General features: G+C 38.2%; 2 protein-coding genes and 2 long non-coding RNA genes across 4 annotated transcripts; 2 read left to right on the forward strand and 2 right to left on the reverse strand.

Moving 5' to 3' along the window:
* Positions 1 to 1203: 1203 nt before the first annotated feature.
* On the reverse strand, positions 1204 to 5068 carry LOC306885510. Its single transcript, XR_013785554.1, has 3 exons — positions 4972 to 5068; positions 4061 to 4114; positions 1204 to 2619 (listed from the first exon to the last, which is right to left on the reverse strand). It is a non-coding gene; the product is annotated as an uncharacterized lncRNA (long non-coding RNA).
* Positions 5069 to 18726: 13658 nt separating this feature from the next.
* On the forward strand, positions 18727 to 20410 carry LOC306885505 (phospholipase A and acyltransferase 3-like). The gene is made up of 4 exons (XM_079442082.1): positions 18727 to 18854; positions 19351 to 19450; positions 19595 to 19782; positions 20098 to 20410. Exons 1-4 carry the CDS (start codon positions 18756 to 18758, stop codon positions 20239 to 20241), a joined length of 531 nt encoding a protein of 176 aa, XP_079298208.1. The 5' UTR covers positions 18727 to 18755; the 3' UTR covers positions 20242 to 20410.
* Positions 20411 to 44189: 23779 nt separating this feature from the next.
* Positions 44190 to 48050, reverse strand: LOC306885511. The gene is made up of 3 exons (XR_013785555.1): positions 47972 to 48050; positions 47052 to 47113; positions 44190 to 45605 (listed from the first exon to the last, which is right to left on the reverse strand). It is a non-coding gene; the product is annotated as an uncharacterized lncRNA (long non-coding RNA).
* Positions 48051 to 61848: 13798 nt separating this feature from the next.
* LOC306885506 (phospholipase A and acyltransferase 3-like) lies at positions 61849 to 63545 on the forward strand. Its single transcript, XM_079442083.1, has 4 exons — positions 61849 to 61976; positions 62473 to 62572; positions 62730 to 62917; positions 63233 to 63545. Exons 1-4 carry the CDS (start codon positions 61878 to 61880, stop codon positions 63374 to 63376), a joined length of 531 nt encoding a protein of 176 aa, XP_079298209.1. The 5' UTR covers positions 61849 to 61877; the 3' UTR covers positions 63377 to 63545.
* Positions 63546 to 72089: the final 8544 nt, after the last annotated feature.

Raw genomic sequence — 72089 nt, forward strand, 5'->3', positions numbered from 1 at the left:
TTTATATTAATTTCAGTGCCGGTATTTACAATCTTTCTGAGATTTTCTGTTAGAACTTAACTACCCAAAAGAGAATATAATTTGTGTTTCCTGCTAAATTTCACATTCAGTACATAAACAAAAATGTATTGGGTCTAAACCTCTCTTTTCTTTATTCAAAGTTGATCTAGACAATTGGCAATATTCAGATTAGTACGGAGTCACATAAACACCACAATCTGATTGCCTGATTCAGTTTAAGACAGTATTTTAATTCTCTAAATCCTGATTCCCTCTGCTGGAATAAGCCACTGAAAGGAGATTTGCATGAGATTCACACATCAGGGAGATAACATGTTTATCTGTAGGATCAGAGATGGAGACTGCCATCTAGTGAAAGAACAGCTGCTTTCTGTGGATCAGAGATATGAGTTTGTGGATTGAGTGAGATTTAAAGAATGGAACAAAAGTCTCAGTTCAAATGAATCAATAAGGACTGATTCTGAGAAGACATCAATGAAAGCTTGTGTGTGGATAGTAAGATGCATTTGTAATATCTGAGATCATGGATAATGGAGTACTTGCACTTTGTGACACACTTCCATTTTTAATTGAATGTTATTTTAATAAATCACACAATAAACAAGTATGCATGGCTGTAGCGTCACTGGTTCGATTCCCAGGGAATGCATGATAATGTGTACCTTGAATGCAAAGTCGCTCTGGATAAAGATGCATCTGTTTAAATGTAAATGTCACTCACCTGCTGTTACAGCATAGAGATGAATGGTAAAATCAGCTGAGGTTAATGAATCTAGAGCGCAAACACTGACTGATTCAGAGAGCATGCTCTGTAAGGAATTCCCTTTAATGAACTAATATTACACATCTCTTTGAGCAGTGATGAATAAAGATAGATCAGATAAAGTCACCAACATACACACTTAAAACCATTCTTCTCTGAACTCTAACTTGTGTTAATGGCTGATGTTTCCTTCTCAGAATTGACTCTTTTTCACAGTTGGGCTTGAATTTCTTTAGGTGTTTTCTTCTTACTACACCCATCAGGACCTGTATCAGGACAGCCAGTTATATGCATAATGTTAGTCCAGATTATCTGGCTGAAAATGATCTGTATATTCAGGTAAGAGAGTTAAAGTTAAGTTAACTCTATTCTTGAGATTCCCTCTCCTACAGCCAAGAACAGAAAGCAGGAGATCAAGTGAAAGCAAATAGATTTATTGAGTAGATATAGTTGTCTGCTTGTTGGCATTGAACAGGTGTTAAGATGGAGAATCAGCAGTCTGACAGTGTCTCGAGTCTGTAGATGGATAGGTGTTCATCTCTCAGATGGATTTATGGAGACGATTACAGAGAAATACAAATACAAATCAATGAGACACTATAGAGCCGTTACACAATGCAATGTCAAAAAAAAGCGCAGAAAAATTATATCTACATAGCAACACACATGCACTACAATTATTCTAAATTTAAAAATATAGTTTTACTCTTTCCAGATTAAAATGGTTTGTGATGGCTTTTATATCTTTATAAGCAAATGCAACAGCAAAGGTGTTAAAATAATCACTGAGCTTCTCATATATAAACCATTTATATTCTTCATCAACTACTTCACACCACTTAGAATGAAAGAGTGAACAAATATTTTCAGTAATTTCCCTAGTAAAATTATATTTTTTTAGTTGTGTCTTTATATTATTAGTTTGTTTTTCTCCGAAGCTCTTAAGATCATGTGATAAACTTGGATTACTGGGAAATTTGATTTTTAACTCGATTTCTATATCTGGTTTAATTTTCTTAATTTCTTCTCTAATATCATTTTTGATATTTTCTTGCTCTTTTTCTCCCAGGAAAAATTTAAATTCTGATTTAGGGTATTGCTTTTTAAATTTTATTATTAATTTCAATATTTTATCATGGTTATATTCATCATCATGACTCTGATTCTTTTGTGGTTTTACCAGTTTATTAATTGTTTTTGCTATACTTCCAGTTGCACCATAAATGTCCTGGAAAGTAATGTAAATATCTATATTAAATTTATTATACATTTCTTTAGAGAAATTAGCTAGTTGAGACATACAAGGACACAAATCTCCTTTTATGCCAAAACAAGGACTATATTTTGTAAATATATAAATAGTTTTTATCATTCTCTTATTCTTTTTCATATACTTAATTTTTAGTTTTAAATGATGTATGCATTGATATTCGCTGTGATGTATCTCAGGATATTTTCCAGTCTGACCAACTTTTTTTGGCTTAAAGGGCCCGATTAATTCAGGTTCTCCTTTAACAAATTCAATCACTGCAAACGCAAACTGACCGTTTAAATCAAACATTTCATTGATTTTAAAGTGCCTCATAAAATATGTCATTTTAGATGACTGTACTTGATTGACAGGAAAAAACCTTTTTTCAAGAAAATAACTATCATTTAAATAATGAGGACAATTTAAATTAATTTGATAAACTACTTTTTTTAAATATGACTTCTTGTAACTCAAATCATTGTCAAAATCAATATCAGAATTAGATTTATCGACATCTATATCTTTAGTGTCGTTGTTTTCTTTTAGCCAGTGCTCATCCGTCTTCTTTTTCGAATCCTTGTTCCTGATAAAACATTGAGAGTGGAATCAAATGAATAAACAAATTATAGTAGATTATATTAATAATTTCTCACAATTAATAACTGTATATAGCAGACAAAGAGAGTCTTGGATTTTTTAAGTTTTTCACCTTTTATAATTAACAGGTTAATCTAACGTTTTGCAGATAATGTTATTTCTTTAATTGCATGTAGTTTTCTGATCATTAAATACTGAAATATTCCTATATTTGTTAATGTAAACAGATTGTGTAAAACTCTCTTATTGACAAAGTCACAAATATACACAGTTTAATGACCATTATTATGTTTATATAGCAAAAACATTTATACATAATTCATTCACTTAGAAATAAAAACTGAGTATTTTGGAAGAAATAAATGATTTTGACCCCCCTTGTATTTCTTTTAATACTGTAAATATACAGTGTATTTTTGTAAATACATGTACGTGTGAGTGCTGTGACAAACTCCACACAAGATAATCACGGTGGTGTTACATTGGTCATATCTGTGTGTGTAGTTTGGTGTGTGTGGCTCATCAGTGTTTGTGTAAAGTTACTATGCAAAAACACCAGAAGAGTTCAAATAGTTTTAAATGAAGTGGTTGCTTTTGCAAGAGATCCATAATGTTTTGGCTCTAGGTTGTTGTTTTTTTACAGTCAGTCACTAGGACCCATTTCTCAATAGAGTTTTGAAAAAGTGACATAAGTATTAAGAAATGTGTTCTAGCCTTTGTAAAGGTATCGTGTGGTTTGTGTTTTGTTTGTGTTTTCATGTCTCCTGTCTAGTCATGTGATTCCTTTGATCCTCATCTATTAATAGGTGTATTAATAGGCGCGTTCGACTTTTGGATTATTTCCTTAATTTTTATTAAAAATAAATGCCTTTCTGATGCGATACGAGATTTGAAACGGGAAAAACAAAAAGTTCAGCAAAAGGCGGACTCGAACCCGGGTCGAACGCGTCCAAAAACACAATGACACGCGCTCTATCATCTTCACTGGAGCTGATGCTTTAGTTGACTCTGCTGTTCCCCGGAGTTTTAAACTAAACTCGTTTTGTTTGAGTAGTCTCCAGGGTCAAAAACGGCGGAGTAGTGTAAATGACAGGCGTAACCGTAGCAAAAGCTATGCGTTTTAAAACAAAAAAACACTAGTGTAAACAGACACTTTCTTCTCTTTTCCTTCCAACCTTCTCCCTATATCTTTTTGATAGATTTTGGACGCAGAAGAACCACATTCAAGTAATACTTAAATACACCATGTATATAAATATACTGTATATTAATTTACAGTTTACACTTAAGCAGTTTAATATGAAGAGACATGTAAAACTTTGTTTATGAGTGTTTGACCTACTGTACAAGACGACAGCTGGAGGGAGATTTTAAAATACATGCTGCTTTTTAATGCACAGTTTTTAATGAGATCATTTGTTTCTTACCTTTCGAACGTTTTTATCCGTCATATCTATTACTATAGTAGATAAGAGTCTCTTCTATAATGAAAAAGAGAGATTAGAGCCAACTGTTAGTCTAATCTTTATGTAAACCTCAAACATAGAAGAAAAGAGCATCAATCGAGAGGATTTTTCTGACCTCCCTGGCAGATATTTGTTATTGTTTTATACATAAATTAATTTTGATACATTTATCAGAAAGCACACAATAGTCATGATATTTTTGTTTATGTATCTTGATTTAAGGATATTTAGGTATTTCTACTGGAAAACGAGACAAAAATACAAAGTGTGAGAAAATCATAAGTATGCTGTTTAAACATCACTGTAACCCAAACTAACTCAATCAGAGCCTTAAAACTCATCATATTTGAGTTCAGTTTATCAGTTTCTGGAGCAGGAGCCACCAAAACACTGCTTTCTCTTTGATTTAGAAGCTCTGTATGCTGTCCCAGGACCTTTTTGACAAGATAATAACATAGCAATTACAAAAAACTCATTTTTTGCTCATTTATAGTCTGACTACAGGCCAAACCTTTAAAATCCTCATAAAATCAAAGTCAGTTCTTCTTCTAAATGCAAACCCATGACATGACTTTTCCACAGCTAACAAAAATATTATATTTGTCGTATTCTTTGAATTTGAGCTTTTTTTTTTTGTTTGTTTTGTTTTTTTCAAAATTCCACATTATTTTGAAAAATATACATTTTGTGTAAAAAACTTATTTTACGTATTCCTGTAACTTATTTAACTTCTTAGGTCTGTATTCCAAAGTGTTCATTAATTACTATTTACGTTCAGATCTGTGTTTTATAAGACAGTATATGCTCTAAGTGACAGTTAATAGGTTAAAAGTAAATGTAGTCCTAAAATAATTTAAATCAGAATAACTCACCGAGTCTGGATATATTACAATAGTCGTTATGATTTCTTCAAATAATTATTATTATTATTATTATATTTTTTTGTGTGCTTTAGAGAAGTGGAGCTCTTTTATAGTGTGATAGACCACATCCTTTGAAGGTGTGGAATTTTCCAGAAGAGTTCCATCAGTGCTGACAAATGAAACAATGCTGTTCAACTTGTTTCACTTGTGATGGATGCAAACATCTCCAAGATTGAGAAAGACTCTCTTTAGCTGACAGTCACACTGCTGCAAAGCACTGTTTCTACAATTCATTTCTACCTCCTTCCTTGATATTCTGAAAATACAATAAATTGCAATATAGTAATTAAAAGGGACGGCCTGATAATCAATGATGTGCTGTTTTTAAGTCAAATGACATTTGAATGTTCATCCAAGGCACTTTTTTACCCTACTGTCACCCTCACACCTGATGATGTGCTCCAGAAATTAACCTCATTTCTGACCATCTCTTCTCAAGGGGGATTTTTTTTTTTCAAAAAATCATCTTTGGTTAGTAAATTACATATTTTTATTCACAAATAAACATTGTCTAACAGTTTTACTGTATGACAATTCTGGCAATACTGTACCACAGTGGAATTGCAGTAATATACAGTATTTCCTCATTGGGATTTTTTATAGATAGTAACATCCATCAATAATATAATTGCAGTTATTAATTTATTTGAAGTGTTTATTGTAGCATAGTTGTATTGATGCATGAATAAGAAAATGACTGATTCTTTTCAGAAAATGAATACAGCAAAAAGAGTGAAGAGTGATGACCATGAGAATGAGTTGGCCTTCAGTGACTGTAACGGTGTGTGTGTGTGTGTGTGTGTGTGTGTGGCAAGATTTTGATGGCAATTAAGATTGAATGCATATAAAATAAATGTGCATTTCAATTTAAATGAAAATCATAATTTAATAGAAAAACTACTTTTTTTTGGCAAGTTTCCTTTGTGGTACACTGTTGCTATATGGCAATGTTTTCCTAAATACCCCCTAAATACCAGATGTTTAAAATCTGAAGCTATTTCATGCAATAAAAACTTTTAAACTTAATATTTCATGATTCAAACATAATGCATAACATAGAGGGATATTTGAGCAACTATGAATAATTTATTATAGCTCCTGCTTATTGATCTTAAAATGCTCTTCCAGTTGTGGAATGATCACGTCTGGTCATGCGAGAAACAATCCTGACTCCGCTCTTATGGAGATAACAGCTCTGTGTTATTCCATCCTGCCTCCACCAGACAATTAAGATCCAGCCCTGGACACCAAATATCCGTTTTGTCTGGTTACAGAACAACTTGTAGTCTAATACCCAAAACCTGTTAACAGGAGGTCTTGTCTGGTACCCAAAATACCCAAAACTCTATTAACAGTCTTCTATCAGCCAAGAAGTTGACTGAGGAAAAGCCAGAGAAGAGCAGAAGCAGGAGAAGAAGTGATGATGAAAGAGTTTATTAGTTGCGTATGTTTCAATGCTCAGACTTCATCTGACCAGCACAAATTCAACAAGTATACTCATACCAAACTGCTTCAAACAACATCCCATAAACCTTGAGTTTCCATAAACACTTCCACGTATCTCTTATTCATGAAGACAAACAGCCCCTAAAACACACATAATAAGACTAAACAACTATGAAAATAATATGCCAGGAGAATAATAAGCTAAATAAAATCTTAAAGAGTAACTGAATAATATAATTAAAATGAGACAAATGATAATAATAAACAAATGATAAATTATACAATGCTAATGACTAATTATTATAAACGATTATATGATTATAGGAATAAATGATTCAAAATGAATGAAGAATGTATGATTGCTCTCTTGAAGCAAAACACACAGTTTGCATTTGAGCATCCCTAGATCCTTCAATTTAATTCAACTAACGTATAATATTTACGCACAGTTTGACCTCCTTAAACGCCCTGATCTCTAATGTTGCTCAACTCATCTCTACAGAATCCCCCACAGGTGCTCAAGAGTGTTCCGATAGGAGTCCACTCCCTCACACCTTTAGCACACTTACAGTACATTCCTGACATATTTTACTTGACAGCATTGACACAACACCACTCCCTCACACCTTTAGCACTCAGCCTCGGGCCTGAGGTAAATAATGTTACGTGGCTATTCACAAGCTGTTTTATTTACGGTATAAATGCTTGGAAATCATATTTAACGTTTTCAAGTCCATTCATTATTTGTAGCACACCAACAAACAAATAATTCCAATAAGCTTTGTGCGTTGTTACTTTTATTATAACACAGAGTCTCAGCTTATAATTTCTGTCAATTTTATCACAAAATACAAACAATAAATGTGTTTTTATGTTGTGAGATAACTGTATTTGCCTCCGTTCAAGCGGCATGTGACTCAATCATCGTTTCCACTTTACTATTTACAGCTCGAAATAAAAATGAATGCTTATCAGAAAGAATGTTGGAAAAAATCAGAATAATTTAATAAAACAAATGTCTGTTTCAAAAAAGTCAATAAAACAGCTTGTGATTAGTCAGTCGTAACATACCATTTAGCCTACCTCAGAAAACAAACGATATAACTTTGCCAACGTTGTTTTATCATTAATAATAAATAAGTCAGTTAACCGAGTTGGAGCCTACTATCAATGTAGAACATTTTTATTCCTGTTTTTCATGTTAATACATGTGAAGAATGACAGATTGGATGGTTGATGGTTGAATATAACATGATTTTATTATCGTAATTTTGACTGAAACATTATGACGTTAATCTTATTTATTTATTTATTTAAACGCCGCTGTATTTGTGCTGCATGCAAACTCAATCTTGGCACAGCGGCCCAAAAAACAAGTCTGTCTGGTCTTGGTCCAGGATCGATGTGAGTTTGTGTTTGTATGTTCTCCTGGTGATTCTCCTGTCCATTGTGTTTAAGTTGGAATTAAAGACTATTACTCTTTACTCCATCGTTGTGCACCACATGCCTTTAAAGCTGTGTGAAGGGAAGCAATTTCAGTCTCAATTTTAAATCGGAAAAAAGGGATCGTAATATTGCTTAGGTGTGATAATTTAATTAAAATCAGTGCTTTATTAGAGTGCTCCTGATATATGTCAAAATAAATAAAATGAAGAAAAAAAAGCCCAATGTCATGCTTTTATGGGTGGCCTAGTGGACCATAGAATAACATGCACTTGCAGGAAAAAAAGTTTCATTATTGAATAGTAGAAAACAGCTCGAATCTTTCTCTGGATCATTGTTTCTACACTGGTGATTATTTTTAACTGGTACTTAAAAAGGTACAGTAAAATAATTTTTGTAAAGTAGTCAGTCTAAACTGCAAATAAAATAGTAAAATATTTACCCATTCAATTTTAGTTATACAAAACAGAAAAATGCTGTTGTTGTCACATTCACATGAATCAAGTGGCAGCCCTACTTTCAAAAGAGTTGAGCAGTTTTTTGGATGTTTTTGTCATTTACTGCACTGGGTGTGTGTTCAAGGTATGTGTGCATCAGTGTAGAAAACAGGTATTTGCAACTATTCTGCATTTACTGACATCGTGCCTCGCCCTTTTCACAGAAGCAATCGTGCTGGAATTCGTGTTTGAATTTCAACTCATCTCAGTCATTTTGTAATTGATGAGCGCTGTTAGAGCACTGAGGCAGACCAGGCCCAATCATAGTACAGAAACTGCACTTGTTAAAATTACGAATGACTTACTACTTGCTTCAGATCAAGGCTGCAGCTCATTGCTAGTATTACTTGATCTTAGTGCTGCGTTTGACACTATAGACCATAATATACTCATAGATCGATTACAAAACTATACTGGTATTCAAGGACAGGCTTTAAGATGGTTTAGATCCTACCTGTCCGATCGCTACCACTTTGTCCATTTAAATGGGGAGTCATCTCAATTATCACCAGTAAAGTATGGAGTACCACAAGGATCTGTCCTAGGTCCTCTGCTATTTTCAATTTACATGTTGCCCCTTGGAAATATTATTAGAAAACACGGGATAAGTTTTCATTGCTATACTGATGATACTCAACTATATATCTCAACAAGACCAGATGAAACTTCTCAACTATCTAAGCTAATAGATTGTTTAAAAATGTAAAAGATTGGATGACCAATAATTTCCTCCTACTAAATTCAGACAAGACAGAGATATTACTTATTGGACCAAAAAACAGTACACAGAATCTCGTGGATTATAATTAGCAACTAGACGGATGCACTGTTACGTCCTCTAAAGTCAAAAATCTGGGTGTTATTTTAGACAGCAACTTGTCCTTTGAAAATCATATTTCCCATGTTACAAAAACAGCATTCTTCCATCTTAGAAACATTGCCAAGCTTCGAAACATGCTACCTGTTTCTGATGCAGAAAAGCTAGTCCATGCATTCATGACCTCTAGACTGGACTATTGTAATGCACTGTTAGATGGTTGTCCTGCATCTTCAATAAACAAGCTACAGATAGTCCAAAATGCAGCGGCTAGAGTTCTTACCAGATCAAGAAAATATGATCATATTACTCCAATTTTACAGTCTCTGCACTGGCTACCTATTCAGTTCCGTATCATTTACAAAATATTATTACTTGCCTATAAGGCCCTAAATGGTTTAGCACCTGCGTACCTAACTTGTCTTCTACCACGCTACAATCCAACCCGCTCCCTAAGGCCGCAAAACTCTGGACTATTGATAGTACCTAGGATAGCAAAGTACACTAAAGGAGGTAGAGCTTTTTCACATTTGGCTCCCAAACTCTGGAATAGCCTTCCTGATAACATTCGGGGTTCAGACACACTCTCTCTGTTTAAATCTAGATTAAAGACACATCTCTTTAGCCAAGCATTCACATAATGCATCTTATAATCTTGTACTGCAGTTATATCTGATCAAATGTACATTATTATTATTCTTTAGCTTGGGTTGAACAATTTATTTTTGCTTAGATGGAACAGCAGCTACGCTAATCATGTCTCTGCTTGTCTCTACGTTTCAGGAATTACAGAACTTCAGTCTGGATCTAACCATTACATGATCTGAGATGACCGAACACCTGAGATGGAGGATCAGCGCCGGGAGATGACGTATGTGTCCCTGATCGTAGGCAGAGGCCAAACACCTGGATGAACGCCAGAGACAGATCCCCATTGAGGACCCCGCCACTTAGACAGCCATCGGAAAAGACCACTGGAACCAGCTGAGCCCATTCAATCTGACTTGCTGCAGTTTGGAACTGAACTGCTGGTTTGTTGGCCAGAGGAGAATTGGCCCCCCGACTGAGTCTGGTTTCTCCCAAGGTTTTTTCTCCATTCTGTCACCGATGGAGTTTTGGTTCCTTGCCGCTGTCGCCTCTGGCTTGCTTAGTTGGGGACGCTTCATTTCCAGCGATATCGCCGACCTTATTGCAAAGACACTATTTAAACTTATTGACACATTATTTTCCTTTTTTGATATTGTGCAGTGCTTTGACACAATTTGCATTGTAAAAAGCGCTATAGAAATAAGGTGACTTGACTTGACTTGACTCATGAGATTTTATAACACATTAAAAGGTTTTTTATAATTCATTATGCATTCATTACAATGCCTTAAAAATACCCTTATAATGTATTATAAATATAAGGCATGGGGTTTTAGCTGCCCGTGGGTTGATGTGAATAAAGACGATGTACTTGAAAATATCGACAGCTAGTAACTTTTATTGAACAAAGCCCTAGAACCGGGGAGGAGAGCAACTAGTTTCTGTGCCCGCCACACTCTACTCTCTTCTCTTCCCGCACTTCCCTTCACATACCTGACCCTCCTTCTCAGAGGATGCAACACCAAAATAAAAGTCCTTGGCAAAAACATCCAGAAAAAGAATACAATGAATATTAAACAAACAACTTCACATTAGTTACCCTGTGGGAAAATAAACGTCCATGCTTTCTTTTTTTTTTTTTTATTTCTTTTTTTTTTTTTAACCCGGCCTGTCAGTAACACAGATAACACATGACAGTACGTATGTGTAGCTATGCTATCATCATTCACAGCCTTTTTTTTTTTTTATATATTTTTTTTTTATTTTTATTTTTTTAATTAATTAATTAATTCAATTTTATATACCCTTTTATTTAACCATACTATGACCGACAAGACCAGGGGACAGAGAAAACAAGAGAGAGAAAGAAAAAAATATATATATATATAATAATAATAATAATAATAATAATAATAAAAAAATAATAATAATAATAATTATAATGATAATAATAAAAATAATAATAATAAAAAAAAAAATAAAAAAAATAAAAAAAAGGAATTAGAAAACAAAACAAACAAAAAAAAACAATTGTGGATAAAGTCAACAGAGAAGGGGGAGAGAGAGAGAGAAAAAAGGAGAATGGGGGATAGAGAGAGAGAGGAAAAAAAACAAAACAAAAAAACAGACAATTTGCTTCGATACCTGCTGACAAAAAGAGAAAACAACAGAAGACACAACAGAAGACACAACATCAGAGAAACTGCAGCAACAACCAACATCTGTATGAATCACAATAAATTCTAAATGTTAAATGTTATTGAGCAACACGCATAACTAATATTACAAAATAAGTTTTGAAGCAACAGCGGATCAGAACAATGTGTGTCTGTGAGCACCTGTTTTTACACCAATGTGAATGCTTGAGTGTACACCTGTGTGTGTGAGCGCGCTTGTGTTCATAAGGTTCCTCCATGTAAATGTTTAATAGTGTGTGTGTGGGGAACAACCGCCCCATCCCGAAAGGCATGAAGCAGGCATGGAAGAGACCCAGGCCCCAAACATCCGGAGGCCCCCCAGGGCACGGGACCCCCAGGGGAACCACAGCAGGGACAACTGCGGCCCCCACCCAGAAAAGGGCAGAGGAGAGCCCGAAGGTGGGACATCCGACAGCCACAGTATAGACACCCCAGGGTGCCGTGGCGGCAAGCCCGTAGGCTCCGCCGGCAGCCGACCACACCAGGGCAGACCGAGCCCTGGGCCCGGAGATCCAAGGGCCCCCCACCCCCCAACCGGGGCCCAGCAAGGCCAGTAGGGCCAGGCCCCGCCAAGCGACCGCCGAGAGTGGGCCAGCGCTCACCCGAGCATCCTGCCCCGGCGCGAGAAACCACCAACGCACCGGCGGCATCCTCCACCGGCAGGGCATGGTGGTGGGGTGGGGGTCGACTGAGATGATGAGTGAGGTGCAGTCTAAGGCCCAACCTGACACATAGACGTAGACGAACAAGCACACATATACACAAGCATACGTTCCCACCCTCATGCACGCAACGAATATTCACACCCTCGCCCCACATGTAGACACACAAAAATGGACATAGTACCCACACTCACACTCCCCATATGCACTCTATACTCCTAGATCCAGGCACCACCACCCCCAGAGGGGTAATCAGCGCCCGATCCCGGAGCTGAACCCCCTTCGCTCTGGCGTGGGGACAGGAAGACCACGTCCATGTTTTCAATACACAGAAAGTAACAATGTCCTTAAACCAGACAAAACAATGTGCAGATTATTGGTGCAATACAACCAAAATTTTCAATAAACACAATACGGGGTGTTTATGCGTACTGCAGCAAAGCTTCTAAAACTAAGAACTGATAAGTGTTTTTTTTTTTGTTTGTTTTTTTCTTATTTCACAACATAATCTTTAAACCTTGCAGGCAATTTGACAGGCCCACCATGCAGAGCCATAGTAGGATGGTCCACTTTTGAGGATACAGTCCATGTCATCAGGCTGTGTGACAGTAAACTGTCCAGTTTTTTGAGTCAAGTTCAGGGGGACTGTCCCAAAAGCAAATACCTCACCAGTAAAGACAACCGAAGGCAAGTTCCCCTGGATAGCAAGTGTAGAAGAATTAGAAGTACTAGTGGGTGTCTTTTCAGGAAAACCTTTTGGCTGAATAGCATAAAGTACAGAATAACCATCAGTAGGCTGAACATTTTGTGTTACAGTGTAGGGTCCTTTCCAATGTGGGGCCAGTTTACACCGGGAATGAGCAGGGTCATTCAACCAAACCAAATCTCCCACATTGTACAAGGTATATTTGGCCTTTTTGTCATATTGAGCTTTTTGCTGCTCATGAGCATGTTCCTGATTCTCTTGACGGAACTTGAAAGCATTACATTTACATTTACATTTAGTCATTTGGCAGACGCTTTTATCCAAAGCGACTTACAATTGGGGAATACAAGAAGCGATTAATCTTGAAGAGGCAATCAGACAGAGGACGTGCTCGTAACACCAAGTCTCAGTCATTGTTCAAATAAGTACAAGCTAGTAAGGGGGGGAGAGAAAGATAGAGGGAAAGAATGAATTTTTTTTTTTTTTTTTTTTGAGTTTAGGATGAAGTCAAGTACTGCCGAAAGAGATGAGTTTTCAGTTGTTGCTTGAAGATTGCCAGGGATCCAGCGTTCCGGATAGGGGTGGGAAGATTATTCCACCAGCCAGGAATGGTGAACGAGAATGTTCTGGAGAGTGATTTTGAGCCTCTCTGTGATGGTACCACAAGGCGTCGCTCACTAGCAGATCTCAGACTTCTGGAGGGGATGTAGGTTCGTAATAGTGAGTGGAAGTAGGAGGGTGCTGAGCCTGTGGTAGTTTTGTACACAAGCATCAGTGTCTTGAACTGGATGCGAGCTGCCACTGGTAGCCAGTGCAAGGAGATGAAGAGAGGTGTAACATGTGCTCTTTTGGGCTCGTTGAAGATCAGTCGTGCCGCTGCATTCTGAATAATTTGTAGAGGTTTGATTGTGTTTGATGGCAGACCAGCCAGAAGAGCATTGCAGTAGTCCAGCCTGGAAACAACAAGGGCCTGGACAAGAAGTTGCGCAGCATGCTCTGTCAGAAAGGGCCTGATCTTTCTGATGTTGTGTAGTGCAAACCTGCAGGATCGAGCGGTCTTTGCAATGTGCTGGTCAGCTAGTCATCAAAGATTACACCAAGATTTCTGACCGATGTTGATGGGGCAATTATTGATGAGCCTAACTGAATCGTGAAGTCATGCTGTAGAGTCGGAGTGGCAGGGAAGACCAGAAGTTCCGTCTTTGCCAGGTTGAGCTGTAGGTGATGTTCTTTCATCCATGCCGAGATGTCCGCCAGGCAGCCTGAGATCCGTGCAGCTACCGTTGGGTCATCTGGTTGAAAAGAGAGATAGAGCTGTGTGTCATCGGCGTAGCAGTGATAGGGGAAGCCATGTGCATGAATGATGGGACCCAGTGATGTAGTGTATCTGGGGTGCCTGCAGAGGCACTGGAAGGTTCAGTAGGACAAGGGAAGAGTAAACGAAGTGGCAATCTGGCTTCTCGTCCATGAACGAGGAAGAAAGGGGTGTATCCAGTGCTGCTATGTACACTAGTATTATAAGACAACTGGATTGCCCTTAACATGTTATCCAATGGCTCTGTTTGCTGGTACAGACATTTACTCAACTGATCTTTCAGGGTGCAATTGAATCTTCCCATTAAACCATCTCCCGCAGGATGATAAGGAGAAGTCCTGGTTTTGGTGACACCCAACTTGGAACACAAGTCCTTGATTAAATCTGCCTCAAACTGATGGCCTTGATCTGTATGAAGGCATCCAGGAACACCATGCTCTGTGATATACTGTTCAAAAATTCATTGTACAACCGTTACAGCTCTTTGGTCTTTCATAGGGTACAAATTCACATACTTGGTGAAATAGTCTTGGAGAACGAGGACATATTTATAATAATAATAATAAACTTTATTTTCTATAGCGCCTTTAAAAGTTGCATCTCAAAGCACTTTACCAAGGCATAAAGAAAAAAATACATTGAGATTGACAATCAGAAAAAAAAACAAAAAAAAACAAATAATAATAATTAAAATTAAAACAAAGTAAATTAATCACATATATGCTAACCGGAAAAAAGTAAGTTTAATGAGAAGATTTAAAAACACTAAAGGATTCAGCCTGTCTAATTTCAGTAGGGAGAGAATTCCAGAGTGGTGGCGCCACAGAAGAGAAGGCCCGGTCACCCATAGAGCGTAAACGACTTACAGGAATAGTTAAAAAGCCAGAATCAGATGAGCGAAGATTACGCCTTGGGGTGTAGACAGTTAAAAGTTCTGTCAGATATTCTGGAGCTAAACCATGCAGGGCCTTGTAGGTAAGCATAAGAATTTTAAAATCAACGCAAAATTCAGAAAATGAATACAGCAAAATTTTGATGGAAAGGCCAAAGCGAAAGAATGAAGAGTGATGACAATGAGAATGAGTTGGCCTTCAGTGACTGTTGCTATATGGCAATGTTTTCCTAAATACCCCCTAAATACCAGATGTTTCAAAACTGAAGCTATTTCATGCAATAAAAACTTTTAAACTTAATATTTCATGATTCAAACATAATGCATAACATAGAGGGATATTTGAGCAACTATGAATAATTTATTATAGCTCCTGCTTATTAATCTTAAAATGCTCTTCCAGTTGTGGAATGATCACGTCTGGTCATGCGAGAAACAATCCTGACTCCGCTCTTATGGAGATAACAGCTCTGTGTTATTCCATCCTGCCTCCACCAGACAATTAAAAAGAGTAAACATCAAACTGATTCAGAGCTGATTAATAAACTTAATACATTACTAGCTAAAAGTAAAATTACAGAAGAGGATCATTTAGAAATAAAACGGTTAAATTTGGAGCTTGATGAAACCTATTTAGATTTGGCTAAAGGTGCATATACAAGATCTCGTGCAAAATGGAGAAATAAATTCTAGCTATTTCTTTGCTCTGGAAAAAAGAAATGGTCAGAGCAAAACTCTCTCTGCACTTAATATTGACAGAGTCATTTCCAAAGACCAAAAAGTAATATCAGATTTTGTTGCAAAATTCTATAGCAATCTTTATACCTCTAATTTCAACTATAATAACTCTGAAAAAATGTATTGATTTAGTTAAACACAATATTAAAGTTATCGATCTAGAGTATAGTCAAATTTGTGATTCTCCTTTATCAATTGATGAAATCAAGCAAGCTCTGCATAAAATGAAAGAAGGTAAATCCCCTGGGATCGATGGGCTTTCAATTGATTTTTATCTCCATTTTTGGGAGTTTATTAAATTGCCTTTATTTCATATGTGTGAAGAATGCATCAGTCAGGGAGACATGACAGCTACTATGAACCAGGGAGTCATCTCTCTGATACCTAAGCCTGACAAGGATCCTTTGGTAATCGATAATTGGCGACCTATTTCTTTGTTAACATTAGAATATGAAATATTAGCCTCTGTATATGCTAAGAGATTAAGTTATGGTTTAGGCCAGTGGTTCTCAATTCCAGTCCTGGAGGCTCCCTGCTCTGCACATTTTGCATGTCTCCCGTACTTAGCACACCTGATTGAGATCATCAGCTCGTTAGTTCAGTTCGTGGCTCTCTCTCTCTCTTAACGAGCTTAACGAGATATTTGATCTCAATCAGGTGTGTTAAGTAAGGGAAATATGCAAAATATGCAGAGCAGGGAGCCTCCAGGACTGGAATTGAGAACCACTGGTTTAGGCAATATTATTTCAGAATCTCAGTCTGGTTTCATGAAAGGCCGTCACATTAGTACTAGACTTGCTGGATTATTCAGATCTAATTCATTCAGATGGTCTCATAATCTTTCTTGACTTTCATAAAGCTTTCGACTCCAAAGCTCTGGAATTGGTTGACCAATTTTCATGTGCCTCAGGTATAAATCTAATGCTTTGAAATGTGAATTTATGTCAATTCATGATATGGATGATATATTCTTAGGAGGTATCCCAGTTAAAAAAAAAAGTGTAAAATATTTAGGAATTCATATCACTAATGAGCTCTTTCATTATATGGTAGAGTTCTCTTATCTAAGGTTGAAGGGCTATCTCACTTTGTATATTCTGCTCTTTCTTTGTCAACGGTAAAGCCATAAAGGAAATTAATAAAATATTTGTGGATGTTATCTGGAAAAATAGACCTTACAAGTTAAAAAAAGAAGTGCTTGCTAGTTCCAGAAGCGAAGGTGGCCTTGAGGTTTTGGACTTTGCTGATACTGTAAACACCTTTAAAGTAAATTGGATGAGAAGATGCCTTATGAATCCAATGTCACTGTGCTTTTCTTTCCAAATAAGATATTTGACCAACTTGGTGGTCTTTCTTACTAAAGTGCAATTTCTTGCCTGGCAAGCTACCTATTTCCTTATCTATCTTCCATCAGCAATGTCTTCTTTCATGGAAATGTTTTTTTTCCCCCATGGTTTCTCCTCCACAAAGTTCTCCTTTTGAATAATGTGTCTAACACTAACTGTTAAATAAGTCTCTTTTTTACCTAGATGGTTTAATAATTACTTGAACTGTATTCTATCTGTGTTTGATGATTTTGGTAATATTTTAACTTATGAACAATTTATGAATCAGCATAATTTAAAGGAATATAATACTTTGATGAGAGCCATCTCAGTAGGTTTAACTCAGTTAATTAAATGTCACCTCAAATTCAGTAAAGGCAATAGTGTTTATCCGGCTTTATGTTTGGGTGGTATTGATATTTTAGATCGGAAATGCAATAACAAACATATTCGCTAAATATTTCCGACAAAGAGAAAGATTACTCCAAGAGGGAAATTCTACTGGGGTTCCTTTACAACAAATATAAATTGGAGAAAGGCCTGGCTTTTGCCAAGTACATTTTGTATATCTAACAAAGTTAAGGAGACTCATTATAAAATCCTTCATAAAATGTATCCCGTTAATTTGTCTATTTCTAAATATGCTGATGTTGATGAGACTTGCTCATTTTGTGGTTTTGTTGAGGAAACGGCTGCCCATTTGTTTTTTGATTGTGGTGTTACCAACAAATTATGAGGTGATTTAAGCACCTGTGTTTCTAACCTTAAATGTGACTCATGCCTTCGTCCTCAAAGATGTTATTTTTATTATGAAAATCCAAAGCTACAACCTGTTGAATATGTTGTTAATTTTCTTATTTTGAATGCTAAATTATTCATATTTTGTCTTTCCCCTTTTTCTTTCTAAATTTGATTGTCTTGTTTCCTCTCTAAGACTTACAAATAACAAAAAGAGTGCCACATTTTTGATGCACTACGACAGCTTTTCTAGATTGATGTAATTTTTTCTGTATTGTTCTGTATAGATAATTCCATAATTTGGTGTACGCAAATCCAGAATAATTGTTTTTCTGTCTTTACTTTTTTTGATTGTTCTTTGTAGGAATATATTAATGTCTCGTTTCCCTGTTTTTGTATATTTCTACATTTTTTGCTATAAAAAAAAAAAAAAAAATGTTGTGTTTAGATTTATGCTTCAAGACACCGGTCAAGCCGAGGTGTACCCCATAGCGACCCCTAGAGGACGCAGTTGAAGTTCCCTCGAAAGGGAACAGCACATCATTGAGTACCTTAAGGCTGGACCTTTTAATTACTATATTGCAATTTATTGTATTTTCAGAATCTGAAGGAATGAGTCAGAAATGAATTGTACAAACACTGTGTACACAGATATACATTGTAACTGTCAGCTGAAGACAGTCTTTCTCATTCTTGGTGATGTTTTGCATTCGACACTTGTGAAACTAGTTGAACAGCATTGTCTGCACTGATGGAACCGATCTGGAAAATTCCCCACCTTTAAAGGGCGTGCTCTATTGCGCTATAAAAGAGCAAACTCAACTTCTCTAAAGCAAAAAAAAAAAAAACCAAAAAAAAAATACTGTAAAATGCAAAAAGCAAAAAAATTTAATTTAATAGTCAGTTCTAATTTTAAGGAATCAGAACCTTATGGGCCATTATCTCTTATCCAAGGAATTGTAGCGATGGTGAGTTATTCTGATTTTAATTATTTTAGGATTATATTGATTTTTAACCTATTAACTGTGACTGAGAGCCTATACTGTCTTATAAAGCAAAATGTCCCAAAACGAATACGACAAATATAATATTTTTGTTAGCTGTGGAAATGGCATGCCATGGGTTTGCTTTTAGAAGAAGAACTGATTGACTGACTTTGATTTCATGAGGATTTTAAAGGATTGGTCTGTAGTCAGAATATAAATGAGCAAACCTTTATCAGCTTTTCTATGTTTTTTTTTGTAATTGCTATGTTATTATCTTGTCAAAACGGTCCTGGGACAGCATACAGAGCTTCTAAATCAAAGAGAAAGCAGTGTTTTGGTGGCTCCTGCTCCAGAAACTGATAAACTGAACTCAAATATGATGAGTTTTAAGGCTCTGATTGAGTTAGTTTGGGTTACAGTGATGTTTAAACAGCATACTTATGATTTTCTCACACTTTGTATTTTTGTCTCGTTTAAGTTGTTAAAGATTGTAGATCTCATTGTAATCATCAGAGATCTATATCAACACTGGAGGACTAATGGAGGAGATGGGAATGTTATTCAACCGGTCCCACCCTGTGAGCTTTTATTTTTATTTTTTATATATACATGCTTTTTATATGCATGCTGCCAATTGAGCTGAACTTGTATTGAATCTGAAACGTTCAATTTATGTCTCATGAGTTATGATTGTTTTTCCTTTTCCATTTCTTTCTTTATAGCTGAGAACGCTGATGCGGGGGTCAGCCGTTCGAACTCAGTACAGCACGACAAAGCTATGGTGAAGAAAGAAGAACAGCAGGATGTGGTTGGCAGCGATGAAAACCTGATCCAGGGTGACCTAAATAAGCAATATCAACCACAACAAAATTCACAAAAACTACAGAAAGCAGGAAGCCTCGTGGAGAAGGTAGTTCCATACGATGCACCACAATCCCAGCAAGTACAGTTATTCAGCATGACCTTTTATATCAGGATTATACTGTACTCATACATGTCTCACATTTGACTATATTAAACACTATATTATGTCAAAAATGTTTCAGTTATTTAGATATAAGGTTGTGTCGGCCTTTCATATTAATAATACATCACGTAATATATTATAATAATTCACAAATACAACAATTATAACTAAACGGCTTCAACATTAGGATTAAGGTCACAAAGGCAACAACTTTTCACACCATGAATTAATGCAAATGCTTTCTGTTTATTCTTATAGGTGCACAAAGCTGTGGCTATTATTGTGGGTATCCTGTGCTTCATCGGTTCTTTGGTTTTATGTTATAAAAATCCAAGCAAAGAAAACAGTCGGCATGCTTTGCTTTCCTTTTCAGCTATTTTCCGGGTAATCACAACGGCCTAATCACCCATAATTTAAACTACTAATACTGTGCATAGTTCTATATGTAAAGCTTAACAACCTCATATTGTAAACTCATATGAACTGGATAAATATGGTTCTGATGTTCTTCTCCACTTCTCATCTGATATTTGACTGGAATCATTAATAAACAACTCCTCACCATCACCTCACCCCGGACTCCCCGTCTCTTCATTCCTGATCCAACAGTTGTTTTACAGTCAGTTTGCATGCGCAGTGATTACACTTAAAGGACCCGAGTAGCAATGAAGATCCTTTGGTTAAAAAGGATCAACCACTTAATGAAGTAAAACAATCAAAAGCTATAATAAAAGATATATGCTTGAAAGTAACTTAATGAAGTGGGAACATTTTAAAAGTTACTTCAGTTAAATTTCTAAGTAAACCAATGACATGATTTCAAGAGCTGATTCAAGAGAAAGACAGGCACAAAATAAAATACAGCTGTAATATATGGCAGCATATGGGTGGCAATGCAATATGTAAAGGGGTAATGTATTTCTGTAGTTAAATTCAGGGTTGGGAGTAACGCGTTACAAAAGCAATGCATAACAGTAACAGATTACTAATCAGTTTTCATTCATATTTTACTCAGTACATGTTCTGTAACACTTGCATTAAAACACACTTTTAGCCCAAAATTAAATTGGGTGAAGATGGCAGAAGACCTACCCTGTGTCCCAATGTTCATACTAGCCATCCTTAATAGTACGTGAGATTACAGTAAGTGTGTCCCAAAGCATAGTATGTTGAAAAGTGTATGCAGAAGTCCCCGGATGGTCTACTATTTCAGGTTGATTTTTGAAGCGTGGATCCGACTCTAATGGCTAAAATTGCCCACAATCCATTGCGCTTTGGTGAAGGATTCGGTCCAGAACTACAAACACGTATAAAACGTGTTAGAAAAACCACAAATGCGGCGGATGCCCATGATCAACAGTTAGGTAGAGAGGTCTACAAAAAGGAGTTTCAGTTACTAATAATCAACATTTAACCTGGTAAAAAAACAAATGTTATTGTTATCCGTGTTATATTTAATCTGCAACAGCCATGTGAACTTTATAAACATTAATTTGGTCACTAAGTTTTAAATGCATCATTATACAGTAAATATGAGCAGAGTTGTCTGCATGAAAGAGAACAGACTGGCAGATCAACGAGCTACTTCTGTCTCTCCAGTACGGTATGAAATGAAATGTGGAGGAGGATAACAGTGAGAAGATGATTGACAGGCCAGTTTACAGAGACAGGGTGCGTGTAACAGATGCGACACAGCGGTTGTGTGACGTCATAGAGTCCCGAACAGAGGTGTAAAAATTACTCAAGTACAGATACTCAGTGACACTTTTACTCAATTAAAAGTATCTGGCCAAAAACATACTAGTTAAAGTAAAAAAGTACAACTTTAAATTGTACTCAAGTATTGAAAAAGGAGAAGTATAGCAGATATATAGAAGTTTTGTTAAAGGGAGAAAATGAAACAACATACATACAAATCCAGGGAAAGGGATTAAAAGGAAGCTTCCAGCCTCATGCCATCCTATATGACTTTCATTTATCAGATGAACACAAACTAAGAGTTTTAGAAAAGCTCTTTTCTCTTTGTATAATGCAAGTGTATGGGACGTCCAAAAATGAATATGACAGTAACTCATACAACCCCTGTTAATGAATCAGTGTCTTCTTTAGTGAAACGATAAATACAAAAAATACTAATACCAATATTTTAAACTTGACCGTCGTGTTCACTTTGTGTGGGACTGTGCACTTGCATTATACAGACAAAAAATATTTCTTGTGTTCATCTGAACAAAAAGGAAGTCATAAACATTTGGGACAACATGCCAGTTTTTGGGAGAACTACTCCTTTGAAGAGCAAGATGTGATGCAGAGGCTAGAAACCTATTCCAGACGGAATACAAGAATGTGTTGCATTAATGAGGAGAGTCGTAGAATGAAAAAAGGAAAGGCCACTTTTTAGTGTTGTCTATTCAACATCGCCGTCTTAAACAGGGATGGGGAGCGTTGATCCTGGAGGGCCGGTGGCCCTTAGCTCCGAGCTTAATCAAACACACCTGCACAAGCTAATCAAGCTCTTCAGGACGGTATTTATTCTTCAGGGTTGGAGCTAAACTCTGCAGGACAGAGGCCTCCAGGATCAGTGTTCCCCACACCTGCTCCAAAAGCATAATTCAACTTTAATTGTTTATTTGGGGCATTTAGAGTTTTTTTTTTTTTTTTTTTTTCTCAGTATATATTGATAAATAATCATTAATGACTAATTAGATTAATTAATGAGCAAATCATGTAATTATAAAGATTAAAAAATACTCATTGACAGTCTTAATTGCTACTCAATGTGTCATATAATGAGATAATATCCACTACCAGGTAAGAACCTCACTAAACATAAATTGCAATTTATTTAGCATAAAATGTTCATTTAAACATTTTTTGGAGATTTGTAACATTTAATAAAAAAACGAACAATCAGTCCCACAAAAATATTAATTGTATTTAAATTCTCATCACTGATTTATTTGCACTCAAACTTGTGCGTTGAGCTAATATAAAGTATTTGTGACAAGTCAGAAGCTTGATGATCCATCTGCAGTTTATTAACAACAGTAGACAATACAGAACACAAGTCAGAAGACAGGCAGAGGGTCGTGGCAGGCGGCAGGAATCATAATCGAGATAAACAGTCTACTCAGTAATACACAGGCAGGCAGAATAAACAGAGGAAAAACTCTCAGTAGTGATCACCGTGGCAAATCAAGACTTCACACTGAGGTGCGAGGAACAGTCTGTGTGTGAGTGAGTGTGTAATTGATGACGGGTGCAGGTGATCAGTCCCAGGTATACCTCGGGGAGGTAAAGTCCGAATGTGAGTTAGTACCCCCGGTGAGGGCTCCCTCTGGTGGTGCGAAAGAGGAGGCGCAAGGGCCTCGTTTGTGACAGTATTACACAGCCAACGGCTCTATCGAAACAACCTTTTTATTCATTCCTCAATATGCCTCCTCAGATTTGATGGTGCACTTCTGAAGCCTGATATTTATCTGATGAAAGTCATAACTGAAGTAGAAATATGTGCTTGATGTATGAAAACAATGTTCATTGGTTCTCATGTCAAGCACGCACATTTGAACTTCTGTTTAGCATATTTATCATGCATGAGATAAAATAAAAATGTAATGTACTTTTTAAGATGAAATAAAATTGTAAGGAGTAAAAAGTACTGTTTTTCCTTCAGAAATGTAATCCAGTATAATTACTAGTAACCAGTTTAAATTGTACTTGAATAAAGTACAAATCCCCCAAAATAATACTTAAGATAATACTTAAGTCCAGTAATCAAGTAAAATGACTCAAGTATTTTACACCTCTGGTCCCAAAGCTTGCCTACTCTTCTACTACACACTCAAAAGTGTGTACGTTTTCTTCACCAAAAGAGTACATACTTTGAGTATATAGTATGTTTCAGTAGGCACATTGGGATGCAGCACTACATTGGTGAGATGCCTGATAGCTCACAGTCATTATGCTCCACCGTATCACCCTCTACTGGATCTACAATGCTCTGCAGTACATTTGGTCATTTTAGAAAGTTAAGTTCTACTTCTGTAGTTATTTGGTGAAAGTAACTCAAAAGTAACACAGGAGTCATGTAACGCATTACTATTCTGACACAGTAATATTGTAAGGTAAGGAATTACCTTTAAATAACACTTGCCCTTTCCTACACTAGTTTTAATATGTGAATTAAAAACATATTTTATTGCTTTATAAGTTGCAAAGTTAAATGAAAAGGTATTGATTACGTTTAACACGATCAAGCCAAAACTGTAGCAAAATTATCATTAAAATGCTGTTTTTCCTAAATGCATTTAGACTTAAAGGCAGGACACTTGAGATTGTGTTTTCATCGTGATACCGTGGGATAATTGTAGCAAAATGTAGTGTAAATTTGCGCTCAAGAGCTGCCTTGAACTACGTTTGCCGTATGTTTCCCTGAAAATAATTGCACACCTTAGAATGTTCGTCAGCCAATCAGATTCAAGCATTCAGCGGCCCCATAGTATAAACCAAATGATGCAAATAATGTTTTCCTTTCTGTGTTTATTATTTCTTTCTATAATATTATTACTTGATTTACAACATTCAGAGAACGTTCAAAATATATGTTTCCATGATGTTTGCTAAATGATAAAATAAAGAAAACATTCTCTTAATGTTTTCTCTAATGATCACATTACAAAGGAAACATTTTTTTTAGAACATTAAAAACTGGAGAGAATATTCAGACATTTTAATAACTTAATGGGAACATTAGCAAAAGGTTCTTGTAACATTGTTTGTAAGCTGGGGAAATGATGTTTCATGGGTTTGCATTCAGAAGAAAGTGAGCTGGTTGACTGACTTTGAATAAAGCAGATGCTCATCTGGGACTGAAATCAGAGATTTAAAGAAGTGATTTGATATTTCTCAATCCTGCAGGTGTTCTTGCCATTGTTCACCTGAAGGAACAAGTTAATCGAGATCAACAGCTAGTTATGTGTCCTGACTTAAACGGCTGGGCATAATCAGACATGAGCAATCTTTTACAAGCTTTTTTTTTACATTTACAAGCAATTTACATGATCCGCCAAACCAGTTTCTTTAAGAAAAGCTAATTTATTGCCAAAAAAGGTCCTGGGGCAGGAGTTCATCTGACAGACAGATCCCGTGATTGAGAGACTGAACTGTAGGACAGCGTACAGAGCCTCTCCATCAAACAGAAAGTACTGTATAGTGTCTCGATGGCTCCTGCCCCAGGAACTGCTAAACTAGGACCATGGTGTGTTATTATCACAAATTATGTTGGCATTAGTGGAATCACAGTGGCATGCTTCCGGTGCAGTAAATAACGCTTAACCTTATGAAGCTAATGCATCACATTTGATATATGAATTTCTCTAAATGCTCAATATGATGCTGTTAAACCTGTTTCACATAATCTCCTCATGTCTTCTGTCATTGATAGTTTATTATTTTTTCTCCAGTAAAAGCTCTTTTAGTGTAATTGTACAGGTGTCCAGCTTCAGCTGCTGCTTCTCGTGTCAAATCCTGACTGATTTTGATCAAGTAAACGTCAGAATAACTGCAGTCATATCTCCAGATGAACTCTTACTGGACTGAAGCAGATTCTCCATCAATCATGTTTTAGTCTCAAATCTGATCATCAGGATCTTTAGAGGAGCGTTTGTTTTTACTTTCACTGTTCCTCAGCGGAGGAATGATCTTCATCTCACATCTTCTGAGGAGCGTTTATTTCTTCATCTCTCAATCAGCATTGCATTATATATTTGCATCATTTACATCTCATCTTACTGAGACATATTACTGGAGATATAGAGTGATGAATGATATTTAGATCAGTTTATGTCAGTATCTTCTCTACTGTTAGAAAGATGTCACTGATTTATATGACAGGCATTATAATTTCATCATAGAAATATCAGCATCTGCAAAAACTTCATATTTTTGCTCAGTTTGACTCTCTAATAAAAATGAAGAGTTTTTTCCTCCATATTCTCAATTTATAAGACTATATGAGCCATAAAAGCAGATGTTTTGTAATATTTTATCTAAAGGTGTTCATTTCATTACTTCTAATGTCAGGCTTTACAGAGTTAAAACAGCCAGTTTGAGCAGTTTCTATGATTTGTCTGCACTGAATTTCATGAGTTTATTCTGTGGTGAAGGACTGGCACACAGGAGGCAGCTCAACAGGTCAATAAAATATATATATATATATATATATATATATATACACATAACACCCACCCACCCACTCCAAGTTGAACTCAAAAGTTGGCAGCCCTGCAGACATCTAAACAGAACGTCTAGGAATTAATTTGTGAGACAGTCTAACAGACGGACCATGGCATTATCAAGATTAATTTGCTGCAGATGCAGATATTTAAATTATGAAGCTTGTGAGGTCAATCGATGAGATGCATGGGCCACTGGTGCTTGGACTTGTGTCTATACTTACATTTAAGTTTAGTTCTTTAAATTACTTATTTCAATGTAATTGACTTTGAATAATCAAAGACCTCCACAACTGTACTTTTAGTTCTGTTTCCTACTCTTCATTGTGCCTGCTTCTCATTGTCTTTTGAATTGTGAAATAATAAAATGAATAAAAGCAAGGACCCCCGGTGCCAGTATAAGGATGTTTATTTAAATGTAATCAAATGAACCACATTTACTGACTTTAAAGAATCAAAAGACTCCACAACTGTACTTTTATTTCTTCATTTTGCATTTCCATGTTCATAGATCATCCTCCTCATCCTCTAGATCTCTTATTAATGTTGCAAAAACAATGATTCCAAAGACACTTCCTGCATTCAAAAGAGCAACAATAAGAATGTTCTTTGCTTGTTCATAAAGATTCTTCGTTGCTTTTCCCACCTATAAGAATAAACAAAGTATTTATTTTTTGTGCCACTGTGTGAAAACTTGTTATTATGAACTTAATCCTAATATTAAATTAATTTCAAACATTTTGGCATAATATATTCTATAATCCTGTGATTTTGAGACATTTATAAGTACAGTATAATTCTATATGTGAGGTCATGCCGAACTGTACCTGCTGGGATTGTGGCTTTCCGTATCTCAACAGCGTAGCTAAGTGCTCACAGTTGCTTGATAACAAATCATATGGAAATTCCCTTCCCAAAAATCCTTCTGCGTCCTGTAGAATATCTTATATTGGTCATCCAGTTGATTGTTGATAAAATATTTATCAATGTGAACCACATCCTGCAGCTTTTGTTTCTTCACTGTGGCCTTGCCACCTTTTCCTGTCATCACACTACTGGTCCCAGAGTGGCCGTGCTCAGCTATAGAGGAAGAAATGGAAAATTAAAACAATCATAACTCATGAGATCTTAATGGAAGGTTTCAGATTCAATACAAGGTCAGCTCAATTGGCAGCATGTGAAGCATGAAACAAACAAACAAACAAAAAACTCACAGGCTGAGACCACGTGAATCACATATCCATCTCCAACATAAATCGCCCAGTGTTTATATCCATATTGTCTGGTGATCTCAATGAGGTCTCCAGGCTTCGGCTTCTTATTCTATAGGAGACAAGATCAGGTGTAATATATACAGTATATAAAAAGTTAGTCATTTAAATTAGTCCAACTATAATATAATACTATTTCATCTAAAATAATATAATATCATTGTGCTTGTAAATAGATAAAATCAAGAAAGTGAACCTGTTAACTTTGTCCAAAAATAACTAATGTACACAAAGACATATACTCAGTTCAGAGAGAATTATATCTAAGTTTAGCTTTTTCTGTTGCCTTTGAGAACAACTTGCGTAGTTTTTAAACTTTTCTCTATTACCATAATACAATTGCTTTTGTCTTTCTGTTTGTGATGTTATCTTTTATTATACCCAGCTGTTTGAGTTAATTAAATGATATTCACCGGCTCATGGCAGCTTCCAACTGCTCTTCTGCTTTTCACTGGAATCCTGTTAGAAACACAAAACATTTATACCCTGTTTCCGTCCAGGGGAGGGTCCAGAACTGTCTACTTGAGATGGCAAGAAAGGATTGGGGGCGGCCACAGGTCTGATGTGTTTCTGCCACCCCCTGATTCTTATGAACATATCTGACTGATGATGATGATGATGATGATAGAAAGAATCAGGTTTGATCAGTTGTGAGGAAAACACACAATAAACAGTGCAGTTCATCTCAAAGAGTTGAGGACTTTCTCTTGAATGTCACTGTGTGTAGCATTATGCTTTAACATCGCTGGATTAACAATAACAGTCAATACATTATCAGCAGAAACACATAAATAACACTTAAATAACACGTAAATATCAGGTATGATTTATTTGTTTCACTTGTTGAACAGAATCTGTTGCAGGAACGAGTCAAAGTCTGTTCACATCTCTGTGGTTAGATCAGTGCACAATAATGTGTCTTTGACCTTCATTATGTATGTTTTGATTATACTGTGTTGTAAATAAAATACAAATCATTTAAGAAACCCATTGTTTCAGTCTCCTCACACTCTCTCTCTTACCTGCTTCAGTCACAGTCCCACTGATGGGCCATTAGCAGCTTTAGGGGAGGGCCCTTTGTCTCTCAGGTGAGAACCACTTCATATTCAAGACCATTACCACTCCCTCGCATATTGGCTTTCAATCACAAAACATGTCTTTAAACATTTAAATCAATATATTGTTTTCTGTGAATGAGTAAGCTGAATAATTTTCACATAATTGTGAAGTAAATATTCTAGCCTACAAGATCTGGTTCTCAAAAGTCTTGTAAATAATTTTTCTGTATGTGTTTTATGGTCTTATTTCAGTGACTTCAAAATTTTAGTTTTTCACTAACCATGCATAAACGTTGTTTTCTCAAAAACACAATCATGTACACAAATGCTGCTAACATAACATTGTAGCCCAGTTTGTGCTGTTTACAGTGTTATTAGACTTTAGCCATTTATATTTTTATAAGCAACTGAAAAAAACACAAATGTCAGTCAGGGCATGTCGAAAGTTCTCCAGGCCCCCAAAACACCCTCAGGGCCCAGAGGGTTAATAGCTCGTTTAGACATAGTTAGTTTCCTAGCAAGTCAGTTATTTTCAGTAAATTATTTCTACTTAATTCTACTTAGCTGAGAACTATAGAGCAAAAGCAATGGGGACCAAGACGCTTTCAGTCTTCATCACTTGACCTATCAAAGGCTGTTGTTTTAGTTGAAGCCTTAGTTCAGACTTTGAATGACTACAGGGATGAGTCCTTTTTTGATGACCTATGAAATGAAGTGTTGAACACAGCTGAGCAATGTGATACTGCAATACAGCCCCCTGCAAAACGACCAAAAAAGCTGAGCTCTCAATTTAATGCAGACTGTGTACTCAGTACAGTGGGTCAGAGGTCAGATTCAGAACGAGAAAAAGATAGTTTTCGTACAAGCCTTTTCTACCCTGTTTTAGATCAGATGCTCAATGAGTTTAACAGAAGGTTTTCTAGCAAAAACTGTGAAATAATAACTGGCATCCAAACTCTAGACCCTACAAGTGATGCGTTTCTCAAAGAAAAGTCCCTGTTTCCATTTGCTAGAATGTATGAATCAAATATTGAGGACTTGGGGCATGAACTACATCAGTTCAGAAGAATTTTAGAAAGGAAAATACAGAGTGGCATGCAGAAACCCTCCAGTGTAGTATAGCTGGCATTATTCATTGAACCTTATAAAGAAGTTTTCTTTCAGCTCTTTAAACTATGCAAGGTAGCAGTTTCAATCCCTGTTAGTACTGCATCTTGTGAACGGAGTTTTTCTGCACTAAAGCTGGTGAAAACCTATCTCAGGTCCACAATGTCAGATGACAGATTAAGCAATTTAGGTGTTCTAAGTATTGAGTCAAGGAGGGCAAAGGCCTTAAATCTAGACGAATTTGCTGATCTTTTTGCAAAAAAACACAAAAATCGTAGAATACAGTTAATGTGACTGATTTAATATCAGTGATATTGAATATGTAATGCAAATGTAAAAATAATTAAAATGCAAGTTACTGTGACATACTGAATATGTAATGCAAATGTATATATATAATGGAAATGCAATTACAGTTACTGTGACTAATACTGAATGTAATGCGAATGTAAAAAATAAAATGTAAATGCAAATTCATTGTTGAATGATTATATCCATGGTATTTTGCCTGTTGATGCCTGCAGTGCAGAAAATGATATGACAACAATAAGGTCTAAATGTAACTGGCCCCTCTAACAGTACACCTGGCCCCAGCCTGGCCCCCCCAGTTGAAATGGTCTAGAACCGTCACTAAATTAAATTAAATTTGCACAATAATTGCAATGTGCGGAAAACGGGTCGAATAATGACTAAAATCATAATGCAGTGGCTTCACAATCTGAATCAGATTGTGAAGCCACTGCATTATGATTTTAGTCATTATTCTACCCGTTTTCCGCACATTGCAATACATTTATTTATATATACATTTATAAATATATAAAACAGACTGAAAACAAGAACTATAATTATTATAAGAATTATAATTTTATTTCCTTATGTATTTAAAATAAAATCCACAATTATTTATTTCCACTTTTATTTATTTTCAAATTTATGTATTTATTTACATATTTATTTCCACATTTATTTAAAAAAAAATCTTCACAGACAGCAGAGACACACGGAGCCTGTGGCAAGCCATTCAGACCATCACTGACTACAAGCCCCCACCACAGGCCTGTGATGAGGACACATCCCTCCCCGATGCACTCAACCACTTTTATTCACGGTTTGAAATGCAGAATGACACACCTGCACAAAAACTGCCCACACCTCCCAACGACCGGGCGCTCTGTCTGTCTCCAGCCGACGTAAGGAAGACCCTATCTAGGATTAACCCACGCAAGGCTGCGGGACCTGACAACATACCTGGCCGTGTTCTGAGAGACTGTGCTGCACAGCTGACAGATGTGCTTACAGATATCTTCAACACCTCGCTGAGCCAGGCAGTCGTCCCCACATGTCTCAAAAACCACAACAATCATACCGGTATCAAAGAAATCACCTGTGTCCTGTCTGAATGTCCTATGTTAGAATACTGTTCATTGACTTCAGCTTGGCATTCAACACAATAATCCCACAACAGCTCATAAATAAACTAAACCTGCTGGGCCTTAACAATTCCCTTTGTAACTGGATCCTGGACTTTCTAACTGGAAGACCTCAGTCAGTCCGTGTCGGCAACAACACCTCGAGCTCTACCACACTGAGCACAGGTGCCCCACAAGGCTGTGTGCTCAGCCCGCTGCTCTTCACACTGCTGACCCACGACTGCACTGCCAAGTTCAGCTCCAACCACATCATCAAGTTTGCTGATGACACAACAGTGGTAGGTCTCATCAGCAACAACGATGAAACGCACTACAGAGAGGAAATGGCACAGCTGGCTGAATGGTGTGGCACCAACAATCTGTCCCTCAGTGTGGAGAAGACAAAGGAGGTTGTGATGGACTTCAGGAGAAACTCCGTTGACCACCCCCCACTGACCATCGACAGCTCAACTGTGGAGAGAGTCAGCAGCACTAAATTCCTGGGGGTGCACATCACAGAGGATCTCACCTGGACCACCAACACCATGTCACTCTCCAAAAAGGCACAACAGCGCCTACAATTTCTCCGCCGGCTGAAAAGAGCAAGTCTCCCTCCACCCATCCTCACCACATTCTACAGAGGCACCATTGAGAGTGTGCTGACCAGCTGCATCACTGTCTGGTACGGGAACTGCAGTGCTGCTGACCGCAAGACCCTCCAGCGGACAGTGAACACAGCTGCAAAGATCATCGGTACCCCTCTCCCCTCCATCCTGGACATCTTCCTTACATGATGCTCCAGCAAAACCAACAGCATCGTGAAGGACTCCACCCATCCCTCCCACAGTCTCTTCCAGCTCCTACCATCAGGAAGACGGTACCAGAGCATCAGAGCCCGCTCCGCCAGACTGCTCAACAGCTTTTTCCCCCAGGCTGTGAGAGCCCTGAACTCAAACCACCCCGCCCCCTCTGAAACCCCATGCAAACCCATACCTCCTGAAACATGGACCACCACCCACCCCAAACACCCACCCCAAACCTTACCACACCAAAGAAAAACTGTATGGAACTTTAATTGTTTTTATTTATTTTATTCTTATTTTTCTTTACACTATGGACACTCTCCTCTATGTGCACTATGGACACTTACACACACTGCTGCGTGAACACAATCTCACAAAAGACTCAGCAATATATGTATGTTTACATGCTCATGCACTACAAATCATCCTGCACTGTTCCCCAACCAGCTGCTGACTCAAATGTCTCTCTTTGCACATGTACAGTATTTGTGAAGCATTTGTATAGTTTGTATTTTTTATCCTTTATTCTTTTAGTTTGTATAGGGTAAATACTTATATATAGTATACTTATAGTTAAATCTGTCAGTAGGTTAGTTGTGTATAGGTTTATAGTGTTTTTTACTTCATTGTTGTATGTCTGTATTTATGTAGCACCGTGGTCCTGCGAGACACAACATTTAGTTCCACTGTATGTCTCCACATGTAGCAGAATGACAATAAAGCTCAACTTGAACTTGAACTTGAAATTCAGTGCAGACAAATCATAGAAACTGCTCAAACTGGCTGCTTTAACTCTGTAAAGCCTGACATAAGAAGTAATGAAATGAACACCTTTAGATAAAATATTTAAAAAAATATTTGCTTCTATGGCCTACAGAGTCTGATAAATTAAGAATATGTAGGAAAAAACAAAAAACAATTCATTTTCTGGCGTACACATAACCTGGTAACCTGGCGATCCCCAGTGAAGACCTCGTCACCTAGACAGCCATCGGGACAAGACCTCGGGAACCAGTTGAGCCCTTACAATCTGACTTTGCTGCAGTTTGGAATTGAACTGCTGGTTTGTTTGGCCAGAGGAGAACTGTCCCCCGACTGAGTCTGGTTTCTCCCAAGGTTTTTTTCTCCATTCTGTCACCGATGGAGCTTTGGTTCCTTGCCGCTGTCGCCTCTGGCTTGCTCAGTTGAGAACACTTCATTTCCAGCAATATCATCAACCTGATTGAACAGAAACTTTTTGAGCTGAACTGAGCTGGATGATGCATCACTGAATTCAATAATGCCAAAAATGCCTTTAACTGAAAATTGAGTGTTTAATCTTGTCATTTTACATTATCGACACACTATTTTCCTATTTTGATATTGTGCAGTGCTTTGACACAATTTGTATTGTTAAAAGCGCTATATAAATAAAAGTGACTTGACTTGACTGAAAACACACATGACTGAAATATTAGATTTTAAAAAATAATTTACAGGAAATAATTTACAGCACATGACAGCGGAAATAACTTAAAATAGCCTCCTCCGTAATTTTTGGCCATACAGATTAGTACAAGACATCGTTATAAACTATAAATGGTCTACTTTTATTTGTGTGCACTCACAATAAAAACTTACGGAAGCGTATTGCATTCACTTGAGGAAAAAAAAAACTACTCTGTTTTTCTGAATTAACGACTTAATTATCTCAGAATTACGAGATAATTAAGTCATTAATTCAGAAAAACAGAGCAAAAACTTTTTTTTAATGAAAAATTATCTCGTAATTCTGAGATAATTAAGTCGTTAATTCAGAAAAACAGAGCAAAAACTTTTTTTTAATGAAAAATTATCTCGTAATTCTGAGATAATTAAGTCGTTAATTCAGAAAAACAGAGCAAAAAAAAATTTTCCATGAAAAATTAAGTCGTTAATTCAGAAAAACAGAGCAAAAACTTTTTTTTTCATGAAAAATTAAGTCGTTAATTCAGAAAAACAGAGCAAAAACTTTTTTTTTCATGAAAAATTAAGTCGTTAATTCAGAAAAACAGAGCAAAAACTTTTTTCCATGAAAAATGATCTCGTAATTCTGAGATAATTAAGTCGTTAATTCAGAAAAACAGAGTAGTTTTTTTTTCCTCAAGTGAATGCAATACGCTTCCGTAAAAACTAAAATAATAAAAATAAAATTAATAACAAACAGGGTGTGCTTTCAGCCGTCTCTGAGAGACTCGTTCTGAAACACGTCTCAAAGATGAACTGAAACTCAACGAATAATTATCAATTTATCATATGTATATGGAAATGACATATAACAAATAAAAGAAGACTATTTATTCTGTGGAATATTTTTAATAGTTTCTTCAAAGTACTAGCCTATTAAATAGGTGTGATTTGCAGGTGGGACGTGTCCCCACGACCCCATCACTTTTTGCAACATGTTGCAGTGCCACACGGATGTACCTAAAGAAAGAAACATCTCCATTCGATAAGAAATTCGTTGGTGTGTGTCAAATAGCAGGCGATCTATCGCTGGAATGTGTTGTTTTTGAAATCATGGCGAGTGCTTGTTGCAGCTGTTATCAGTTCTCTCTTGGCGCTCGTGCACAACACACACGATCCAGCGCTTCGTTCTGGTAAAAGCACAAAACCAAAAGAAAATGCACAAAACGTGTCCCTGCTCTTGATATAGGCCTACAATCATTGATGAACACTTTTGGTTTTAATGAAGAAGAAGAAGAAAAAAAATCTATACGAGGGCGGAAATGCTTGACAGAAGCTCTACTCCTAGACTGTCGAAGCACACAAAGAAAATGTGCAAATTTATGTATTTATGCACTCATGTGAAGAATCTCGGCACTAATAATATTGTATTATTAATATTTATATGTATATTAACATAGTCACTTCGGTGTGGCTGTAGTTGCCGCTGACCCGGGATATAAGATTTTGGCCATATTGTCCATCTAAGTCATTCATCACACACTATCAACAGTTACGTCATGCAGGCTACACTTCTTGTATTTCGTTTGGGCACCACAAGGTGTCCCTGTGGCCTCAAAGCTTACCCCTCGCCGGCTCTGGCTCATTGCTATTCCTGAGGTGAAACACGCCTTCCTCATTAGTCTACGGACAAGTCAAGTTCAAGCCAAGCTTTATTGTCATTCTGCTACATGTGGGGACATACAGTGGAACAAAATGTCGTGCCTCTCAGCTCCACAGTGCTACATAAATACAGACATAATTTTTCTCCATGTAAATATCATATATCAATAAGCTATTCATAATTTTTCTCATAATTTTTTTTGAAATAATTAAACACATCCTTAATGGTTAATAGTTACTAGTTAATATATTCTAATCTAAAGTGTAAACTACTCATCAGTTGTAAATGTTTTACAAACCTTCCAGGTTACAGGTTGTTTGTGAATATATATATATATATTTACGCACACACGACTGGAAACCATAAAGTTTGTAAAACATTTACAACTGATGAGTAGTTTACACTTTAGATTAGAATATATTAACTAGTAACTATTAACCATTAAGGATGTGTTTAATTATTTCATGATGCTATTTATAAAGATAACTTATGACAGATTTATAAATCGTTAGCATATTACTTAATCATTTGTGAATGCATAGTTATGTTTTGTAAATGATTAGTTCATCATTAGCTAATTACTTGTAAATAACTTTTAAATGAATTAACAAAACATACACAAATTGTTAGCATATCACTTATTAATCGCTTATGAATGTTTTGTAAACGATTAGTTAATCATTAACTAATCACTTATAAATTACTTATAACTGGACGTTATTATAAAGTGTCATTTAGAAACATAAAATCCAGGTTGTTTGTGGTTATTAAATCGTTGATCAGAAATGATTTATTTTTAAGTGAGCGAATGTTTAAAAATGCTAACTTGATGGATTTACATTTTGTCTCTACAGCAATCTTAGATTGATGCATTATAGGCCGCAGGTTAGATGGGTCAGCCGTACGGCTTGAGAAGGCCTTAGACTTTCTATCGCGTGATAAAACAGAAATAGAGGAGGCTACAGGCACACTGGGTTCCCGCTTGTTCTGTAAACATTTGTGAATGTTGTGGCTAATATAGCGGGGACCCGACACATATCACTGAGAGCTGTTATCAGTTGTTTTTGGTTCACCTACACCAGATGGAGAGTGGTTTGGGCCCTGGCGTTGTGGCAGCGGCCGGAGAGCTCTCGCAGGAGGAGGAGGGTGAGCTGGGCCTGCAGTCTTTGGTGGTTGTGGGGCCCGCCGTTTTTTAGTTGATATCTGGGGGCTTGCAGCGAAAGAGTGGGAGAGTTTGGTCCCAGCATACACCAGTTCCTCCATTTTCTGTGAGAAGCTTAGAAGTGGAGATTCTGGAGAGAGGGAAAGTGTGTCTGGTGAGCAGGGCTCTGGCTCTGGTGTTTCCGGTGGCTGTGAGATGCTGTTTTCCAGAAAGTCGTCCTTGGGTGCTGAGTCTTGGAGCTGTTGGAGCTGTTGTAGTACGTCACAGTCTGCATGTGATGAGCTCTGTGGGCAGGGCTCAGCCGGGATGTCCATGAGCAGTGCTTGTTGTGGCTGCGGGGTGTTATCAGTATCCTTGTGGGATGTGTCAACCACATGTTGACTCAGAAGCTGACATGAATTCCTGTGGTCACTCATATTCTGTCCAGGTGTGTGTGTGCCATTCAGGCCGAGTAGATTGGCACACACCGCTGAAGGATGACAGAGGGAGAAATAGATATTGTCCTTAAGCACTCTTGCACCGAGTCTGTTTAGGTGGAGGCCATCCGGTTTAAACAGTTGTCTGTGGCCCCAGAAAAGATTGAAGTTGTCGATGAAGTTGACTCCTTTTATACTGCAGGTCCTTTGTAGCCATGTATTCAGCCCAAGCAACCGTGAGAACATGTTAGTTCCCCTTGCTGGGAGTGGTCCACTGATGAACGATTGAACTTCAAGACTTTGAAGCGTTTCAAAGAGTTCACTGAAATCCTTCTTAAGGAGTTCTGACTGCTCCTTCCGAATATCATTCTTCCCCACATGATGATGACTCGATTTGCAGTCTTGTGCTTCATCAGAATGTTCCGAAGTTCTTTGTTCACATCAGAGACATTTGCTTGAGGAAGGCAGTATGTAGTTGTAGTCCTGCTACTGATGTTTCTGATAATAGCATCACCCACTATCAGAGTCCTGGGCTCGGCTGTGCTCTGAGCTGAAAGCCGCTGTCTGCTCGACCTTGAGCGCCTGTTAGTAGCGATGTTAGCTGCTGGCTGATTCGATCCGTGTTTAGTCACATTTGCGGATTTCTCTCCCACATTCATTAATGCTTCAAATCTGTTCTCAAGATGTAAAGGGGGTGGTAAGATACCAGTGTTTACAAGTCTTGTCATAGCCGTATCTGGGGTAGAGGATGCTACGGCAGCAATACGAGATACTCGTGATAATCTGATGTCTCGATTGCCTTTAGGTCTCGCTCCCTGTTTGTGCCATCGATTTGTCTGTCGATCTGTTTCGGCTTTTTCCTCTACACTTTGTATAAACTTTTGAGATTCAGAGGACTCACCAGCTGTATGCTGAGGGGGTCCGTGATGACTGTCTGCTGTGTGTTCCGCCTGTTTTGGAAGTCCAGCAAGTAACTTTGTTTCAAGAACCGCAATCCTTTGTAGAAGTTTGTGGCAGTTCATGCAGCAGGAAGATTCCACGAGAGGCATTTTCTCTCGTCTGTTTGAATGTAGACAGCTGTGTTTTTCCGTCTCTGGAATGTAAACTGCTGGGAGAAAGTCTTAATTTTCCCCCCAAAAATGTGTTGTCTGAGCACTGTGCTGATCTGCTGAAGTTAAAATCTTGGAGAGATATGAGAAAAATGCAAAAATAGGGAGCAAAGCGCAGAGCAATAAGCAAGAGCGTCCGAACAGTAGCAAAGCCGGAAGTGATAAGGGAATATCTTCCACTACTTCAGGAACGACAAAAATGGAGGAAGCCACGTAGAAACTTCACTGTTAGTGATATAGTGCTCATCATGGATCCAACTGCTCCACGTGGTTCCTGGTCACTAGGCAAAATCACTCAGACTTATTCTGACAAAAAGGGATTTGTCCGTTCTGTACAACTGAAGACAAAAACAGGATTGCTGGACAGACCTGTTTCCAAAATCTGCCTGTTGTTGGAAGAAACAATGGACTGATCTTCAAAGAAGTTCACATACACCCATTTTGGCTCCTTTGATAATTTAAGATATAATTGTAGTTGCACACCAACAATTATGGGGCCGGTGTGTAGGAGCCAATGTGTTAATGTCGATGTATTTTGGGCTGTCACCACTTGGGGGCAGTATGTGCACATAGGGTTTTTAAGTCGGTGTTTCATTCACGTAGAGTGAGCAGGCTTGGTGCAGGGAACGTATACAGTTTTTACCACACTTTGGGAAGCTAAGGTGTCCACCATTCATCATTGCAAGTATGTATTTATATTATGTTCAATAAAGTAGTCTTAGACTGAAATCTACAGGAAGACTGGACATTGGATGTGTGCGTAAAACGTGCGTTGCTATATTCCAAGCCTTCGGCAGTTAGCTGCTGACACACATGTGTTCAGGTATTTTGGCATCCCCGAAGACATGGTGTCTGACCGAGGTCCACAATTTATCTCCCGTGTATGGAAAGGCTTCTTCAAACTCCTGGATGTGACCGTGAGTCTATCTTCAGGTTATCACCCCCAGACCAACGGGCAGACGGAGAGGAAGATCCAGGAGATCAGCCGCTTCCTGCGAACCTTCTGCCACGGCCACCAGGACTCCTGGAACCAGTTTATTGGCTGGGCCGAGTACACCCAGAATTTGTTACGTCAGGCTGCTACTGGACTCACTCCCTTCCAGTGCGTGCTCGGCTACCAGCCACCCTTATTTTCCTGGTCAGGGGAACCTTCGGAAGTGCCTGCAGTGGATTACTGGTTCAGGGGGAGCGAGAGGGTCTGGGACGATGCTCACCACCAGCTCCAGCGAGCAGTACGCAGGCATAAAATGACAGCAGACCTTCGTAGATCCGAGGCTCCGCAATACCAACCAGGACAGAAGGTCTGGCTTTCAACCAGGGACATCAAGCTACACCTGCCCTGCAAGAAGCTGAGTCTCAGATATTTTGGTCCCTTCACCATCTCCAGGCAAATCAACCCGGTCACCTATCAGCTACAACTACCTCCTCAGTACCGTATCAATTCCACCTTCCACGTTTCACTCCTAAAACCTTATCACTCTCCTATCACTTCCACCACAGAGCCTAGTCCGAGCGAGGAACCCCCTCTCCCACTAATCCTGAAGATTGGCAAGATATATAAGGTGAAGGAGATCTTGGACTCCCGGCGCCATGGTGGCCGCCTGGAGTACCTGGTGGACTGGGAAGGTTACGGCCCTGAAGAAAGGTCATGGGTCCCTAGAGACGACATCCTGGATCCTACGTTAATGGAAGAGTTCCACACCACCCATCCTGACTGTCCAGCCCCTAGAGGAAGAGGTAGGCCACCATGACGTTGGGGCTTGCGGCCCTCTGGAGCGGGCCGTGGAGAGGGGGGTAATGTCACAGATTGACCAGGCTCTCACCGCGACCAATCACAACGAGCACCCTCAACCGAGTTCTAATTGACACACCTGCACGTCATCACCTCATCAAGACTCCCTATAGAACCACACACCTCACCACAGCTAAACGTCCGGTCTCGTTCATCCATACAAAGTGGACTCCCGGAAGTATATGCTGATACTTGAACTTACCTCTTGTCCTTTCTCCGAGTGTTGTCATCCATGTCCTAGATCCCTGTTTGTCGTTCCTGGATCTTCTAGACGAAACGTCGAGGTGTGTGGTTCCCCGTCCGTCCACGAGCTCCTGCCAACATACACCATAGTTCAGTGAAGTCTCGCTCTCCATCTACTTCTCTGCATCAAGATACTCACCGTTGTTTCTCTCTGCATCGCTCATTCTGTACAATAAACCTTACCTTTTATATTACCCTGTGTGTCCCATCCGCTTCTGTAACAACAACATTTAAAGGAATAATTCAACCAAAATTATTCTGAAAATTCTGTCATTATTTACTCACTTCCATGTCGTTCTAAATCCTTGTTCATACTCCGAACACAAATTAAGATATTTTAATGAAATTTGACAGATTCCCTATCCCTGTACTGAAACTATCACACTTCAAAACGTTCATAAAGAGATAATAAATATATAATAAATTAATATGAAATAAGCGGTTTAAGTCTTCTGAAGAGACACTCTTTTAGGGATGCATGAATTAGGGTTTAGAAAATATAATAGTTTATTCTCATTATTATTAGTATATTTATACCATAAATATTAGAATTATTAATATTACTTCTATATATTATCTATTAATATTGTTTTTAATTTTCAGATTTGAATGTCTTGTAGCCTGTATTAGGGATTTACACACTCACACAAAAACAAAGCAAAACTGCATGTAGTTTCAATTAGGTACTTTTATTTATTTTTTTTATTGATGTGAACTTGTAGCAGAAAATGATAATGTTCTAACAACAGTTATTATCTGAATACAAATAATGAATGACAGTTGACAATGAACGCTCGTCCACAGGTTTTATCATTTTATCTGCCTGTTGTTCTCCGAAGTCCTTCAGCTCTTGTCAGTACTGCTGCTCCCTATACACAGAGTATGCAGTTTGTGTAGGGCACCAACTCCCAGGAGGGCACCATCCCAGTTTCTCCAAAAAAAAAAAAACACGTGACACGCAATTTCACCTCATGTTTGCGGCTGAATGCAGATGCTCATAATTGATGGACAACTATGCCTGTGAAAAGACATCAGCAATCTACTGCCAAGAAAAAAAAAGATGAAAACGAAGCCCGTGCGTCACTTTCAGGTAGGCTACATTCATAATCCTGTGAAACTTTTTCGTCTGTTGAGGTTAATAACATGTTTGAATGTCGGTAATAATTTTACCACCACCAATGCATCTATTCTCTCTGAGTTTAAAAAATAATTTATATATCATGGTTCTTGTAGCCATGGTAACATGGTAATTTTGTTACTTCAAAGAAGTATTAAGATAATATTTTTTGAGGTTATAAAAACAAAACTAAGCCAACAATAGACTTTAAAATGACTTAAATGCATTATATAAAAACTATGAGGCAACCCTGCTGAAAAACAACAGAACCATCACAGAAAATTCTAATACCAAATAAACCCAAATAAATAAAAAATACCATTACAAACATTACAAACCATCAATTTTAAACATAAAAAAAGGTTTTCTGTAGTGTGTTTTGGGACATATTCCATAGGATTTATTTGTATTGACAAGCCACCAATAGAAGGTGACCAATTACCATAGAGACCAACAGGAATCATTACAGTTTCCATTAAAACCAATACAAGTCCCATTATAACCAGTAAAACCATTACACATTTTGTGATGGTGTCTATCTCTTGTTTTATTAATAAAACAATAGTTAATAATAATTAATGAAATGACTAAATGAATACCACGAATGGATGAAGAAATAAAGTACATAAGATGCAACTGATTAAGTTGGATGGTGCTTTGGTAGAGTTATCTTACAAAAAGATAAACTATTGTTGATCTGAAACTAATAAGGTGAAGAAAACCCAAATTATTATTGTATATTAATCATATGTGTCAATAGACATCAGCTTTACATCATTTAATGCAAATTATAAAGTCATTCTGACAACATACACTCTCCTGAAAGAGGTTTGGGTTGGTATATAAGTTTGAGTCTGGATTTAAATGTGGTTAATGTTTTAGCACATCTGATCTCTTCTGGAAGCTGGTTCCAACTGTGGGCGGCATAATAGCTAAACGCAGACTCCCCTTGTTTTGTGTGAACCCTTGGTATTTCTAACTGACTCGATCCTAATGATCTGAGTGGTCTGTTCGGTTTATATTCAGTGAGCATATCAGCAATATATTTAGGTCCTAGGCCATTTAGTGATTTATAAACGAGTAAAAGTACTTTTAATCAATCCTAAATGTAACTGGAAGCCAGTGTAAGGACCTGAGGACTGGTGTGATATGCTCAGATTTTCTGGTTCTAGTCAGAATCCTGGCAGCAGCGTTCTGGATGAGCTGCAGCTGTCTAATGGTCTTCTTGGGAAGGCCGGTGAGGAGACCATTACAGTAATCCACCCTGCTGGTGATAAAGGCATGAACAAGTTTCTCCAAGTCTTGACTGGAAACAAAACATCTAATTCTTGCAATGTTTTTGAGATGATAGTATGCTGATTTAGTTACTGCTTTGACATGACTACTGAAACTAAGGTCTGTCTCCAGAATCACCCCAAGATTTCTGACTTGATTTTTAGTTGTTTGACCCCTAGAGTCAAGGTATGCATTCACCTTGAGAACTTCATCTTTATTTCCAGATGCAATGAAGTAGTCAAAGAACCAAACAAAACTCGTCTCTTACTTGGAGTTGCAGAATGAAGGAATTCTTTATGTAGAAACTGATTAGATTGTGGGAACATCTGAAGGACTCATGGGAAAATAATCAGGGTGCGCTCTCTGCCGTCTCAGTCTCTGTCACCTCTCTTCACAGACATGTAAATAAAACAACCTGAATCTCAGCAAATACTTGCCTCAAAGACTTGACAAATATATGAATAGAAAGCTTGAAATGTCTACCCTCTGTGATCGACTGCATAAATGAGATCCCTTGCATGATGAACTAGTCAATGTTTACAGTGTTGATTGTCCACTATGGAAAATGTGAAACACTAGCAGATCTTTTAAGTTTATGTCTGCAATCGTCAGCTATTCAGAAATATTTTGATTCTCTGTTTTAAGTCATAAAGTGAGCAGGACATATTTATATTTAACGTAGGCCTCGTTTTTGGCAGGCATTTATCACCATACAGTGTCTATCACTCTCTAACTCTACAGTGCCCCTCAATCATCCGGTGTAAATCAGTCTTTAAATAAATGGAATCGGAGAGTATGCTAATTTTGAGCAGTTTTTCACAAATACTGCAGACAGACCTCGCTCCAGACCAAGATGATATCAGTCAGCTTCAGTTATGAGTGTAGCCGTCTGCATTGGGTATATAACTAGCTGGCATGTCTGTTTTCTACGTAGCGGCACATTAGTCTATTTCCCTATAGTTCACTTATGTTAGTGAAGTTCTTTCTATAGTTCTGTTGTGTTTTTATGTTTTTCCCATCAATAGACATGATTTCTCTCTTTATTAATATTCCCAATAATATTTATATTAATTTCAGTGCCGGTATTTACAATCTTTCTGAGATTTTCTGTTAGAACTTAACTACCCAAAAGAGAATATAATTTGTGTTTCCTGCTAAATTTCACATTCAGTACATAAACAAAAATGTATTGGGTCTAAACCTCTCTTTTCTTTATTCAAAGTTGATCTAGACAATTGGCAATATTCAGATTAGTACGGAGTCACATAAACACCACAATCTGATTGCCTGATTCAGTTTAAGACAGTATTTTAATTCTCTAAATCCTGATTCCCTCTGCTGGAATAAGCCACTGAAAGGAGATTTGCATGAGATTCACACATCAGGGAGATAACATGTTTATCTGTAGGATCAGAGATGGAGACTGCCATCTAGTGAAAGAACAGCTGCTTTCTGTGGATCAGAGATATGAGTTTGTGGATTGAGTGAGATTTAAAGAATGGAACAAAAGTCTCAGTTCAAATGAATCAATAAGGACTGATTCTGAGAAGACATCAATGAAAGCTTGTGTGTGTATAGTAAGATGCATTTGTAATATCTGAGATCATGGATAATGGAGTACTTGCACTTTGTGACACACTTCCATTTTTAATTGAATGTTATTTTAATAAATCACACAATAAACAAGTATGCATGGCTGTAGCGTCACTGGTTCGATTCCCAGGGAATGCATGATAATGTGTACCTTGAATGCAAAGTCGCTCTGGATAAAGATGCATCTGTTTAAATGTAAATGTCACTCACCTGCTGTTACAGCATAGAGATGAATGGTAAAATCAGCTGAGGTTAATGAATCTAGAGCGCAAACACTGACTGATTCAGAGAGCATGCTCTGTAAGGAATTCCCTTTAATGAACTAATATTACACATCTCTTTGAGCAGTGATGAATAAAGATAGATCAGATAAAGTCACCAACATACACACTTAAAACCATTCTTCTCTGAACTCTAACTTGTGTTAATGGCTGATGTTTCCTTCTCAGAATTGACTCTTTTTCACAGTTGGGCTTGAATTTCTTTAGGTGTTTTCTTCTTACTACACCCATCAGGACCTGTATCAGGACAGCCAGTTATATGCATAATGTTAGTCCAGATTATCTGGCTGAAAATGATCTGTATATTCAGGTAAGAGAGTTAAAGTTAAGTTAACTCTATTATTGAGATTCCCTCTCCTACAGCCAAGAACAGAAAGCAGGAGATCAAGTGAAAGCAAATAGATTTATTGAGTAGATATAGTTGTCTGCTTGTTGGCATTGAACAGGTGTTAAGATGGAGAATCAGCAGTCTGACAGTGTCTCGAGTCTGTAGATGGATAGGTGTTCATCTCTCAGATGGATTTATGGAGACGATTACAGAGAAATACAAATACAAATCAATGAGACACTATAGAGCCGTTACACAATGCAATGTCAAAAAAAAGCGCAGAAAAATTATATCTACATAGCAACACACATGCACTACAATTATTCTAAATTTAAAAATATAGTTTTACTCTTTCCAGATTAAAATGGTTTGTGATGGCTTTTATATCTTTATAAGCAAATGCAACAGCAAAGGTGTTAAAATAATCACTGAGCTTCTCATATATAAACCATGTATATTTTTCATCAACTACTTCACACCACTTAGAATGAAAGAGTGAACAAATATTTTCAGTCATTTCCCTAGTAAAATTATATTTTTTTAGTTGTGTCTTTATATTATTAGTTTGTTTTTCTCCGAAGCTCTTAAGATCATGTGATAAACTTGGATTACTGGGAAATTTTATTTTTAACTCGATTTCTATATCTGGTTTAATTTTCTTAATTTCTTCTCTAATATCATTTTTGATATTTTCTTGCTCTTTTTCTCCCAGGAAAAAATTAAATTCTGATTTAGGGTATTGCTTTTTAAATTTTATTATTAATTTCAATATTTTATCATGGTTATATTCATCATCATGACTCTGTTTCTTTTGTGGTTTTACCAGTTTATTAATTGTTTTTGCTAAACTTCCAGTTGCACCATAAATGTCCTGGAAAGTAATGTAAATATCTATATTAAATTTATTATACATTTCTTTAGAGAAATTAGCTAGTTGAGACATACAAGGACACAAATCTCCTTTTATGCCAAAACAAGGACTATATTTTGTAAATATATAAATAGTTTTTATCATTCTCTTATTCTTTTTCATATACTTAATTTTTAGTTTTAAATGATGTATGCATTGATATTCGCTGTGATGTATCTCAGGATATTTTCCAGTCTGACCAACATTTTTTGGCTTAAAGGGCCCGATTAATTCAGGTTCTCCTTTAACAAATTCAATCACTGCAAATGCAAACTGACCGTTTAAATCAAACATTTCATTGATTTTAAAGTGCCTCATAAAATATGTCATTTTAGATGACTGTACTCGATTGACAGGAAAAAACGTTTTTTCAAGAAAATAACTATCATTTAAATAATGAGGACAATTTAAATTAATTCGATAAACTACTTTTTTTAAATATGACTTCTTGTAACTCAAATCATTGTCAAAATCAATTTCAGAATTAGATTTATCGACATCTATATCTTTAGTGTCGTTGTTTTCTTTTAGCCAGTGCTCATCCGTCTTCTTTTTCGAATCCTTGTTCCTGATAAAACATTGAGAGTGGAATCAAATGAATAAACAAATTATTGTAGATTATATTAATCATTTCACACAATTAATAACTGTATATAGCAGACAAAGAGAGTCTTGGATTTTTTAAGTTTTTGACCTTTTATAATTAACAGGTTAATCTAACGTTTTGCAGATAATGTTATTTCTTTAATTGCATGTAGTTTTCTGATCATTAGGCTGAAATATTCCTATATTTGTTAATGTAAACAGATTGTGTAAAACTCTCTTGTTGACAAAGTCACAAATATACACAGTTTAATGACCATTATTATGTTTATATAGCAAAACCATTTATACATAATTCATTCACTTAGAAATAAAAACTGAGTATTTTGGAAGAAATAAATGATTTTGACCCCCCTTGTATTTCTTTTAATACTGTAAATATACAGTGTATTTTTGTAAATACATGTACGTGTGAGTGCTGTGACAAACTCCACACAAGATAATCACGGTGGTGTTACATTGGTCATATCTGTGTGTAGTTTGGTGTGTGTGGCTCATCAGTGTTTGTGTAAAGTTACTATGCAAAAACACCAGAAGAGTTCAAATAGTTTTAAATGAAGTGGTTGCTTTTGCAAGAGATCCATAATGTTTTGGCTCTAGGTTGTTGTTTTTTTACAGTCAGTCACTAGGACCCATTTCTCAATAGAGTTTTGAAAAAGTGACATAAGTATTAAGAAATGTGTTCTAGCCTTTGTAAAGGTAACGTGTGGTTTGGGTTTTGTTTGTGTTTTCATGTCTCCTGTCTAGTCATGTGATTCCTTTGATCCTCATCTATTAATAGGTGTATTAATAGGCGCGTTCGACTTTTGGATTATTTCCTTAATTTTTATTAAAAATAAATGCTTTTCTGATGCGATACGAGATTTGAAACGGGAAAAACAAAAAGTTCAGCAAAAGGCGGACTCGAACCCGGGTCGAACGCGTCCAAAAACACAATGACACGCGCTCTATCATCTTCACTGGAGCTGATGCTTTAGTTGACTCTGCTGTTCCCCGGAGTTTTAAACTAAACTCGTTTTGTTTGAGTAGTCTCCAGGGTCAAAAACGGCGGAGTAGTGTAAATGACAGGCGTAACCGTAGCAAAAGCTATGCGTTTTAAAACAAAAAAACACTAGTGTAAACAGACACTTTCTTCTCTTTTCCTTCCAACCTTCTCCCTATATCTTTTTGATAGATTTTGGACGCAGAAGAACCACATTCAAGTAATACTTAAATACACCATGTATATAAATATACTGTATATTAATTTACAGTTTACACTTAAGCAGTTTAATATGAAGAGACATGTAAACCTTTGTTTATGAGTGTTTGACCTACTGTACAAGACGACAGTGACGACAGCTGGAGGGAGATTTTAAAATACATGCTGCTTTTTAATGCACAGTTTTTAATGAGATCATTTGTTTCTTACCTTTTGAACGTTTTTGAAACTTGTTCCGTCATATCTATTACTATAGTAGATAAGAGTCTCTTCTATAATGAAAAAGAGAGATTAGAGCCAACTGTTAGTCTAATCTTTATGTAAACCTCAAACATAGAAGAAAAGAGCATCAATCGAAATGATTTTTCTGACCTCCCTGGCAGATATTTGTTATTGTTTTATACATAAATTAATTTTGATACATTTATCAGAAAGCACACAATAGTCATGATATTTTTGTTTATGTATCTTGATTTAAGGATATTTAGGTATTTCTACTGGAAAACGAGACAAAAATACAAAGTGTGAGAAAATCATAAGTATGCTGTTTAAACATCACTGTAACCCAAACTAACTCAATCAGAGCCTTAAAATTCATCATATTTGAGTTCAGTTTATCAGTTTCTGGAGCAGGAGCCACCAAAACACTGCTTTCTCTTTGATTTAGAAGCTCTGTATGCTGTCTCAGGACCTTTTTGACAAGATAATAACATAGCAATTACAAAAAAACTCATTTTTTGCTCATTTATAGTCTGACTACAGGCCAAACCTTTAAAATCCTCATAAAATCAAAGTCAGTTCTTCTTCTAAATGCAAACCCATGACATGACTTTTCCACAGCTAACAAAAATATTATATTTGTCGTATTCTTTGAATTTGAGCTTTTTTTTTTTGTTTGTTTTGTTTTTTTCAAAATTCCAAATTATTTTGAAAAATATACATTTTGTGTAAAAAACTTATTTTACGTATTTCTGTAACTTATTTAACTTCTTAGGTCTGTATTCCAAAGTGTTCATTAATTACTATTTACGTTCAGATCTGTGTTTTATAAGACAGTATATGCTCTAAGTGACAGTTAATAGGTTAAAAGTAAATGTAGTCCTAAAATAATTTAAATCAGAATAACTCACCGAGTCTGGATATATTACAATAGTCGTTATGATTTCTTCAAATAATAATTATTATTATTATTATTATTTTTTTTTTTGTGTGCTTTAGAGAAGTGGAGCTCTTTTATAGTGTGATAGACCACATCCTTTGAAGGTGTGGAATTTTCCAGAAGAGTTCCATCAGTGCTGACAAATGAAACAATGCTGTTCAACTTGTTTCACTTGTGATGGATGCAAACATCTCCAAGATTGAGAAAGACTCTCTTTAGCTGACAGTCACAATGCTGCAAAGCACTGTTTCTACAATTCATTTCTACCTCCTTCCTTGATATTCTGAAAATACAATAAATTGCAATATAGTAATTAAAAGGGACGGCCTGATAATCAATGATGTGCTGTTTTTAAGTCAAATGACATTTGAATGTTCATCCAAGGCACTTTTTTACCCTACTGTCACCCTCACACCTGATGATGTGCTCCAGAAATTAACCTCATTTCTGACCATCTCTTCTCAAGGGGGATTTTTTTTTTTTTTTAAATCATCTTTGGTTAGTAAATTACATATTTTTATTCACAAATAAACATTGTCTAACAGTTTTACTGTATGACAATTCTGACAATACTGTACCACAGTGGAATTGCAGTAATATACAGTATTTCCTCATTGGGATTTTTTATAGATAGTAACATCCATCAATAATATGATTGCAGTTATTCATTTATTTGAAGTGTTTATTGTAGTATAGTTGTATTGATGCATGAATAAGAAAATGACTGATTCTTTTCAGAAAATGAATACAGCAAAAAGAGTGAAGAGTGATGACCATGAGAATGAGTTGGCCTTCAGTGACTGTAACGGTGTGTGTGTGTGTGTGTGTGTGGCAAGATTTTGATGGCAATTAAGATTGAATGCATATAAAAGAAATGTGCATTTCAATTTAAATGAAAATCATAATTTAATAGAAAAACTACTTTTTTTTGGCAAGTTTCCTTTGTGGTACACTGTTGCTATATGGCAATGTTTTCCTAAATACCCCCTAAATACCAGATGTTTAAAATCTGAAGCTATTTCATGCAATAAAAACTTTTAAACTTAATATTTCATGATTCAAACATAATGCATAACATAGAGGGATATTTTAGCAACTATGAATCATTTATTATAGCTCCTGCTTATTAATCTTAAAATGCTCTTCCAGTTGTGGAATTATCACGTCTGGTCATGCGAGAAACAATCCTGACTCCGCTCTTATGGAGATAACAGCTCTGTGTTATTCCATCCTGCCTCCACCAGACAATTAAGATCCAGCCCTGGACACCAAATATCCGTTTTATCTGGTAACAGAACAACTTGTAGTCTAATACCCAAAACCTGTTAACAGGAGGTCTTGTCTGGTACCCAAAATACCCAAAACCTGTTAACAGTCTTCTATCAGCCAAGAAGCTGACTGAGGAAAAAGCCAGAGAAGAGCAGAACAGTAGAAGAAGTGATGATGAAAGAGTTTATTAGTTGCGTATGTTTCAATGCTCAGACTTCATCTGACCAGCACAAATTCAACAAGTATACTCATACCAAACTGCTTCAAACAACATCCCATAAACCTTGAGTTTCCATAAACACTCCCACGTATCTCTTATTCATGAAGACAAACAGCCCTTAAAACACACATAATAAGACTAAACAACTATGAAAATAATATGCCAGGAGAATAATAAGCTAAATAAAATCTTAAAGAGTAACTGAATAATATAATTAAAATGATACAAATGATAATAATAAACAAATGATAAATTATACAATGCTAATGACTAATTATTATAAACGATTATATGATTATAGGAATAAATGATTCAAAATGAATGAAGAATGTATGATTGCTCTCTTGAAGCAAAACACACAGTTTGCATTTGAGCATCCCTAGATCCTTCAATTTAATTCAACTAACGTATAATATTTACGTACAGTTTGACCTCCTTAAACGCCCTGATCTCTAATGTTGCTCAACTCATCTCTACAGAATCCCCCACAGGTGCTCAAGAGTGTTCCGATAGGAGTCCACTCCCTCACACCTTTAGAACTCTTACAGTACATTCCTGATATATTTTACTTGACAGCATTGACACAACACCACTCCCTCACACCTTTAGAACTCTTACAGTACATTCCTGATATATTTTACTTGACAGCATTGACAAAACACCACTCCCTCACACCTTTAGAACTCTTACAGTACATTCCTGATATATTTTACTTGACAGCATTGACACAACACCACTCCCTCACACCTTTAGCACTCAGCCTCGGGCCTGAGGTAAATAATGTTACGTGGCTATTCACAAGCTGTTTTATTTACGGTATAAATGCTTGGAAATCATATTTAACGTTTTCAAGTCCATTCATTATTTGTAGCACACCAACAAACAAATAATTCCAATAAGCTTTGTGCTTTGTTACTTTTATTATAACACAGAGTCTCAGCTTATAATTTCTGTCAATTTTATCACAAAATACAAACAATAAATGTGTTTTTATGTTGTGAGATAACTGTATTTGCCTCCGTTCAAGCGGCATGTGACTCAATCATCGTTTCCACTTTACTATTTACAGCTCGAAATAAAAATGAATGCTTATCAGAAAGAATGTTGGAAAAAATCAGAATAATTTAATAAAACAAATGTCTGTTTCAAAAAAGTCAATAAAACAGCTTGTGATTAATCAGTCGTAACATACCATTTAGCCTACCTCAGAAAACAAACGATATAACTTTGCCAACGTTGTTTTATCATTAATAATAAATAAGTCAGTTAACCGAGTTGGAGCCTACTATCAATGTAGAACATTTTTATTCCTGTTTTTCATGTTAATACATGTGAAGAATGACAGATTGGATGGTTGATGGTTGAATATAACATGATTTTATTATCGTAATTTTGACTGAAACATTATGACGTTAATCTTATTTATTTATTTATTTAAACGCCGCTGTATTTGTGCTGCATGCAAACTCAATCTTGGCACAGCGGCCCAAAAAACAAGTCTGTCTGGTCTTGGTCCAGGATCGATGTGAGTTTGTGTTTGTATGTTCTCCTGGTGATTCTCCTGTCCATTGTGTTTAAGTTGGAATTAAAGACTATTACTCTTTACTCCATCGTTGTGCACCACATGTCTTTAAAGCTGTGTGAAGGGAAGCAATTTCAGTCTCAATTTTAAATCGGAAAAAAGGGATCGTAATATTGCTTAGGTGTGATAATTTAATTAAAATCAGTGCTTTATTAGAGTGCTCCTGATATATGTCAAAATAAATAAAATGAAGAAAAAAAAGCCCAATGTCATGATTTTATGGGTGGCCTAGTGGACCATAGAATAACATGCACTTGCAGGAAAAAAAGTTTCATTATTGAATAGTAGAAAACAGCTCGAATCTTTCTCTGGATCATTGTTTCTACACTGGTGATTATTTTTAACTGGTACTTAAAAAGGTACAGTAAAATAATTTTTGTAAAGTAGTCAGTCTAAACTGCAAATAAAATAGTAAAATATTTACCCATTCAATTTTAGTTATACAAAACAGAAAAATGCTGTTGTTGTCACATTCACATGAATCAAGTGGCAGCCCTACTTTCAAAAGAGTTGAGCAGTTTTTTGGATGTTTTTGTCATTTACTGCACTGGGTGTGTGTTCAAGGTATGTGTGCATCAGTGTAGAAAACAGGTATTTGCAACTATTCTGCATTTACTGACATCGTGCCTCGCCCTTTTCACAGAAGCAATCGTGCTGGAATTCGTGCTTGAATTTCAACTCATCTCAGTCATTTTGTAATTGATGAGCGCTGTTAGAGCACTGAGGCAGACCAGGCCCAATCATAGTACAGAAACTGCACTTGTTAAAATTACGAATGACTTACTACTTGCTTCAGATCAAGGCTGCACCTCATTGCTAGTATTACTTGATCTTAGTGCTGCGTTTGACACTATAGACCATAATATACTCATAGATCGATTACAAAACTATATTGGTATTCAAGGACAGGCTTTAAGATGGTTTAGATCCTACCTGTCCGATCGCTACCACTTTGTTCATTTAAATGGGGAGTCATCTCAATTATCACCAGTAAAGTATGGAGTACCACAAGGATCTGTCCTAGGTCCTCTGCTATTTTCAATTTACATGTTGCCCCTTGGAAATATTATTAGAAAACACGGGATAAGTTTTCATTGCTATACTGATGATACTCAACTATATATCTCAACAAGACCAGATGAAACTTCTCAACTATCTAAGCTAATAGATTGTGTAAAAAATGTAAAAGATTGGATGACCAATAATTTCCTCCTACTAAATTCAGATAAGACAGAGATATTACTTATTGGACCAAAAAACAGTACACAGAATCTCGTGGATTATAATTTACAACTAGACGGATATACTGTTACGTCCTCTAAAGTCAAAAATCTGGGTGTTATTTTAGACAGCAACTTGTCCTTTGAAAATCATATTTCCCATGTTACAAAAACAGCATTCTTCCATCTTAGAAACATTGCCAAGCTTCGAAACATGCTACCTGTTTCTGATGCAGAAAAGCTAGTTCATGCATTCATGACCTCTAGACTGGACTATTGTAATGCACTGCTAGCTGGTTGTCCTGCATCTTCAATAAACAAGCTACAGATAGTCCAAAATGCAGCGGCTAGAGTTCTTACCAGATCAAGAAAATATGATCATATTACTCCAATTTTACAGTCTCTGCACTGGCTACCTATTCAGTTCCGTATCATTTACAAAATATTATTACTTGCCTATAAGGCCCTAAATGGTTTAGCTCCTGCGTACCTAACTCGTCTTCTACCACGCTATAATCCAGCCCGCTCTCTAAGGTCGCAAAACTCTGGACTTTTGGTAGTACCTAGGATAGCAAAGTCCACTAAAGGAGGTAGAGCTTTTTCACATTTGGCTCCCAAACTCTGGAATAGCCTTCCTGATAACATTCGGGGTTCAGACACACTCTCTCTGTTTAAATCTAGATTAAAGACACATCTCTTTAGCCAAGCATACACATAATGCATTTTATAATCTTGTACTGCAGTTATATCTGATCAAATGTACATTATTATTATTCTTTATAATAATAAAGGGTTGAACAATTTATTTTTGCTTAGATGGAACAGCAGCTACGCTAATCATGTCTCTGCTTGTCTCTACGTTTCAGGAATTACAGAACTTCAGTCTGGATCTAACCATTACATGATCTGAGATGACCGAACACCTGAGATGGAGGATCAGCGCCGGGAGATGACGTATGTGTCCCTGATCGTAGGCAGAGGCCAAACACCTGGATGAACGCCAGAGACAGATCCCCATTGAGGACCCCGCCACTTAGACAGCCATCGGAAAAGACCACTGGAACCAGCTGAGCCCATTCAATCTGACTTGCTGCAGTTTGGAACTGAACTGCTGGTTTGTTTGGCCAGAGGAGAATTGGCCCCCCGACTGAGCCTGGTTTCTCCCAAGGTTTTTTCTCCATTCTGTCACCGATGGAGTTTTGGTTCCTTGCCGCTGTCGCCTCTGGCTTGCTTAGTTGGGGACGCTTCATTTCCAGCGATATCGCCGACCTTATTGCAAAGACACTATTTAAACTTATTGACACATTATTTTCCTTTTTTGATATTGTGCAGTGCTTTGACACAATTTGCATTGTAAAAAGCGCTATAGAAATAAGGTGACTTGACTTGACTTGACTCATGAGATTTTATAACACATTAAAAGGTTTTTTATAATTCATTATGCATTCATTACAATGCCTTAAAAATACCCTTATAATGTATTATAAATATAAGGCATGGGGTTTTAGCTGCCCGTGGGTTGATGTGAATAAAGACGATGTACTTGAAAATATCGACAGCTAGTAACTTTTATTGAACAAAGCCCTAGAACCGGGGAGGAGAGCAACTAGTTTCTGTGCCCGCCACACTCTACTCTCTTCTCTTCCCGCACTTCCCTTCACATACCTGACCCTCCTTCTCAGAGGATGCAACACCAAAATAAAAGTCCTTGGCAAAAACATCCAGAAAAAGAATACAATGAATATTAAACAAACAACTTCACATTAGTTACCCTGTGGGAAAATAAACGTCCATGTTTTCTTTTTTTTTTCTTTTTTTTCTTTATTTATTTATTTTTTTTTACCCGGCCTGTCAGTAACACAGATAACACATGACAGTACGTATGTGTAGCTATGCTATCATCATTCACAGCCTTTTTTTTTTTTATATATTTTTTTTTTATTTTATTTTTTTTAATTAATTAATTAATTAAATTTTATATACCCTTTTATTTAACCATACTATGACCGACAAGACCAGGGGACAGAGAAAACAAGAGAGAGAAAGAAAAAAATAAAATAAAAAAATAATAATAATAATAATTATAATGATAATAATAAAAATAATAATAATAATAATAAAAAAAAATAAAAAAAAAGGAATTAGAAAACAAAACAAACAAAAAAAAAACAATTGTGGATAAAGTCAACAGAGAAGGGGGAGAGAGAGAGAGAAAAAAGGAGAATGGGGGATAGAGAGAGAGAGGGAAAAAAAACAAAACAAAAAAACAGACAATTTGCTTCGATACCTGCTGACAAAAAGAGAAAACAACAGAAGACACAACAGAAGACACAACATCAGAGAAACTGCAGCAACAACCAACATCTGTATGAATCACAATAAATTCTAAATGTTAAATGTTATTGAGCAACACGCATAACTAATATTACAAAATAAGTTTTGAAGCAACAGCGGATCAGAACAATGTGTGTCTGTGAGCACCCGTTTTTACACCAATGTGAATGCTTGAGTGTACACCTGTGTGTGTGAGCGCGCTTGTGTTCATAAGGTTCCTCCATGTAAATGTTTAATAGTGTGTGTGTGGGGAACAACCGCCCCATCCCGAAAGGCATGAAGCAGGCATGGAAGAGACCCAGGCCCCAAACATCCGGAGGCCCCCCAGGGCACGGGACCCCCAGGGGAACCACCGCAGGGACAACTGCGGCCCCCACCCAGAAAAGGGCAGAGGAGAGCCCGAAGGTGGGACATCCGACAGCCACAGTATAGACACCCCAGGGTGCCGTGGCGGCAAGCCCGCAGGCTCCGCCGGCAGCCGACCACACCAGGGCAGACCGAGCCCTGGGCCCGGAGATCCAAGGGCCCCCCACCCCCCAACCGGGGCCCAGCAAGGCCAGTAGGGCCAGGCCCCGCCAAGCGACCGCCGAGAGTGGGCCAGCGCTCACCCGAGCATCCTGCCCCGGCGCGAGAAACCACCAACGCACCGGCGGCATCCTCCACCGGCAGGGCATGGTGGTGGGGTGGGGGTCGACTGAGATGATGAGTGAGGTGGAGTCTAAGGCCCAACCTGACACATAGACGTAGACGAACAAGCACACATATACACAAGCATACGTTCCCACCCTCATGCACGCAAAGAATATTCACACCCTCGCCCCACATGTAGACACACAAAAATGGACATAGTACCCACACTCACACTCCCCATATGCACTCTATACTCCTAGATCCAGGCACCACCACCCCCAGAGGGGTAATCAGCGCCCGATCCCGGAGCTGAACCCCCTTCGCTCTGGCGTGGGGACAGGAAGACCACGTCCATGTTTTCAATACACAGAAAGTAACAATGTCCTTAAACCAGACAAAACAATGTGCAGATTATTGGTGCAATACAACCAAAATTTTCAATAAACACAATACGGGGTGTTTATGCGTACTGCAGCAAAGCTTCTAAAACTAAGAACTGATAAGTGTTTTTTTTTTTGTTTGTTTTTTTCTTATTTCACAACATAATCTTTAAACCTTGCAGGCAATTTGACAGGCCCACCATGCAGAGCCATAGTAGGATGGTCCACTTTTGAGGATACAGTCCATGTCATCAGGCTGTGTGACAGTAAACTGTCCAGTTTTTTGAGTCAAGTTCAGGGGGACTGTCCCAAAAGCAAATACCTCACCAGTAAAGACAACCGAAGGCAAGTTCCCCTGGATAGCAAGTGTAGAAGAATTAGAAGTACTAGTGGGTGTCTTTTCAGGAAAACCTTTTGGCTGAATAGCATAAAGTACAGAATAACCATCAGTAGGCTGAACATTTTGTGTTACAGTGTAGGGTCCTTTCCAATGTGGGGCCAGTTTACACCGGGAATGAGCAGGATCATTCAACCAAACCAAATCTCCCACATTGTACAAGGTATATTTGGCCTTTTTGTCATATTGAGCTTTTTGCTGCTCATGAGCATGTTCCTGATTCTCTTGACGGAACTTGAAAGCATTACATTTACATTTACATTTAGTCATTTGGCAGACGCTTTTATCCAAAGCGACTTACAATTGGGGAATACAAGAAGCGATTAATCTTGAAGAGGCAATCAGACAGAGGACGTGCTCGTAACACCAAGTCTCAGTCATTGTTCAAATAAGTACAAGCTAGCAAGGGAAGGAGAGAAAGATAGAGGGAAAGAATGATTTTTTTTTTTTTTTTTTTTTGAGTTTAGGATGAAGTCAAGTACTGCTGAAAGAGATGAGTTTCCAGTTGTTGCTTGAAGATTGCCAGGGATCCAGCGTTCCGGATAGGGGTGGGAAGATTATTCCACCAGCCAGGAATGGTGAACGAGAATGTTCTGGAGAGTGATTTTGAGCCTCTCTGTGATGGTACCACAAGGCGTCGCTCACTAGCAGATCTCAGACTTCTGGAGTGGATGTAGGTTCGTAATAGTGAGTGGAAGTAGGAGGGTGCTGAGCCTGTGGTAGTTTTGTACGCAAGCATCAGTGTCTTGAACTGGATGCGAGCTGCCACTGGTAGCCAGTGCAAGGAGATGAAGAGAGGTGTAACATGCGCTCTTTTGGGCTCGTTGAAGACCAGTCGTGCCGCTGCATTCTGAATAATTTGTAGAGGTTTGATTGTGTTTGATGGCAGACCAGCCAGAAGAGCATTGCAGTAGTCCAGCCTGGAAACAACAAGGGCCTGGACAAGAAGTTGCGCAGCATGCTCTGTCAGAAAGGGCCTGATCTTTCTGATGTTGTGTAGTGCAAACCTGCAGGATCGAGCGGTCTTTGCAATGTGCTGGTCAGCTAGTCATCAAAGATTACACCAAGATTTCTGACCGAGGTTGATGGGGCAATTATTGATGAGCCTAACTGAATCGTGAAGTCATGCTGTAGAGTCGGAGTGGCAGGGAAGACTAGAAGTTCCGTCTTTGCCAGGTTGAGCTGTAGGTGATGTTCTTTCATCCATGCCGAGATGTCCGCCAGGCAGCCTGAGATCCGTGCAGCTACCGTTGGGTCATCTGGTTGAAAAGAGAGATAGAGCTGTGTGTCATCGGCATAGCAGTGATAGGGGAAGCCATGTGCATGTACGATGGGACCCAGTGATGTAGTGTATCTGGGGTGCCTGCAGAGGCACTGGAAGGTTCAGTAGGACAAGGGAAGAGTAAACGAAGTGGCAATCTGGCTTCTCGTCCATGAACGAGGAAGAAAGGGGTGTATCCAGTGCTGCTATGTACACTAGTATTATAAGACAACTGGATTGCCCTTAACATGTTATCCAATGGCTCTGTTTGCTGGTACAGACATTTACTCAACTGATCTTTCAGGGTGCAATTGAATCTTCCCATTAAACCATCTCCCGCAGGATGATAAGGAGAAGTCCTGGCTTTGGTGACACCCAACTTGGAACACAAGTCCTTGATTAAATCTGCCTCAAACTGACGGCCTTGATCTGTATGAAGGCATCCAGGAACACCATGCTCTGTGATATACTGTTCAAAAATTCATTGTACAACCGTTACAGCTCTTTGGTCTTTCATAGGGTACAAATTCACATACTTGGTGAAATAGTCTTGGAGAACGAGGACATATTTATAATAATAATAATAAACTTTATTTTCTATAGCGCCTTTAAAAGTTGCATCTCAAAGCACTTTACCAAGGCATAAAGAAAAAAATACATTGAGATTGACAATCATAAAAAAAATAAATAAAAAAAAAATAATAATAATTAAAATTAAAACAAAGTAAATTAATCACATATATGCTAACCGGAAAAAAAGTAAGTTTTATGAGAAGATTTAAAAACACTAAAGGATTCAGCCTGTCTAATTTCAGTAGGGAGAGAATTCCAGAGTGGTGGCGCCACAGAAGAGAAGGCCCGGTCACCCATAGAGCGTAAACGACTTACAGGAATAGTTAAAAAGCCAGAATCAGATGAGCGAAGATTACGCCTTGGGGTGTAGACAGTTAAAAGTTCTGTCAGATATTCTGGAGCTAAACCATGCAGGGCCTTGTAGGTAAGCATAAGAATTTTAAAATCAACGCAAAATTCAGAAAATGAATACAGCAAAATTTTGATGGAAAGGCCAAAGCGAAAGAATGAAGAGTGATGACAATGAGAATGAGTTGGCCTTCAGTGACTGTTGCTATATGGCAATGTTTTCCTAAATACCCCCTAAATACCAGATGTTTCAAATCTGAAGCTATTTCATGCAATAAAAACTTTTAAACTTAATATTTCATGATTCAAACATAATGCATAACATAGAGGGATATTTTAGCAACTATGAATCATTTATTATAGCTCCTGCTTATTAATCTTAAAATGCTCTTCCAGTTGTGGAATTATCACGTCTGGTCATGCGAGAAACAATCCTGACTCCGCTCTTATGGAGATAACAGCTCTGTGTTATTCCATCCTGCCTCCACCAGACAATTAAAAAGAGTAAACATCAAACTGATTCAGAGCTGATTAATAAACTTAATACATTACTAGCTAAAAGTAAAATTACAGAAGAGGATCATTTAGAAATAAAACGGTTAAATTTGGAGCTTGATGAAACCTATTTAGATTTGGCTAAAGGTGCATATACAAGATCTCGTGCAAAATGGAGAAATAAATTCTAGCTATTTCTTTGCTCTGGAAAAAAGAAATGGTCAGAGGAAAACTCTCTCTGCACTTAATATTGACAGAGTCATTTCCAAAGACCAAAAAGTAATATCAGATTTTGTTGCAAAATTCTATAGCAATCTTTATACCTCTAATTTCAACTATAATATCTCTGAAAAAATGTATTGATTTAGTTAAACACAATATTAAAGTTATCGATCTAGAGTATAGTCAAATTTGTGATTCTCCTTTATCAATTGATGAAATCAAGCAAGCTCTGCATAAAATGAAAAAAGGTAAATCCCCTGGGATCGATGGGCTTTCAGTTGATTTTTATCTCCATTTTTGGGAGTTTATTAAATTGCCTTCATTTCATATGTGTGAAGAATGCATCAGTCAGGGAGACATGACAGCTACTATGAAACAGGGAGTCATCTCTCTGATACCTAAGCCTGACAAGGATCCTTTGGTAATCGATAATTGGCGACCTATTTCTTTGTTAACATTAGAATATGAAATATTAGCCTCTGTATATGCTAAGAGATTAAGTTATGGTTTAGGCCAGTGGTTCTCAATTCCAGTCCTGGAGGCTCCCTGCTCTGCACATTTTGCATATTTCCCTTACTTAGCACACCTGATTGAGATCATCAGCTCGTTAGTTCAGTTCATGGCTCTCTCTCTCTCTTAACGAGCTTAACGAGATATGTGATCTCAATCAGGTGTGTTAAGTAAGGGAAATATGCAAAATATGCAGAGCAGGGAGCCTCCAGGACTGGAATTGAGAACCACTGGTTTAGGCAATATTATTTCAGAATCTCAGTCCGGTTTCATGAAAGGCCGTCACATTAGTACTGGACTTGCTGGATTATTCAGATCTAATTCATTCAGATGGTCTCATAATCTTTCTTGACTTTCATAAAGCTTTCGACTCCAAAGCTCTGGAATTGGTTGACCAATTTTCATGTGCCTCAGGTATAAATCTAATGCTTTGAAATGTGAATTTAAGTCAATTCATGATATGGATGATATATTCTTAGGAGGTATCCCAGTTAAAAAAAAAAGTGTAAAATATTTAGGAATTCATATCACTAATGAGCTCTTTCATTATATGGTAGAGTTCTCTTATCTAAGGTTGAAGGGCTATCTCACTTTGTATATTCTGCTCTTTCTTTGTCAACGGTAAAGCCATAAAGGAAATTAATAAAATATTTGTGGATGTTATCTGGAAAAATAGACCTTACAAGTTAAAAAAAGAAGTGCTTGCTAGTTCCAGAAGCGAAGGTGGCCTTGAGGTTTTGGACTTTGCTGATACTGTAAACACCTTTAAAGTAAATTGGATGAGAAGATGCCTTATGAATCCAATGTCACTGTGCTTTTCTTTCCAAATAAGATATTTGACCAACTTGGTGGTCTTTCTTACTAAAGTGCAATTTCTTGCCTGGCAAGCTACCTATTTCCTTATCTATCTTCCATCAGCAATGTCTTCTTTCATGGAAATGTTTTTTTTCCCCCATGGTTTCTCCTCCACAAAGTTCTCCTTTTGAATAATGTGTCTAACACTAACTGTTAAATAAGTCTCTTTTTTCCCTAGATGGTTTAATAATTACTTGAACTGTATTCTATCTGTGTTTGATGATTTTGGTAATATTTTAACTTATGAACAATTTATGAATCAGCATAATTTAAAGGAATATAATACTTTGATGAGAGCCATCTCAGTAGGTTTAACCCAGTTAATTAAATGTCACCTCAAATTCAGTAAAGGCAATAGTGTTTATCCGGCTTTATGTTTGGGTGGTATTGATATTTTAGATCGGAAATGCAATAACAAACATATTCGCTAAATATTTCAGACAAAGAGAAAGATTACTCCAAGAGGGAAATTCTACTGGGGTTCCTTTACAACAAATATAAATTGGAGAAAGGCCTGGCTTTTGCCAAGTACATTTTGTATATCTAACAAAGTTAAGGAGACTCATTATAAAATCCTTCATAAAATGTATCCCGTTAATTTGTCTATTTCTAAATATGCTGATGTTGATGAGACTTGCTCATTTTGTGGTTTTGTTGAGGAAACGGCTGCCCATTTGTTTTTTGATTGTGGTGTTACCAACAAATTATGAGGTGATTTAAGCACCTGTGTTTCTAACCTTAAATGTGACTCATGCCTTCGTCCTCAAAGATGTTATTTTTATTATGAAAATCCAAAGCTACAACCTGTTGAATATGTTGTTAATTTTCTTATTTTGAATGCTAAATTATTCATATTTTGTCTTTCCCCTTTTTCTTTCTAAATTTGATTGTCTTGTTTCCTCTCTAAGACTTACAAATAACAAAAAGAGTGCCACATTTTTGATGCACTACGACAGCTTTTCTAGATTGATGTAATTTTTTCTGTATTGTTCTGTATAGATAATTCCATAATTTGGTGTACGCAAATCCAGAATAATTGTTTTTCTGTCTTTACTTTTTTTGATTGTTCTTTGTAGGAATATATTAATGTCTCGTTTCCCTGTTTTTGTATATTTCTACATTTTTTGCTATAAAAAAAAAAAAAAAAATGTTGTGTTTAGATTTATGCTTCAAGACACCGGTCAAGCCGAGGTGTACCCCATAGCGACCCCTAGAGGACGCAGTTGAAGTTCCCTCGAAAGGGAACAGCACATCATTGAGTACCTTAAGGCTGGACCTTTTAATTACTATATTGCAATTTATTGTATTTTCAGAATCTGAAGGAATGAGTCAGAAATGAATTGTACAAACACTGTGTACACAGATATACATTGTAACTGTCAGCTGAAGACAGTCTTTCTCATTCTTGGTGATGTTTTGCATTCGACACTTGTGAAACTAGTTGAACAGCATTGTCTGCACTGATGGAACCGATCTGGAAAATTCCCCACCTTTAAAGGGCGTGCTCTATTGCGCTATAAAAGAGCAAACTCAACTTCTCTAAAGCAAAAAAAAAAAAAACCAAAAAAAAAATACTGTAAAATGCAAAAAGCAAAAAAATTTAATTTAATAGTCAGTTCTAATTTTAAGGAATCAGAACCTTATGGGCCATTATCTCTTATCCAAGGAATTGTAGCGATGGTGAGTTATTCTGATTTGAATTATTTTAGGATTATATTGATTTTTAACCTATTAACTGTGACTGAGAGCCTATACTGTCTTATAAAGCAAAATGTCCCAAAACGAATACGACAAATATAATATTTTTGTTAGCTGTGGAAATGGCATGCCATGGGTTTGCTTTTAGAAGAAGAACTGATTGACTGACTTTGATTTCATGAGGATTTTAAAGGATTGGTCTGTAGTCAGAATATAAATGAGCAAACCTTTATCAGCTTTTCTATGTTTTTTTTTGTAATTGCTATGTTATTATCTTGTCAAAACGGTCCTGGGACAGCATACAGAGCTTCTAAATCAAAGAGAAAGCAGTGTTTTGGTGGCTCCTGCTCCAGAAACTGATAAACTGAACTCAAATATGATGAGTTTTAAGGCTCTGATTGAGTTAGTTTGGGTTACAGTGATGTTTAAACAGCATACTTATGATTTTCTCACACTTTGTATTTTTGTCTCGTTTAAGTTGTTAAAGATTGTAGATCTCATTGTAATCATCAGAGATCTATATCAACACTGGAGGACTAATGGAGGAGATGGGAATGTTATTCAACCGGTCCCACCCTGTGAGCTTTTATTTTTATTTTTTATATATACATGCTTTTTATATGCATGCTGCCAATTGAGCTGAACTTGTATTGAATCTGAAACGTTCAATTTATGTCTCATGAGTTATGATTGTTTTTCCTTTTCCATTTCTTTATTTATAAATTTATTTTATAGCTGAGAACGCTGATGCGGGGGTCAGCCGTTCGAACTCAGTACAGCACGACAAAGCTATGGTGAAGAAAGAAGAACAGCAGGATGTGGTTGGCAGCGATGAAAACCTGATCCAGGGTGACCTAAATAAGCAATATCAACCACAACAAAATTCACAAAAACTACAGAAAGCAGGAAGCCTCGTGGAGAAGGTAGTTCCATACGATGCACCACAATCCCAGCAAGTACAGTTATTCAGCATGACCTTTTATATCAGGATTATACTGTACTCATACATGTCTCACATTTGACTATATTAAACACTATATTATGTCAAAAATGTTTCAGTTATTTAGATATAAGGTTGTGTCGGCCTTTCATATTAATAATACATCACGTAATATATTATAATAATTCACAAATACAACAATTATAACTAAACGGCTTCAACATTAGGATTAAGGTCACAAAGGCAACAACTTTTCACACCATGAATTAATGCAAATGCTTTCTGTTTATTCTTATAGGTGCACAAAGCTGTGGCTATTATTGTGGGTATCCTGTGCTTCATCGGTTCTTTGGTTTTATGTTATAAAAATCCAAGCAAAGAAAACAGTCGGCATGCTTTGCTTTCCTTTTCAGCTATTTTCCGGGTAATCACAACGGCCTAATCACCCATAATTTAAACTACTAATACTGTGCATAGTTCTATATGTAAAGCTTAACAACCTCATATTGTAAACTCATATGAACTGGATAAATATGGTTCTGATGTTCTTCTCCACTTCTCATCTGATATTTGACTGGAATCATTAATAAACAACTCCTCACCATCACCTCACCCCGGACTCCCCGTCTCTTCATTCCTGATCCAACAGTTGTTTTACAGTCAGTTTGCATGCGCAGTGATTACACTTAAAGGACCCGAGTAGCAATGAAGATCCTTTGGTTAAAAAGGATCAACCACTTAATGAAGTAAAACAATCAAAAGCTATAATAAAAGATATATGCTTGAAAGTAACTTAATGAAGTGGGAACATTTTAAAAGTTACTTCAGTTAAATTTCTAAGTAAACCAATGACATGATTTCAAGAGCTGATTCAAGAGAAAGACAGGCACAAAATAAAATACAGCTGTAATATATGGCAGCATATGGGTGGCAATGCAATATGTAAAGGGGTAATGTATTTCTGTAGTTAAATTCAGTGTTGGGAGTAACGCGTTACAAAAGCAATGCATAACAGTAACAGATTACTAATCAGTTTTCATTCATATTTTTGTCACGGTTCGCGCATCCATTGTGTCCTCTTTGTCCCGTGTACTGTCATGTGTGTGCGTGCCGTACGTGTGTGGGCGTGGCCGAGCATTCACCACTCACTCCTCTCAGCTGTGCCTCATCAGCAGCAGCAGCTGCAGCCCATTTCCCGCACACATAAATAGTCACCAGATTCTCTTCTCATTGTCAGATCGTTTTGGATGTCTTCCCGTGCTGTTCTGTCTCCAGTTCCCGTGTGTTCTCGTCAGTTCTGGTTCCCGGTGTCAAGGTCTGTCTGTGTAGTCGTGTGTTCGTCGTTCCTGTACTGGATTCCCACACCACCTTGGACACTCTTCACCTCACCGGCCGTGCAGCCCATCCATTCCTGCGTCACCGATCATCATTCCATCCTGTGTCTGTATATTCAGTTTCTGGACAATAAATCATTTCTTTACCTGCAACTTGCTTCCTCATCTGTACAGTATCATGACAGAACGATCTGACCATCCCATGGAAGCAGCGGGCGCCTCAGCCACATCTCTGGAGGATTTCATCACCCAAAGCATTGAACGCATGAACTCTCAAGAGGCGAGCCTGAATACCACTGGTCGGGTTATTCAGGCTCTGGTGACGCAGGTATCCGAGCTCACCCAACAGCTCCAACAACTACGAGTTCCCATTGCGCCACCCACACCGCCAGCTCCCCCCACTCCATCGGGACCCCCCTTCCAGTCGGAGCCGCGGCTACCCGTTCCTGAGCCATACTCAGGTGAGCCACAATTTTGCAGGGCATTCCTGACGCAATGCTCTATGCATTTTGCCCTGCAACCCAGAACCTTTTTTTCTGAACAGAGTAAGGTGGCTTTTGTTCTCACGTTGCTGACTGGAAGGGCGGCACTATGGGGAACTGCGGTGTGGGAGAATCAAGATCCATGCTGCACCTCGTTCCTGACTTTATCCGAAGAAATGAAGCGAGTATTCGATCGAGCCGTCGCCGGAAGAGAGGCGGCCAGAATACTCGCCGATCTCCGCCAGGGTGAAAGATCTGTATCGGACTATTCCATCGAGTTCCGGACCCTGGCGGCGGAATGTCGCTGGAACGAGGAGGCGCAGTGGGACATGTTCCTGCATGGGCTAGCTGACCACGTCCAGAAGGAGATCTACGTCCTGGACCTCCCCACCACACTCAACGGACTGATTGACCTGGCCCTCAGGGTGGACGCACGGCTCACTAGAGCGGAGCGACGCGTCCAGGCCAGCCGAGTCCCTGGTGGGTTTGAGAGTCACCGTACCAACGACGTGGACGTGGTCAGCTCCGTCAACGATCTCGAACCCATGCAGGTAGGGCGAGCTCGGCTTTCCCGGGAGGAGAAGGAGAGGCGGAGATCCCAGGGGCTCTGCCTTTACTGCGGAGGGGCAGGACACTCAGTCTCGAGATGCCCGGTAAAAGGTCAAGCCCGGTAGTAAACTTGAGGCTACTATCGGGTGGGATCTCCGCAGAGAAGACCTCATCTACATCATCGACCCTCCTCCCGGTGAAACTGAGATGGGCTACACGTGCCATCACCTGTCAGGCGTTACTGGATTCTGGTGCAGAGGGTAATTTTTTGGACTTTTCGTTTGCTCACAAGTATCACATCCCCATCAAACCTCTCAAGCACAAGATCTCTGTCCATGCCCTGAACGGTCACCAGCTACCCCCCATTGCCTTCACCACTGAGCCCATCACTCTCACCACGTCAGGCAACCACACAGAGACTATATCCTTTTTGATCATGGACACCCCCTTCGCACCGGTCGTGCTCGGCCACCCCTGGCTCATCAATCACAACCCTAAAATAGACTGGCATCATAAATCCGTCATAGCTTGGAGCAATAACTGTCATGAGTCCTGTCTTGTGTCTGCCTGTCCGTTGGTTTCTGTTTCTCTGTTTCAGGAGGAGGCGATGGATCTGTCTAACGTGCCCGCGGAGTATCAGGACCTGAAGGAAGTGTTCAGTAAGTCTCGAGCTGCTTCTCTCCCTCCCCATCGTCCTTACGACTGTGCCATAGATTTACTGCCAGGTATGTCTCCGCCTAAGGGCAAGTTATATTCACTTTCTGTTCCAGAAAGGGAGGCTATGGAGAAATATATTTCTGATTCTCTAGCTTCTGGATTCATCCGCCCTTCCTCTTCTCCGGCGGGGGCGGGGTTCTTTTTTGTGGGGAAGAAGGACGGGTCCCTGCGTCCTTGTATTGATTACCGAGGGTTGAACAACATCACGGTAAAGAATACGTATCCTTTGCCGTTGATGTCTTCAGCCTTCGAGAGGTTGCAAGGAGCGTCCATTTTCACAAAATTGGATTTGCGCAATGCCTATCATTTGGTCCGCATAAGGAAGGGGGATGAGTGGAAGACTGCTTTTAACACCCCTAGGGGGCACTTTGAATACTTGGTCATGCCCTTCGGGCTGTCCAACTCCCCAGCAGTCTTCCAGGCACTCGTCAATGACGTGCTGCGAGATATGGTAGATCAGTTCATATATGTCTACCTGGATGACATACTGATTTTTTCTTCGTCTCTCCAGGAACATGTGCAGCACGTCCGGCGAGTGCTTCAGAGGTTGTTAGAGAATGGGCTTTTTGTCAAGGCGGAGAAATGCGCTTTTCATGCACAGTCTGTTCCTTTCCTAGGGTACATTGTGTCGTCCGAGGGAATGCGCATGGACCCTGAGAAGGTTAAGGCTGTGGTGGAGTGGCCAAGTCCTGATTCCCGTAAGGCCCTGCAGAGGTTTCTGGGCTTCGCCAACTTCTACCGGCGTTTTATTCGCAACTTCAGCCAACTAGCCGCTCCTCTGACTGCTTTGACCTCCCCCAGAACTGCGTTCAGGTGGTCTAACACAGCCGAGGCTGTGTTTACCAAACTCAAGGACCGCTTTGTTTCGGCCCCCATTCTCATAGCCCCTGATCCCTCACGTCAGTTTGTGGTGGAGGTCGACGCGTCAGAGGTGGGGGTAGGCGCAGTGTTGTCCCAGCGCTCTTCCGCGGACGGCAAGATGCATCCCTGCGCGTTTTTGTCCCATCGTTTATCCCCAGCCGAGCGTAATTACGACATTGGTAACCGAGAGTTGTTGGCAGTCAAGTTAGCGTTGGAGGAATGGCGTCACTGGTTGGAAGGGTCAGGGGTACCTTTTATCGTCTGGACCGATCATAGGAATCTAGAATACATTAGAACGGCTAAAAGACTGAACTCCAGGCAGGCTCGGTGGGCACTTTTTTTCGGACTTTTTGATTTCTCTCTCTCGTACCGCCCGGGTTCCAAAAACATCAAACCCGACTCTTTATCTCGCGTTTTTGACCATTCCGAACGCCCGTCTACTCCCGAGTGCATTTTACCTGAGACTCTTTTTGTCTCCACACTCACATGGGAGATCGAGTCGAAGGTCAAAGCGGCCTTAGAAGGGGTAATGCCTCCGCCCGGTTGCCCACCGAATCGGTTATTTGTGCCGGAGAGGTTACGGTCCGACGTTATCCAGTGGGGGCATTGTTCCAACGTGGCTTGTCATCCAGGAGTCAATCGAACTAGGTTTTTGGTTAAGCAACGATTCTGGTGGCCACGTATGGCTCACGACATTCACAGTTTTGTTTTGGCTTGCTCGGTCTGTGCCACTGGTAAGACTTCCAATCGACCCCCAGATGGGTTACTCCAACCGCTGCCGGTCCCTTCGAGACCCTGGTCCCACATCGCTCTAGATTTTATTACCGCCCTCCCGCCCTCTCAGGGCAACACGGTCGTTTTGACTGTGGTGGACCGATTCTCGAAGGCGGCCCATTTCATTCCCTTGCCCAAATTACCCTCAGCCAAGGAGACAGCATTGACAGTCGTGAACCACGTCTTTTGTTTTTCATGGCCTCCCGATAGACGTGGTTTCCGACAGGGGACCCCAATTTGTGTCCAAATTTTGGCAAGAGTTTTGTAAATTGCTGGGAGCGACTGTCAGTCTGTCCTCTGGGTTTCACCCCCAGAGCAATGGCCAAACCGAGAGAGCCAACCAAGATTTGGAGAGGGTGTTGCGATGTTACCAGCCACCAGTTTTTCCCAGTCTGGAATCCGAAGTCGCGGTCCCCTCCGCTCACGCCTTTGTCCAGAGGTGTCACCGCACATGGACTAGAGCCCGTGAGACTCTACTCCAAGTGGGGGCGCGCACCAAGGCTAAAGCCGATCGCCACCGGTCTAAGCCCCCCGTTTACGTCGTTGGTCAAAAAGTGTGGCTTTCAACCAAGAACATTCCTCTCCGCTCCGTTTCTAATAAGCTCGCTCCCAAATTTATTGGCCCGTTCACTGTCACCAAGATCATTAGTCCGGTGGCGGTCCGCCTCAACCTTCCTCCGGTGTACAGGAGGATTCACCCCGTCTTTCACGTATCCAAAATTAAACCCGTGTTTCATTCTCCCATTAATCCGCCAGCCCCGGTTCCCCCCCCGCCGCGACTCGTAGACGGGGAACCCACATTTTCGGTAAACCGTATACTGGACTCTAGACGGAGGGGACGCGGATTTCAGTACTTGGTGGACTGGGAGGGTTACGGTCCGGAGGAGAGAAGTTGGGTACCTGCGAGAGACATACTGGATCACTCCCTTATCGATGACTACAATCGACAGGTAGGGGAACCTGGGAACGCCAGGAGGCGTTCTTAGGGGAAGGGTACTGTCACGGTTCGCGCATCCATTGTGTCCTCTTTGTCCCGTGTACTGTCATGTGTGTGCGTGCCGTACGTGTGTGGGCGTGGCCGAGCATTCACCACTCACTCCTCTCAGCTGTGCCTCATCAGCAGCAGCAGCTGCAGCCCATTTCCCGCACACATAAATAGTCACCAGATTCTCTTCTCATTGTCAGATCGTTTTGGATGTCTTCCCGTGCTGTTCTGTCTCCAGTTCCCGTGTGTTCTCGTCAGTTCTGGTTCCCGGTGTCAAGGTCTGTCTGTGTAGTCGTGTGTTCGTCGTTCCTGTACTGGATTCCCACACCACCTTGGACACTCTTCACCTCACCGGCCGTGCAGCCCATCCATTCCTGCGTCACCGATCATCATTCCATCCTGTGTCTGTATATTCAGTTTCTGGACAATAAATAATTTCTTTACCTGCAACTTGCTTCCTCATCTGTACAGTATCATGACAATTTTACTCAGTACATGTTCAGTAACACTTGTATTAAAACACACTTTTAGCCCAAAATTAAATTGGGTGAAGATGGCAGAAGACCTACCCTGTGTCCCAATGTTCATACTAGCCATCCTTAATAGTATGTGAGATTACAGTAAGTGTGTCCCAAAGCATAGTATGTTGAAAAGTGTATGCAGAAGTCCCCGGATGGTCTACTATTTCAGGTTGATTTTTGAAGCGTGGATCCGACTCTAATGGCTAAAATTGCCCACAATCCATTGCGCTTTGGTGAAGGATTCGGTCCAGAACTACAAACACGTATAAAACGTGTTAGAAAAACCACAAATGCGGCGGATGCCCATGATCAACAGTTAGGTAGAGAGGTTTACAAAAAGGAGTTTCAGTTACTAATAATCAACATTTAACCTGGTAAAAAAACAAATGTTATTGTTATCCGTGTTATATTTAATCTGCAACAGCCATGTGAACTTTATAAACATTAATTTGGTCACTAAGTTTTAAATGCATCATTATACAGTAAATATGAGCAGAGTTGTCTGCATGAAAGAGAACAGACTGGCAGATCAACGAGCTACTTCTGTCTCTCCAGTACGGTATGAAATGAAATGTGGAGGAGGATAACAGTGAGAAGATGATTGACAGGCCAGTTTACAGAGACAGGGTGCGTGTAACAGATGCGACACAGCGGTTGTGTGACGTCATAGAGTCCCGAACAGAGGTGTAAAAATTACTCAAGTACAGATACTCAGTGACACTTTTACTCAATTAAAAGTATCTGGCCAAAAACATACTAGTTAAAGTAAAAAAGTACAACTTTAAATTGTACTCAAGTATTGAAAAAGGAGAAGTATAGCAGATATATAGAAGTTTTGTTAAAGGGAGAAAATGAAACAACATACATACAAATCCAGGGAAAGGGATTAAAAGGAAGCTTCCAGCCTCATGCCATCCTATATGACTTTCATTTATCAGATGAACACAAACTAAGAGTTTTAGAAAAGCTCTTTTCTCTTTGTATAATGCAAGTGTATGGGACGTCCAAAAATGAATATGACAGTAACTCATACAACCCCTGTTAATGAATCAGTGTCTTCTTTAGTGAAACGATAAATACAAAAAATACTAATACCAATATTTTAAACTTGACCGTCGTGTTCACTTTGTGTGGGACTGTGCACTTGCATTATACAGACAAAAAATATTTCTTGTGTTCATCTGAACAAAAAGGAAGTCATAAACATTTGGGACAACATGCCAGTTTTTGGGAGAACTACTCCTTTGAAGAGCAAGATGTGATGCAGAGGCTAGAAACCTATTCCAGACGGAATACAAGAATGTGTTGCATTAATGAGGAGAGTCGTAGAATGAAAAAAGGAAAGGCCACTTTTTAGTGTTGTCTATTCAACATCGCCGTCTTAAACAGGGATGGGGAGCGTTGATCCTGGAGGGCCGGTGGCCCTTAGCTCCGAGCTTAATCAAACACACCTGCACAAGCTAATCAAGCTCTTCAGGACGGTATTTATTCTTCAGGGTTGGAGCTAAACTCTGCAGGACAGAGGCCTCCAGGATCAGTGTTCCCCACACCTGCTCCAAAAGCATAATTCAACTTTAATTGTTTATTTGGGGCATTTAGAGTTTTTTTTTTTTTCTCAGTATATATTGATAAATAATCATTAATGACTAATTAGATTAATTAATGAGCAAATCATGTAATTATAAAGATTAAAAAATACTCATTGACAGTCTTAATTGCTACTCAATGTGTCATATAATGAGATAATATCCACTACCAGGTAAGAACCTCACTAAACATAAATTGCAATTTATTTAGCATAAAATGTTCATTTAAACATTTTTTGGAGATTTGTAACATTTAATAAAAAAACGAACAATCAGTCCCACAAAAATATTAATTGTATTTAAATTCTCATCACTGATTTATTTGCACTTAAACTTGTGCGTTGAGCTAATATAAAGTATTTGTGACAAGTCAGAAGCTTGATGATCCATCTGCAGTTTATTAACAACAGTAGACAATACAGAACACAAGTCAGAAGACAGGCAGAGGGTCGTGGCAGGCGGCAGGAATCATAATCGAGATAAACAGTCTACTCAGTAATACACAGGCAGGCAGAATAAACAGAGGAAAAACTCTCAGTAGTGATCACCGTGGCAAATCAAGACTTCACACTGAGGTGCGAGGAACAGTCTGTGTGTGAGTGAGTGTGTAATTGATGACGGGTGCAGGTGATCAGTCCCAGGTATACCTCGGGGAGGTAAAGTCCGAATGTGAGTTAGTACCCCGGTGAGGGCTCCCTCTGGTGGTGCGAAAGAGGAGGCGCAAGGGCCTCATTTGTGACAGTATTACACAGCCAACGGCTCTATCGAAACAACCTTTTTATTCATTCCTCAATATGCCTCCTCAGATTTGATGGTGCACTTCTGAAGCCTGATATTTATCTGATGAAAGTCATAACTGAAGTAGAAATATGTGCTTGATGTATGAAAACAATGTTCATTGGTTCTCATGTCAAGCACGCACATTTGAACTTCTGTTTAGCATATTTATCATGCATGAGATACAATAAAAATGTAATGTACTTTTTAAGATGAAATAAAATTGTAAGGAGTAAAAAGTACTGTTTTTCCTTCAGAAATGTAATCCAGTATAATTACTAGTAACCAGTTTAAATTGTACTTGAATAAAGTACAAATCCCCCAAAATAATACTTAAGATAATACTTAAGTCCAGTAATCAAGTAAAATGACTCAAGTATTTTACACCTCTGGTCCCAAAGCTTGCCTACTCTTCTACTACACACTCAAAAGTGTGTACGTTTTCTTCACCAAAAGAGTACATACTTTGAGTATATAGTATGTTTCAGTAGGCACATTGGGATGCAGCACTACATTGGTGAGATGCCTGATAGCTCACAGTCATTATGCTCCACCGTATCACCCTCTAC

Source organism: Barbus barbus (assembly GCF_936440315.1).
Source record: "Barbus barbus genome assembly, chromosome: 19".
Classification (NCBI taxonomy): domain Eukaryota; kingdom Metazoa; phylum Chordata; class Actinopteri; order Cypriniformes; family Cyprinidae; genus Barbus; species Barbus barbus.

What these genes read in the sequence shown, in the direction of transcription:
- LOC306885506 (XM_079442083.1), top strand. Translation starts at nt 61,878, where the DNA reads ATGCAAAAAGCAAAAAAATTTAATTTAATAGTCAGTTCTAATTTTAAG. An exon ending in TATTCAACCGGTCCCACCCT is followed by an intron (nt 62,573 to 62,729) that starts GTGAGCTTTTAT and finishes TTTATTTTATAG; the next exon opens with CTGAGAACGCTGATGCGGGG. An exon ending in CAGGAAGCCTCGTGGAGAAG is followed by an intron (nt 62,918 to 63,232) that starts GTAGTTCCATAC and finishes TTATTCTTATAG; the next exon opens with GTGCACAAAGCTGTGGCTAT.
- LOC306885505 (XM_079442082.1), top strand. Translation starts at nt 18,756, where the DNA reads ATGCAAAAAGCAAAAAAATTTAATTTAATAGTCAGTTCTAATTTTAAG. An exon ending in TCCAAGGAATTGTAGCGATG is followed by an intron (nt 18,855 to 19,350) that starts GTGAGTTATTCT and finishes GTCTCGTTTAAG; the next exon opens with TTGTTAAAGATTGTAGATCT. An exon ending in TATTCAACCGGTCCCACCCT is followed by an intron (nt 19,451 to 19,594) that starts GTGAGCTTTTAT and finishes CTTTCTTTATAG; the next exon opens with CTGAGAACGCTGATGCGGGG.